General features: G+C 41.0%; 2 protein-coding genes and 1 pseudogene across 4 annotated transcripts; 2 read left to right on the forward strand and 1 right to left on the reverse strand.

Annotated features, from left to right (window-relative positions):
• Window positions 1-913: 913 nt before the first annotated feature.
• On the forward strand, window positions 914-3,207 carry LOC307095855 (large ribosomal subunit protein eL32-like). Its single transcript, XM_079765454.1, has one exon. It carries the CDS (start codon window positions 1,173-1,175, stop codon window positions 1,581-1,583), a length of 411 nt encoding a protein of 136 aa, XP_079621580.1. The 5' UTR covers window positions 914-1,172; the 3' UTR covers window positions 1,584-3,207.
• Window positions 3,208-3,296: 89 nt separating this feature from the next.
• On the reverse strand, window positions 3,297-45,902 carry KLHL15 (kelch like family member 15). 2 transcript variants are annotated; one of them, XM_079765160.1, is made up of 5 exons: window positions 45,527-45,902; window positions 45,239-45,437; window positions 27,894-28,605; window positions 7,614-8,705; window positions 3,297-6,659 (listed from the first exon to the last, which is right to left on the reverse strand). In XM_079765160.1, exons 3-5 carry the CDS (start codon window positions 28,596-28,598, stop codon window positions 6,657-6,659), a joined length of 1,800 nt encoding a protein of 599 aa, XP_079621286.1. In that variant the 5' UTR covers window positions 28,599-28,605; window positions 45,239-45,437; window positions 45,527-45,902; the 3' UTR covers window positions 3,297-6,656. The 2 variants fall into 2 exon arrangements, with proteins under 2 accessions (XP_079621286.1, XP_079621285.1); XM_079765159.1 differs by having other exon boundaries at window positions 3,297-8,705.
• LOC307096095 (large ribosomal subunit protein eL28-like) lies at window positions 31,100-31,656 on the forward strand (annotated as a pseudogene). The gene has a single exon. The product of its transcript is annotated as a large ribosomal subunit protein eL28-like (transcript).
• Window positions 45,903-52,378: the final 6,476 nt, after the last annotated feature.

The following is a 52,378-nucleotide window of genomic DNA, read 5'->3' on the forward strand; positions in this document are numbered from 1 at the left end:
TGTTGACTTCAGCCTGGAAACTAACTGGCCTTATAGGAGGCAGTCCTATTTTGTAGATGAGAGTATCTGAATGAGTGGTCCTTCTTTTCTTTTACTTATTCCTTAGCCTGGCTTTTTCAAGAACATTCATGGATCATATACACTGAGTGGGTAGATTATTATGATCTCTGAACGCATAATAATATGGCCACTCAGTTTGTGTGTGTGTGTGTGTATGTGTGTGTGTGTGTGTGTGTATTAGAGGCCTGGTGCATGAATTCATGCATGGGTGGGGTCCGGCCAGCCAGGCGGGGGGGGGGGGGGGGGGGACATGGACGGTTGGCCGGCCTGCCTGCTGGTCGAACTCCTGGTCGAGGGGACAATTTGCATATTAGCCTTTTATTATATAGGATATACACTGAGTGGCCTGATTATTATGCGTTCAGAGATCATAATAGTCTGGCCACTCAGTGTATATTCAATGTCAAAAAGAGCTCAGTGGTCAAATGTTTGGTTTACACTGAGCTAAACAACATCAAAATAAGTTAACATCGGGATTTCTCAGAGACTTTAATATGCTGTTTGTTGAGATTCTCTAAGAAAAATAAATTTTATGTAGTGTTTAAGATTATTGTGACCACTGAACATTTTTTTCTGTCACAGAGCATTCCATGGGATTAATGATTTGCTTTTGGTCTATTTCACTTGAAATTTTCAGCCTGGTTCAGAAATACTGAGATGTTGAGGGAAGAAGTATCTGTTGACAATTGGGATAGCTATATGCATCAACCTTCCAGACGGGGGAGCAGTGGCAGTGAAAATGAACAGAGGGAATTCCTCAGGGAGGTCAATGTTGGCAGGCAATCAAGCTCTCTAATACAGCTGCCCCTCCTCACCAGAAGCATTTCATTGGTGACCTTCCAAGTTTCTGGGTTCTATTTTTATTAAGGAGGATTTGCCATGTGCCAGACGGAAAATCAAGATAAAAAGACACAGTATCTGCCCTCAAAGAGTACAGTGAAAGGTGGGATAGAGAAATCACGTGTCAGAGGAGGTGGGGGTCTAAGTATCCACAAGGTACTATGGTAAGATCAAGGGCATAATTAATCTGGCCCAAAGGTTTAAGGAAGACTTGATCTAGTCTCTTCCTCAGCATTGCCTATGAAGGCAGCAGCCATCTCCTACTTGGCACCATGGCTGCCCTCAGACCACTCATGAAACCCAAGACAGTAAAAAAGAAGGCCAAGAAGTTCATCCGGCACCAGTCAATCCAATATGTCAAAATTAAGCGGAACTGGTGGAAACCCAGAGGCACTGACAATAGGATGCGCAGAAGATTCAAGGGCCAGATCTTGATGCCCAACAATGGCTATGGGAGCAACAAGAAAACAAAGCACATGCTGCCCAGTGGCTTTCAAAAGTTTCTGGTCCACAACGTCCACAACAGTTTGGAGTGCTGCTTGATGTGCAACAAATCTCACTGTGCTGAGATTGCTCACAACGTCTCCCCAAAGAACCGCAAAGCCATTGTGGAAAGAGCAGCCCAGCTGGCCATCAGAGTCACCAATCCCAACGCCAGGCTGCGCAGAGAAGAAAATGAATAGATTGTATACACATTGTATTTGTATTAATAAAATAAAATTCTGCCCCCCCCCCAAAAAAAAAAAAAACACACGACTTGACAGAGGCTACAATGCCCAGGCTGGTTCTTGAAGGCCAAGAAAGGCTTAGCCAGGAAAGGAAGATGGGAAGGGCATGTACAAAGGCAGAAAGGCTAGAGAAGATGTGGTGTATTCAGGGAACTCCAAGGAGCTTCCATCGCTAGAATATGGGATAAAAGAGACTGAATAGGTACAAAGCGAGTAAAACATGAAGGACCTTTTGTGGCAGGCTAGAAAGTTTGGATGTTATTCTCAAGATGAAGGGAGCTTATTAAAGGCAGTTGAATCCCAGGATCTGATTTATGTTTTTGAAAGCTCCCTTTGGCAATAGTGGAGAAAATGAAATGTGGAGGTAGAAGATCAGAAAGAAAGCCCCCAGAGGTCAGCAAGAATGACAAGGACCTGAATAAGGGAAGTATGAATAGAGAGGGGATGGCAAGTAAGGGCTTAAACTGATAGGACTGGATGAACCAAGATGTTGAGGTGAAGGGGAAAGAGGCATTAGTACACAATTGCCAGGTTTTCAACTTGAATAGTCCCAGGCAATGGTAGAACCACATCATAATACAGGAAATACTGGACAAGGGGCAGGGGTTTTGGAAGGAGATAATGTATTCAGGTTTACACTTGTTCAGTTTGAAATTTCAATAAAACGTGGGAAATGTTCGATGGTTGGAACTCTGAGTTGAGAAATAAAGATTTGGCAGGTAGCAGAATAAAAGTTGTAGGTGAAAAGGTAATGGGGGGATAAAGACAAATACATAATACCTTAATCCAAAAAAATTTAAAAAATTAAAAAAAATAAAATGAAAAAGCAAGTCAGAATAAACTGCATAATAATAAAAAAAAAAGTTGTAGGTGAAGCCACAGGTGTGGATGAGACTGGACAAGGAGTAGACAGACAAGGAAGCAGAGACAAAACCCCTAGGGAACTAATATTAATATCTCCCTCTTCCAGATGCTTATAGCATCTGTCTGGAACTCATATGGAATTTGTCACATGCTGCAATAAACATTTAGAACTCGGTGCCTATAGTGTAAAAAACATGTCATGCTAGAAATGAGGGTACAAAGAGGAATAAAGAAGGTCCTTTCTTCCAGAGAGACTATGATCTAGGTGTGGAGAATGAATTATACTCAGCTATTATGCAAAGTGAAATAAGAACTATAAATGTATTGAGTGTAGAAGAAGCAATTAATTCAATGGGAGAGAACAGGTTGCAAGAGGGGAGGAAAGCATTTGAGTTGGGCTTTGAAAAAGAAGTGTATTTTGGAAGCAGGGAAAGGGAAAGAAAGCAAGTAATTTGAGACTGGAAATTCACACACAAAGATCACAACATAATGGAGTGTATGTAGGAAGTGACAGAGGGGGAGACTGAAGAGGTAGCTTGAGGATCCAGGGAATCCCCCTGGGAGTCCATTTTAAAGGAGGCACACGCTGGCCTATGTAAATCCAAGTGCTTGTGATATAGCAGATTCATTCCTGCCTATTTCCTATTTTTAGAAATGCCTTTATAAGAACAATGAATCAAAAATGCTAAAGGAAACCTATAAATTACCAAACTAAGGCTTGAGGCTTGCAAATGCTTTCTCTCAATTCTGTATTTCCACTCTACAAAACTCTGTGTTAGTGGAACTTTAATTACTTGGCTTCATTATAAAATTTCCATCGTATGTAAGTGTAAATAATTCACTCTAATGCTCTCATTTGAATCTGTGGCTGAAAGCATCAGTACAGATCACATTTTTGTGGCACTTCCTTGGCACGTTGAAGGAAAACAAAATGGAAATGCTAATCAAGTCATGAGTGACTCTGACAGTGATGGATTAAAGATAGTAAATAATAAGAGATAAAGAAGTATGTTTTAAAGATGAAAAATATTTTATTTAAACTTTTCTTCATAAACACTTTTAACATTTTTTTTCAATTTAAAAACAGAATGGATAGCATAAACATGTTTGAATAGATTATATTCACGGCTTGGGAAAAATTACCTGACAAAAATGTAAAGGCTTTCAAAACAGGTATAAAAGGCAAACCTTATTCTAAGATTTTTTAATCTGTCCTAGGATTATTTGACTGTTGGCCCAAAATGTACCTAAAGGTCAAAATATTTTTCTAATAGACAAAGTACGCCCAAGAGGTACAGGGCATATACAAGTTAGGTAGAAAATAACCTCTCCAACCACCTCACAGGAACATTCCTTCAGAAAGCAAACTCCTAATCCTTACTGGTATACTGATGAACAAAATTTTTTAACACAGTTGTTCCCAAAGATGTAAAAAGAAAATCCAAGAATATCAGGGGGAACAAACCAAGCTGATGACATTCTCTTTAGTGTTACTCGTGTAATATTGAAGTTATACTGATATACTGAAAGGATCGGACTTCCATGAGTTTACTTATTCCGTTCTATGTCTATTGAGTATTTGACTTTATAAACTCTCAACAAACTAATTTTCCAGGACTTCTGTTTTTAAGATAAATCTCTTTTTAGAAGATATTTATTCCCAAACCAACTCTAATCTAATCGAACAAATGTATGATCCCTAAAAATGTTCAGAGTACAAAAAAAAAAATCAAAAAATGTATAATAGGCAAACAAAAAAATGGCACTAGCAGTTTTACTGCTATATAGCCCTCAATTATATCTAATTTCACTATTATCTATGTTGTGTTTCACTTCAATCTAAAACTTTAAATTATGTATTCTCAAAAGAGCTAGCCTTTTTTGAGAGATAGCTTATAAACTGAAATAACAATTTATATTATAAACTGAAATGTTATGACCTACAACCACATATACATATATAAAAATAGTCCCACTGAACGTTTGACATGTTTAGATTATGCAGCTCAAATAATTTGTTATAAAATATTTTAAAGCTTAGTTTCTTGTAATTAAGACAAAACTCTCCATTTTTACTTCTCCCCATACAAATGTGTGTCCTTTACTATGACTCGAGCAGGCTTCCCAGAATGAGGTGTCCAAAGGTGCTGCTTTAGAAAAGGTAAGTGAAGGGCTCAGTCAATATTTCACAAATTATAGTAACACTCACACAGAGCAGAGTAATGAGGACACAGAGAAAGCTGTCTCAAAAGCTAATAATTCTATTAATTAAGCTTTGCTTAAAAAAAAAACAAACCAGTAGTATTTTTTCCAATATAAAACCTTCAATGAGACAATCTTGAGTTTTATGAAAAGGTTGTAGTGCAAGAATTTTCTTTAAGCAGATTAAAGTCAAAACTTAGGTCAAAGACATGAAAGAGAACAAACATTTCTAATTAAGATGCAACTAATGAAGATCAGCTATTTTTGTAAAGTCTGGCATTTAAAATGTAAAGTGAAAAATAACACACAAAGATCACAACAGTTGCACTGAATAGTTTCAAATCTCTTACTGAATTTTTTAAGAACTACTATCTTGAACACATATAATGTATACAAACAAAAATGGTTCCAAATGAAGCACTCAAAAAATAAACTTGAAAAAAAAAACTATGAAAATTTTCCATAGTTTAGTATAACAAAAATAAATCTCTTTCAGCAATTAAACCGTAACTTGAAAAGGGAATGTAAGTTATCATGGATTTAAAAGAACCTAAATTAGCTCTACATATAAACAGAAGAATTTTCTCATACATTCATAAAGAACCCAAGCAATAGCAACTATTCTTAAAGCTTAAAACTGATTACAGCTAACATCAGGTCAGACATGACTTAAGTGTGAAGCTGAACCCAAAGTTACTTCAAGTTATGATTTCACAAAATTTCCAAAACATGAGCTTTGACCTTGGCCTTCTGACTTTAGAATGGAAAACCAAGAATTTCAACTGTTTGCCCAGATCTTACCTTAACTAGGGCTATGAAGTCATATCTAAGCAATTAAATAGAACCACCACTAGAGTGTAAAAGCCTGATGAAGGGTACCCTGTCTCGGTCTTTTCCAGCAAAAGACAACGAGGAAATTAATGAAGACATTATTGTTATTTCCTATAAAGCAAGCAGCAAACATACAAAACACTAAACCAGCTAATATATTAGAAAAATAACTAAATGACTTAGCTAATCCTAGCTTTCAAAAGTAAAATGAGTAGAAATTTTTAAATGAAAATGGTATCGTTTCATTTTTAAAAACAGAAAGCAAATGATAGAATCATCAAATACAAAAGAACACTAATTTGACTTCTAAAACCAATGCCATTGTTTTTCTTTTTCAAAAACTACTTGTGTACCTGATTGTTTCTTAAACCCAAACACCTCCAATTTTGGAGTATTAAAAAAATAGTTGTCTCATTTAACTGCAAAACAAAACAAAAGTCTTCACATTTCCATGACTTCACTCTTCTATCTCATGTTCAGTGGTGGCAGCAGCAAAAAAAAAAAAAAAAAAAAAAAGTGAAACTAGACAATTTATACAACAGCCATACAGAAGGCATTGCAATATTGCACCAATATCCTAAGATCTGGCAAGTTTCGCCAGTGTAGATCTAATCTGTATCAGCTATAGACTCTACTCGGGAAAAAATGGCATCAATATGAATGAACCATTCCCTGGTTATTCTTCTTAACTTTTTCAACCATTTGTTTTTCCTTCGAGTTGAAAGGTGCGGCTAATCCTAAAACACTTACTATAAATGCTTTTAAACAGTTATTCTCCATCCATTCTCTTTGAGGTTACTGTCCTTCATGCTAGTAGCTTTCAGAAAAAACAAACAAAAGCTGAGGGCTTATATCCCAGTGCCGCTAAATTTTTTGTACTAAATAAACAAATAGATATGACCAGTTAGATTATAATTCTATTCCTTACCTCTAAGTCAAAACTGAGCTCAAATTTTCCACAAGTTGCTACTTTCCATTCAATAACAGATGCAGCAGCCTTACTGAATGTAAAGAATGGAAGTTGCACTTACTTTTAAGGGGCCTTTATTTAGAAGTCTGGTATTACCTAAATTCTCTTTAAAAGTGCTTGCACGCTGCAGGGCCAGGGCTTGTCATATATCATTCCAATTCTCACTAAAAACAGGGCAACGTTAAACAGACTGCAAAGAAAAACATGTTCAAAAAGAAGACATACATTGATAAGGAACACTAACGTTTACTTTTGAAAATATAAAATGTTAGTTTTCAGAAATCCATACATGTTTCAGGAATATGAGTTTAAATATTACTGAATCAGTATGGACTGTAGACTACTTTGACACGAAATGAGGACTCCAGTTATTTTAACTTTCTAAAAATGTTAATACATGAAAAGACATTACATCTAAAATTCAACAAGTATGGCAAACCGTGTGTGTGCAAGTGCACTAGCTTAAAAATATAGAATACTAACCACGCATAAAAGAGGATGTGCCTTATATATTCATAAGATGTATGCACGTATGGGTACGCTTTCACTAACACAATGCAGATAAGAGAAGGCAGCTTAGAAATAGTGTTTTGAATATAAAAAGTTAACTTTGTAGAAAATTTATATTTTTGCATTTTCAGCAAAAAGCCATGCAAAAAAGGGCAAGAGTTTTAAACTTAAACAATAAAACCAAAAGGTCTAACGGACTGAAATAAATGTTCAAAAAGATTTCAGATCAAGATAGGAACAGAAATTACAAGTGACACTTATCAGGTCTTCTCTTAGAAGATGCATGACTCCTACAGTGACATCTGAGAGAAATGTTTAAAGCATAAAATCAGCTTCCCAGATAAGTGTATCATTCTATTAAACTGACTCAGGAAGTAGTTTCAAGAGCTAGTGCTTAGAACTAACTTATTGCATGAGTTTGAGGCCACTAAAAAAGAAAACAACGGATGCTAGCACAGAATGAAAAATTTGTATGCTATTAGACCAATGGCTTTGATAGTAAAACTGGTGAGGTTTTTCTTATATGTTTTCAATTAACTACTCTGTCACAAACAAATTTTTTGTTTGGCTTTGAAGTGAGAAAGATGTCATTAGTTGCAACGTCTGACCTCATCCAGTATATATTCTGGAAAATGCAGGTTGCACACTTGTAAACCATCCAGCTTGCAGGGCATCCGTGGGTACTCATCTTCCTTCCACTTGTTTTCTTCTGGATCAAAAGTGAGAATGGAATCGCTGTAATGACCGTTGTAGCAAAGTCCTCCAAGAACCATTATTTGTTTGTCCAGCACAGTCACACCATGGCCACTTCTACCAATTGGCATGGATGCCAAGATGGTCCATTGGTCAGTCTCTGGGTTGTACACTTCTGTGGAAGGGCAGCCCTGAGATTCAAAAGAGGCCCTCAAGATCACACAGACACCACCGAAGACATAAAGCTTGCCATTATAAGAGATCATCTTGTGAAAGCATCTCGCATAATTCATCTTGCTCTTATTCTCCCAGCAGTTGGTAACAACTTGAGTTCTTCTGGTCCGTTGTTCTATGGTCCCTTCTTTACTGGGGTCAAAAACGCACACTTGCTTGGAGGTGGACGAAGAGGTGATTCCACCAGTGATATACAACTTGTTATTGAGCACTGTCCCTTCATGTCCATATTTGTTAACTGGATAAGGATCCACGAATTCCCATTTATCATTGATGATATCATATCTCTCAGTTGAATAGAAAGTCTCATCTCTGGTTCTGCCTGCTACAGCGTAAATAAACTTCCCAATAACACCAACTGCAAATTCTGAACGCGGTACAGACATATCTGCCATCCGGAGCCAAGAGTTGTGTCTGGGGTCATACCTGAACACTTTGGAAGAAGCATGGAATTCACCATCTGGGCCCAGTTCTTCCCCGCCCAATAAGAATACAAAGTTATTGATAATAGCAAGGCAGTCCGGGCGCAGGGGTACTTGGGGGCCCTCTAGTTCCCACCAGACTCTTGGTTTCTTTAAGAGGAGTATTTTACTGTTAACCATGCTATGTCCAATCATTCCTCGGAATACTGTAGTTTGGGGTTTGGCAGAGCGGATGCGGCTTGATTTCATGTCCAACAAAGGCTGATGGTGAATGTTCTGAAAGTAATTCAATGCTTGTTCAACTTCATAGCGCAGCTGTCGAGAGTATCTGTAAAATTCTGATGTCTTAACCTAAGGAAAAAGTAATAAAATTTAACCAAAAGAAAGAACATCAATGGCACATAAAACATCAAAACCCACTAAGATGGTTAGTGTATGATTTTAGGCTTACTTTACTGAAATTGCTTTTCCTGTTAAGATCACAAACTTTTTTTAAAGCTTTTATCACATTTGTTTTTTGCAATCTATAATTGTAATAACCTATGCATATTTCCAAGCTTTTAAAAGTAAACAAGTTATTTTCCAGGCACAACTTAAATTCCTCTAAAATGTATTAATCACCATTATATGTCAGGCCCTGGGCTACAAGTGGTGGCTACGAGGACAGACAGAGGTGTCACAGCTGAGAAAAATATGACCATGGTTTTCTTAACCACAAGGAACAATATAAGAACAACCATAACTGAAAAATTTGGGGAATCAAATTAGTGAGTTAGTAAAAACACACAAAATTCTCAGTAGGTTTTTCACATAAAGACTTGGCATCATAAACTATTATAATTATAGATAAGAATTCAGTTAAAAAAAATTCAGTTGATAAGAAAAGGTCAATTTTTTTTTCATTTTATTTTTGAAGTTAAAACTACCTAATTAAGATGATTACTAAGATCTTATAAAGCACACTTTTTAAGTATTGTGCTAATGCTACAGGTAGATTTAAAAATATGAGTACTAGAGGCCCAGTGCATGATTGAATCATACACATGTAGGGTCCCCTACATGCTTTCGCTTTTCGCGGTGGAGCTGGGTGCCTGTCCGCTGGTGCACCAGGCCTTTCAGAAGCCTCCGGCTTGGCGGAGGCTTCTGAAAGGCCTGGTGCTGGAGCAGACAGGCACCCAGCTCCCCCACTTTTGATGGTCTGCGGCTGCTGAGGGGGGCTACCCTGCGCCTCTCAACGGCCGCTGAGGGGGGCTGCCGCGGACACCTGGCTACCCTGCCATTGAGAGGCGCAGCTGGGTGTCCGCGGCAGGCCCCCCTCAGCGGCCGCGGATCTGGCCGTTGAGAGGCACAGGGGGTGGGAGTCCCGCCCCCTGCGCCTCTCAACAGCAGGGTAGCCCCCCTCAGTGGCAGCAGATCCGTGCCTCTCAATGGCCGGATAGGCCACCCCGAGTCCTGCCCCCCAGCCTCCCACCACCCAATCGTGGGCAGAGCGGAGTGATGGTAATTTACATGTTACTCTATTATTAGATAGGAAGCCCGGCTGGTATGGCTCAATGGTTGAGCATTGACCCATGAACCAAGAGGTCACCAGTTCAGGGCATATGCCCAGGTTGTGGGCTCGATCCCCAGTAGGGGCCATGCAGCAGGCGGCCGATCGATGATGTTTCTCTCTCATTGATGTTTCTATCTCTCTATCCCTCTCCCTTTCTAAAAATCAATAAAGGAAAAAAACTCTCCCATTGATGTTTCTATCTCTCTATCCCTCTCCCTTTCTCTCTAAAAATCAATAAAGGAAAAAAATTTTTAAAGGATAAGTAAGGTGTGGTCTGTTTCCACAGAGAACTTAGAAAAATATTTGGGGAAATGAAAACATACACATTTACCAGTAAGTAAATGAGGCAGTTGACAGGTATGAAGCTGTACAGCACATCTGTGAGTGCTATAGAACTTTAGATATAAAAGATTATCAAACTGGCCTTAAACACCCAAGGGAGTACTTTATGAAAGTGGTAAGAAGTTGAAAACCAATCAGAAAAAGCCCGTATCATATTTATATAAAATGAGTCTTGCCATTTTTTTTCCAAATTATAAGAGAAAGTTTAGAAAGTTACAGAGGTAGTAAAAGTGAGCCACAGAAGAAATGGGCTAAGAAAACAAGTTATAAAGGAAAAAGAGGAAAAGACAAAGGCAAAAGAAATGCACCTAGGGGATCAAAAGGGGGAAGGGAAAGGCAAGGGTGCTCCAGAGAGGGAGAGCACCAAGAGTCTTGCATTTTAACAAGGGATCTCCTGTCCTAACTGGTTTTGGCTCAGTGGATAGAGTGTCGGCCTGCAGACTGAAGGATCCCAGGTTCGATTCCGATCAAGGGCATGTACCTTGGCTGCGGTCACATCCCCAGTAGGGGGTGTGCAGGAGGCAGCTGACCGATGTTTCTAACTCTCTATCCCTCTCCCTTCCTCTCTGTAAAAAATCAATAAAATATATATTATTTTTTAAAAAAACCTTAAACTTGTTAAAAAAAAAAAAATGGAAATGGATCTCCTGCCCTAACCGGTTTGGCTCAGTGGATGGAGCACTGGCCTTTGGACTGAAGGGTCCCAGGTTCAATCCCGGTCAAGGGCATGTACCTTGGTTGCAGGCACATCCCTAGTAGGGGGTGTGCAGGAGGCAGCTGATCAATGTTTCTCTCTCATTGATGTTTCTAACTCTCTATCCCTCTCCCTTCCTCTCTGTAAAAAATCAATAAATTATTTTTTAAAAATAGATCTCCTAAAATCATCAAAAGATTTGATTAGCAAAAATGAATTTTTTTTCATTTTCCATTCATTTCTTCTATGAATTGCCTAACAGTGTGCCTCACTCATTTTCTCATTGATTTATAAGAGCTAAAAGGCAATAATACCCTGGAAATCAACAAGAAACAAACCTCCAATTAAATATTTAAGAGCCTACTGTGCACAGCCAGTGGTCTGAGAGCTACACAGGTTTTGAAGTATAAGAATCTTGTCCAGCATAGTAATTAAGCACCATGTCAAACAGCCCAGTATGGTGATTAAGAGTCTGATTTAGGCACTAGCCGGTTTTCTCACTGGTTAGACTGTTGTCCCAGGGACTGAAGAGTCAGGAGTTTGATTCCAGTCAAGGGCATATACCTCGGATACAGGCTTGATCCCTGGCCCCGGTCAGGGCACATGCAGGAGGCAACCAATCGATGTCTCTCTCCCACATAGACGTTTCTCTCTATCGCTCCCGCTTCCTTCCATTCCCTCTAAAAATCAATAGGAAAAAATACATATCCTCGGGTGAGGAGTAACAAAACAAAAAAATCTGATTTAGGAAATATCTGACTTTGGCACTCACAGGCTGTGCAATCTTGGGCAATTCAACATCCTTAAGCCCGTTTCTTCATCTGAATTACTGGATAACAATAGTACCTACACCTCATAACCCTAAGAAAGGAGATAAGCAAGATAATATAAGTGAAAAGAACTTAGTATGGTGTCTGTCATAGGGTACTGTACAAAAAATAATAGCAGTTACTAGCTTTTTTACTGACCAGGGTACATCTGTTGAAGTGTCACTCAGCTTAAGTCAATGCATCTGATGATGTGCTTCCCGTCTGTGTAAAAATTCAATCTTTCAGAAAGTAGAGGAGAAATGAGAGAAACTGTTACTTTGGATCTAATCCTCACCAGTAATACATGATTAGTAACATACCAGTAGAAGGAAGCTTTGGAGAAAGCAGCCAACAGCCGTGTTGTTTGGAGAACAAGAAAGGAAGGGGAATGATGCACATATTGGATAGACAGATTTCAAGTTTTTCAAAGAAAAATTAGGATCAATTCCAAGATCAGAAACTGTGTAAAGGCTCTCAAAAGCTTGGAGGTTCTCAAAAGCATGATGTTGACTGCATAAGGGGAAGAAAATAGTAAAGTATCTAAAAAATCTAATGTGCTGCACAGAGCTTTCTAGAATTCAGATGTTAAAAAACTACTTACAACAGATGGTAAAAACACACACACACGCACGCACAAACAGGCACATAAAATAAGTATTAGTGGAATGGAGTTGTAAGAAAATTGTGAACAAGGCTAGAGCCTCTGAATGAATTGTGACTGTATAAAGTGCCAGATATTGAATAAATGGTAGTTTAGAGGTTAAAATAAAAAGTAGAGGAAAAAGTGAAGTCTCCCCTGGATGAGGTGGTTAATATAATATTAACAAAGACAAACAGCCTTACTCCTATTTTATTTCCATTCTCAGCTAAGAATGTTTTATTCTTTCTAATCTGAAGATCAAATACAATGACTAAGAAGAAACTTAAATCCAAGATGGCTGAGAAAAAAAGAAAAACCAGCTAGATATCCTCACTGAGTTCAAGTCATTTGATCTCACAAATCACATCCTGGGATCCTGAGAGGCTTCACAGATAAGGCTGCTTAATTGCTTTCTGTAATCTGTGTGGAATCGTGAAGAATGGGAGAGGACTAGAAGCCAGACAGATTTCTCAACTACAGACTGGTTAGCTTGAGGCTGATCCTGGATTGTTTTAAAAAAAACAACAAACAAACAGCACTTGCAAATAAGAAACTACTACACACTAGAAGCCTCCCTAAAAAATGCAAAACTGGGAGAAACCAAGATGGCGGCATAGGTAAGCACCTAAACTGCTGCCTCGCACAACAATTTCAAAACTACAACTAAAAGACAGAACGGACATCATCCAGAACCACAGGAAAGCTGGCTGAGTGGAAATTCTACAACTAGAAGGAAAGAGAAAAGTTCACGGAGAATCAGAGGAACTGCAAAGGGCTGAGGTACGGAGACACGCGCGCAGAGAGGAAGGGCGGCTGAGTGCCTGGCTGGCTTTCTCTGGCGGGAGGGGGAAAGAAGCCCCCGACTGCACTGAACCCCAGTTCTGACTGCACTGAACCCCAGTTCCAGGTGAAACCCCGTGGACCCAGGCTCATATGGGGGTAGTCTGCACTGTCAGGTAGAGAGAAAGGCACACAGAGACAAGGAGACTCGGGGGAGCCGTGGTGGGCAGGGGTCTGGAGGCGCGCACACACGAATGCATGCAGAGAAGACTGACTGTGGAGGTTGCCGCAGGCTTTCCCTAGTGGAAGGGAGTCGGAAGCTCCTGACTGCACTGAACCCCAGTTACTGAACCCCAGTTCTGACTGCACTGAACCCCAGTTCCAGGCGAGTCCCTGGGGACCCACGCTCTTACGGGGGGAATCTGGACTGTCAGGCAGAAACTCGGGAGCCGCGGAAGGCAGAGGTCTGGAGGCACGTGCACAAGGGCAGGGCTGATGGGAAGCCAAGACTGTCTGCTCAGCCCTGAGACTTCGCCCCATCCAAGCTGAGCACAGAGGCTTTTGCAGTTTTGCAAGTCTGGTCCTATAAGGCTGTCTCCAGTACAGAAGGTCTCCCGGCGTAGACACAGCTGATACACATAGACAATTGGCCTGGAGGTTAATTCCTCCCAGTGATACCAACAACAATCAAGGCTTAACTACAACAAGACTGTGCACACAGTCCACAAAGGGGTGCACCAAGAGTGTCCACCTCAGGTAACTAGGGAGGTTATAAGGTTTTTCAAGAATTATCTAGAAAAGGCCGATAAATTTAGCAAGACCCTCGAGGATATGAAAAAGGACCAACTAGAAATTAAACATACACTGACTGAAATAAAAAATATTATACAGAGACCCAACAGCACACTAGAGGAACGCAAGAATCAAGTCAAAGATTTGAAATACAAGGAAGCAAAAAACACTCAACTGGGAAAGCAAAAAAAAAAAAAAAAAGAATCCAAAAAGTTGAAGATAGTGTAAGAAGCCTCTGGGACAACTTCAAGCGTACCAACATCAGAATTATGGGGGTGCCATAAGAAGAGAGAGAGCAAGATACTGAAAACCTATTTGAAGAAATAATGACAGAAAACTTCCCCCACCTGGTGAAAGAAATAGACTTATAAGTCCAGGAAGCGCACAGAACCCCAAACAAAAGGAATCCAAAGAGGACCACACCAAGACACATAATAATTAAAATGCCAAGAGCAAAAGACAAAGAGAGAATATTAAAAGCAGCAAGAGAAAAACAGTTAATTACTTACAAGGGAGCACCCATACGATTGTCAGCTGATTTCTCAACAGAAACTATGCAGGCCAGACAGGAGTGGCAAGAAATATTCAAAGTGATGAATAGCAAGAACCTGCAACCAAGATTACTCTACCCAGCAAAGTTATCATTCAGAATGGAAGGTCAGATAAAGAGCTTCACAGATAAGAAAAAGCTAAAGGAGTTCATCACCACCAAACCAGTATTATATGAAATGCTGAAAAGTATTCTTTAAGAAGAGGAAGAAGAAAAAAGTAAAGATAAAAATTATGAACAACAAATACATATCTATCAACAAGTGAACCTAAAAATCAAGTGAATTAAAAACCTGAGGAACAGAATAAACTGGTGAATATAATAGAATCAGGGGCATAGAAAGGGAGTGGACTGATAATTCTCAGGGGGAAAGGTGTATAGGGGGTGCAGGAAGAGACTGGACAAAAACCGTACACCTATGGATGAGGACAGTAGGGGGGAGGTAAGGGTAGAGGGTGGAGTGGGAACCGGGTGGAGGGGAGCTATGGGGGGAAAAAGGAGAAACAATTGTAATAATCTGAACAATAAAGATTAAATTTAAAAAAATGCAAAACTGACCATTTCTGGTTTAATTTTTTTTCTTTTTAAAAAATATGGAATGCTTCACTAATTTGCATGTCATCCTCGTACAGGGTCCATGCTAATCTTCTCTGTATCATTCCAATTTTAGTATATGTGCTGCCAAAGTGAGCACTCTGGTTTAATTTTTGACTATGTAACAGCACTGATAGAGGATGAGAGAATCTATGATTTCAGCAAAGTAATCATAAAGAAATTAGAAACACTGAAGACCCAAGAACCACCTGAAACTGCAGCAATAATTGTGTTAATACATTTTGGGGGTAGGGTGAAGTGGTGAGAAGTCCACAGCTTTTATCAGATACTCCAGGGATCCACCAACTCCAAATGTAAAGATTTACCTGACTCTATCCTCAACATGAACTAACAATGTGTGACATGATAGGTTTAAGAGGTAATAAAATCATGGAAAACACACACACACACACTAAAAGAGATAATCCGCCCAGCCGGTATAGCTCAGTGGTTGAGCGTCAACTTATGAACCGGGAGGTCATGGTCCAATTACCAGTCAGGGCACATGCCTGGGTTACCGGCTTGATCCCCAGTAGGAACATGCAGGGGGCAACCAATCAATGATTCTCTCTCATCATTGACACTTCTATCCCTCTTTCCCTCTCCCTTCCTCTCTCTGAAATCAATAAAAAAACATATTTAAGAAAAATAATAAAATAATAAGACAATCCCATGTTCTGCATTCGGGTGAAACCACAATTAAAACAGTGTTTAGTTCCATCACTACACTTTAGACAACGGTAAAACAGACCATGTCTGAAGAAGATGGCAACTGTTTTTACGACCAATAAGTAGAAGTTAGGAGGAAGATGTTTGGCCAGTACAAAAAAAAAAAAAAGCTTTGTACTTAAAACTGTCAACATAATGAATGTTCATTGCATTATTATCTCTAAGAGCACAAAAACTAGGAACAACTCAAATATATATCAGTAAGACATTGGTTGACCAGGCCGGTGTGGCTCAGTGGTTGAGCACTGACCTATGAGCCAGGAGGTCACGGTCAGGGCACATGCCCGGGTTGTGGGCTTGATCCCCAGCAAAGGGCATGCAGGAGGCAGCCGATCAATGATTAGCTCTCATCATTGATGTTTCTAGCTCTCTTTCCCACTCCCTTCCTCTCTGAATTCAATAAAAATATATATATTTTTTTTAAAAAACACATCAGTTGAATAAACTTGGTATACGCCATATGCGGTAGTCATTAAAAAGAATTAGGTTACTCCATGTGCACTAATGCAGACATTCAAAATGTCAAATGACAAAAACTGCAGAAAAGTATATAGAATATTCTCAAAAAAACAAAAATTAACTGTTTTACACAGTTCACAGTACATGCAGGGGAAAACATGTATATGTGGATAACATTCATCGGTGAGTTGCTGGGGACTTGCCCTTTTTAGACTCCATATAGGTCTGTATTTAGCTTTCCTACAAGGGCTACATTAATAAAAAGTATGGGTACACATTTTCTCAAGTCAGGGACTGTCTACCTCCAGAGTCAGTGAGCATCCTGCCACTGGAGGTAGTCCAAGTGTGACCACATATCAGGAGCACTAAAGAGGGATTCCAGTGTCACACGAGGTCTAGGAGAATGGCCTGTAATGGCCTTCCACCTTCCAACTCCAGGGTCTTGCAGATCCCATCAAACTGGGTCAGTTTAACTGCTTCTCAGAGTTAGTTTCCTCTCTCATTTTATACCAAATCTTCTGGTCCCTTTTCCTCTTATCCACTCATTCAATGTGCTCCTTTGAAACTTGGATTCCAAAGAGTTTCCAAGATTCACTCCACCTCTATGTTAAAGTCCAAACTAGAGCTACATATCTGTATCCAGTCTGTCCTACCGTTAAGCCTCTGATAAAGGAAGTTGTGCCGTTTGAGATAGCTGCTTATACCATAAAAAATTCTAAGCAAAGGAATTTAGCTCCTACTTCTCCCCAACAAGGTCAGAAGTTCTAGATCTATCTTGTCCTTTTCCCAGAGCTATGTATTGCTGCAACTTTCCTCTAAAACCACACAATGTCAATAAGCATAATTAGTTTCTTCTTTCATTATAGAAACATAGAATTAATGCCTCTCTGATAATTCTGCACAAAGTAATTACAGATATTCTCTGCTTCAAAACAAAAGATGGGAGGGCTAAAAACCTTCTAGGTGAATGGAAACGTTCAAAATGCATTAATGAAAGGAGCTATCCAAAAAGGAACATGTGGCTCATTTTTTCATAGAAAAAGCATTTCTGCCATCATTCACTCCTCATATAACAGTTAAACTATCTGTATATCAGGTGCTCTCAAAAAGAAAGATATGGAAAGAATGACATTTCTTTCATGTTCTGAACTACTTTTCTTATCCTTTCATAGGATTTAAAAAGTTGTCTTATTTAGAAACTTGAAAAGAATATATTCATTATTTATCACTTTTCTTGCTTTGATACCTTAAAACTATTACGAAAAGCATTTTGTCTTATTCTGAATACAAAATAAAATCATGTCTTAAAAACGGATCTGATAATTTTAAATTGGTCACTTCCTCCTTTAATCTTCTTTTAGTTTAATGTAATTCTGCGTATGCACATATGCATATAGTTAGAGAAAATTTGAGATATTAATTTTAAATGTGGTTCTTGTAAATATATATTAAGTCAAAGAAATAATAACTAGCCATTACCACTGAGCAAAAATTCCATGTCTCTACCTTCACTGTCAAAATGTTACATAATCCGCCGGGACGGTGTGCTCAGTGGTTGGGCATCACCCCGGAAACAGGATTCCTGGTCAGGGCACATGCCTGGGTTGCAGGCTCCATCCCCAGAAGGGGCCATCTGTGCAGGAGGCAGCCAATCGATGATGTTTCTCATCAATGTTTCTATTTCTCTATCCCTTTCCCTTCCTCTCTCTCTAAAAATCAATAAAAAACATATTTAAAAAAACATTAAAAAAAGATCCCAGGTCTTATGCTGTGAACAAATATCCAGTTTAGATATTTCCCTTTATGAAAGGAATCAGTTGCATGAACAGATACCTCTTTGGCCCTTCCTACTCCAAAAATGCTAATTTTTGAAATGTCTAAGGTGTCATATGGAAGACTGGGTTTTATCACCCCTACTCCATAATCCAATCTTCTGAAAAGAAATATCCAGAAACAACGAAGTTACTATCATGGGGCTTTAGTGGTAAAGCAAATGAGATCTTTGGGAACTACAGCTACATTTGATATAATTGCTTAGTAAAATGTGGAGCAGTCTTTATATGCTTAGTAAAATGTGGAGCAGTCTTTATATGTTGTATTGTGAAAGCATCTCCCTGTATTAGAAGCTTATTTATAAAACCATGTTCAGAACTGAAGCACAAAAAAGTTTGGTTTAAATTGCTTTAAATTAATGTTTGTTCTGAAAAACAGAGTTAATGACCAGGGATATTAACTGCTAAGTATTATCTGATTATACTAATATTTAGGTAATACACCTAAGTTTTAGAATTTATACCTGCTAAGTACAAATCCTCTCAGTAGTACTCTAATTGTAGTCAAATACCAAATGGTAGAATCAAATTTTAACAAGGGCTTACACATCCTCTCTTCTCCTAGCAGGCCAGAGTCTAAAAACTTGAAGTCAAGTGACCATAGTAAATGGGGGCAAGGGAGAAGACCCCTCAGGATAATCTATCCCGTGGTCGGCAAACCGCGGCTCGCAAGCCACATGCGGCTCTTTGGCCCCTTGAGTGTGGCTCTTCCACAAAATACCATGGCCTGGGCGAGTCTATTTTGAAGAAGTGGTGGCAGAAAAAGTTTAAGTTTAAAAAAATTGGCTCTCAAAAGAAATTTCAATCGTTGTACTGTTGATATTTGGCTCTGTTGACTAATGAGTTTGCCCACCACTGATCTATCCTATATAATAAGAGAGGGATATGCTGATTATCCATTATGCCCTGTGGCGTAACAATGGACCGCGTAATGACCCGATCACCTCATAACGACCGGATCAGGATCTGCAGGAGGGTGGGGCAGCGAACTACAAGCGGGCGGCGGAGAGCTACAGGACCGGGCAGGGCAGCAAGCTATAAGGGAGCGGGGGGAGCTACAGGAGGGCGGCAGCAACCTACTGGCGCACGGATTCATGCACAGGGCTACTAGTATATTTATAAAAGCCTAAGCGACCATCCAACCATTTGACCAGTAGTTATGACATGCATTGACCACCAGGGGTCAGACGCTTGACACAGGAGCTGCCGAGCTGCGGTGACTTGGCAACTGCGGTTCTCGGGTGACACACCTGGAACCAGAGGGAGGGAGCCTGATTCTGGGGCGTGTCACCCAAGAACCACCCTCTCGCAATCCAGGACCTCCTCGGGAGAGCCAGTTTCAGCCCAATGCCTGCAGGACAGGCTGAGGGACCGTCCGCATTGGTGCACAAATCTGTGCACTGGGCCTCTGGTGTTCTAATAAGTTTCAGCACAATCTGGTTAGTTCTCTAGCCTTTCAACTTTTCTATAAAGTGAAAACTATTTAATTCAAAAATAAATGTGCTGCCCTGACCAGTTTGGCTCAGTGGATAGAGCGTCGGCCTGCACACTGAAGGGTCCCAGGTTCGATTCCAGTCAAGGGCATATACCTTGGTTGCGGGCACATCCCCAGTAGGGGGTGTGCAGGAGGCAGCTGAGCGATGTTTCTCTCTCATCGATGTTTCTAGCTCTCTACCTCTTTCCCTTCCTCTCTGTAAAAAATCAATAAAAAACATTTAAAAAATAAATAAATAAAATGTGTTTAGCCTGGCCAGTGTGGCTCAATGGTTGAGCATCGACCTAAGAACCCCAAGGTCACGGTTCAATTCCTGGTCAGGGCACATGCCCAGGTTCCGGGCTCAATCCCCAGTGTGGAGCCTGCAGGAGGCAGCTGATCGATGCTTCTCTCTCATCATTGATGTTTCTATCTTTCTCTCCCTCTCTGAAATCAATAAAAATACATCTTAAAAGTAAATAAATTTCTAAAATGTGCTTAAAAAGTCTAAGTTCCTTCCAATTTTGGTGCAATGGTAATAGAGCATCACTGGAAATTAAATAAGTGCACAACCCTAAAAGGTAGGAAAAAAAACTTAAGACTACCTTATTATCTGATTATACTAATATTTAGGTAATACACCTAAGTTTTAGAATTTATACCTAAGGAGGAATTTCTGTATTTATGGAAGTATTCTCAATCATGTAAATATTTTATCTATAAATATGCTAGGATAGAAAGATAGCCAAATCAAAGGTTTAATCTAAAACTAATTTGTGGCCCTAGCCAATTTGGCTCAGTGGATCGAGTGCCGGCCTGTGGACCAAAGGGTTCCGGGTTCGATTCACGTACCTTGATTGCAGGCGGGCCCTGGTCAGGCCCTGTCTTTCCCTTTCTCTAAAAATCAATGGAACAATATCCTCGAGTGAGGATTAACAAAAAATAAATAGATAAATAAAAGGTAGATGGTATTAAGAAAATCTTAAAAATAAAAAATAAAGCTTCTGAATGATGAGGCTGACTTATGACATTTGTAACATTTCCTGAGTAAATTTTTAACGTGAGAATTAAAACTTTAAAGCCTAAAATCTTAGTATTTTTCCTGGCTTCTTTCCTGCTCCTAAACTTTTCTCCATTTTTCTGACTTCTCTGATCCTTCCTTTTTTATTTCTGGTTATCATTTTTTTTTAATTGATTTTTTACAGAGAGGAAGAGAGAGGGATAGAGAGTTAGAAACATCGATGATAGAGAAACATCGATCAGCTGCCTCTTGCACAACCCCTACTGGGGATGTGCCCGCAACCAAGGTACATGCCCTTGACCGGAATCGAACCTGGGACCTTTCAGTCCGCAGGTCGACGCTCTATCCACTGAGCCAAACCGGTTTCGGCTGGTTATCATTTCTTTTCTCTTTTTTATCCAATTTATAAAAAAGGTTTTCTTTTTTTACAAATCAATTTAGCTATTCCCATTCCATATCTTCTTTTCCTTTAACTTCATAGTTAATTTCCAATTCTATGCTTTTGTTTTCATCTCCTTTTTATTTAAAAGGAAAATAAGCAAATACACTATGAGGTAATCTCTTTCCCAGGGGATCTAACAGCAGTCAACACCCTAGATTACCAGCACTCTTCAGGAACCTGTGAACCTGGAGCAATACAAGTCAAAGGTAGAAAAATAAGAGCACTCTACATTTATACATGAAAGGCAGAATATTAATATACATTTTTTACTTTTAGCTTTAAATTTTTTAGAACTTTATTATGAATTTTCTAAACAAAGAATAATACGATGATCACTCGTAAATATATCTTGTAGATTAATAGTTGTCATTTTTCTGCCATATTGGCTTTAGCTAGCTAGATAGGTTGAGGGTGCATAACCCATTTCAAAGAAAGTTGTAGACATTATAATGCTTCATTCCTAACTACTTCAGCAAGCATCTCATCTCCCAAGAGTGAGGGGTAGTCCTGCTTAACCATAATATCATTGTTAAAATTAACAGTCATTCCGCCCAACCAGTGTGGCTCTGCAGTTGAGCGTCGACCTATGAACCAGGAGGTCATGGTTCGATTCCCAGTCAGGGTACATGCCCAGGTTGTGGGCTTGATCCCCAGTGGGGGACGTGCAGGAGGTAGCCAATCCATGATTCTCTCGCATCACTGGTGTTTCTCTCTCTCCCTCCCTCTCCCTTCCTCTCTGAAATAAATAAAAAATCTTTTTAAAAAATTAAGTCATTCCTTAATATCATATAATAGCCACCCCATTTTCTGATTTTCTCAGTTGTCCCAAAATGTCTTTTTTAGCCATTTTTTAGGATTTAATCAAGGTTCATAAAGCGCATTTGGTTATGATGTCTCTCTTAATCTAGAATTGTCTGTGTTAACAGAGGCAAAGACCTCTGTTGGAACTAGTAAAAATACATGCCACAGACATTTACATATGTAAAAACTGACACTGAAGTCTAGTTTTAAAACTGGGAATCCACTACTGATAAAAGTAATCATAAGAACTCTTAAACAACTATGTCAAAAGGACATGATCCTTACATTTACTTACAGCTTTCTTTGATTATACAGTGAAAACCACAGGATTGTGCTTTCAGATCTTTTCCTGTCTTTTACTTTTTTCAGTACCATTAAATTTCTTAGGCTGTTTTGATCATGCAAATACCTTAGAATTTTCACAACTCCATAACAACTTCTAAAACAACCCAAGCTGGGCCACAGGGTTAATTAACTGTATGCTTCTTGCACCTCTGGCAGCTATAATCGGAAATCCTTGGACTGAGAGAAACGGACTTGGGTTTCAGTCTGGGCAGTGCCACTTGTTCTGGGATAAGATTCCTATCCTTTTGGAGCTTGTTTTCTTATTTATAAAATGGAGATAGCCTGGCCCTGGCCGGCATGACTCAATGGTTAATGTCAGCCCTCACACTGAAAGGTTGGGGCATGTGCCGGATGCAACCAATTAATGTGTCTCTCACATTGGTGTTTCTCTCTCTCCTTCTCCCACCCTCCCTCCCTTTCACTCTCCTAAAAAAAAAAAAAAATCAATGGAAAAAGCCCTAGCCAGTTTGGTTCAGTGGATAGAGTGTCGGCCTGTGGACTAAAGGGTCCCTGGCTTGATTCCAGTCAAGACATGTGTCTTGGTTGCAGGCTCTTCCCTGGCCCTGACCCCCTCCCTGGTCAGGGCTCCTGCAGGAGACAACCAATCCATGTGTTTCTCTCACACTGATGTTTCTCTCTCTTTCCCTCTCTCTTCCACTCTCCCTAAAAATCAATGGAAAAATATCCTCAAGTGAGAATTAACTAAAAAATAAAAAATAAATTTCAGATTCCTTTAAAAAAATCAATGGAAAAAATATCCTTGCGTGAGGATTAACAACAACAACAACAAAAAAGATGAAATTGATTTTAATATATTTTATTTGACCCAATATATCCAAAATATCATTTGGACATGTAACCAATATAAAAATTACTAATAAGGTAATATACATCTGTTTTGTCACTGTAGTCTTTGAAATCTCAATTCAGACTTGTCAAATTTCAACTATTCAATAGCCACAAGCAGCAACCATATTGAACAGCACAGTTCTAGAGTCATTGATATACACTAATTTTTATATAAGAATAAATAATCTTAATTTTAACTCTTTAGTTAGCTTTAACCCCAATAAATTAAATGGAACAGCTCTAAATTTTTTAAAAGGGGAGGGAAATTTTATGAATCTAAACGAAACACAGAATAGTGTAAACAAAATTTGATGATTTTAGTCATAGGATTGGACTAGTTAGCCTCCTAATATAAAAAAGAAGGATATATTCCAAGTTTGGTCAGAGTTGTTAAATTGTTTTCCAAGACTAACTCTGGCATTGCAATATTTTCCTGTAATTGTTCCTGAAAAAAAAAATGGTGCTAATAAGGAGATGTGTTAACAAGAAGTATAAGGAATAGAGGAACTAAATTAACACCTACACAAGGAAATAATCTGATAAATCCAGAATTTGGAACACACTAAGACAATCAGTAATTTATCTTTAAAAAAAAAAAGTGCCCTGGTTTGACTCAGCGGATAGAGCATCGGCCTGGGACTGAAGGGTCCCAGGTTTGATTCCGGTCAAGGGCATGTACCTCAGTTGCAGGCTCAATCCCTGGCCCTGGTCGGGGTGCATGTGGGAGGCAACCAATCAATGTGTATCTCACTCGCATCCATGTTTCTCTCTTTCCCTCTCTCTGTCTCTCCCTCTCCCTTCCACTCTCTCTAAAAATCAATGGAAAAATATCCTCAGGTGAGGATTAACAACAAAAAAAGTGGGGGACTCTTCTAGATTAAGAAATATTAGACAGACATAACAAAAAACAATGCATAAACCATGACTAGATTCTAGGGCAATTTGGGGACAACTGAGAAAATTTTATTATGGACTAGCTATTAGATGATATTAGGGTCTTACTGTGAATTTTCCTAGTGGAATGGTATTGAACTTGGGTAGAAAAAAGTCCTTATTCAGAGGAGCAGCACATTAAGTATTTAGGAATAATATGTCATGATGTTTGTAACTTATTTTCAGAGATTCAGCAAAACAAATCTATATAAGGCAAATATGATAAGCCTATCTAGGTAGCTAAAGCCAATGTGGTAGAACAATAACAACTATTAACCTACAAGATATATTTACGAGTGATCATTTTACTATTCTTCCAGCTTTTTTACATGCTTAGAAAGTCTAATACAAAGATTTAAAAAATTTAAACCTAAAAGTAAAAAGTGCATATCAATACTCCATTTTTCTAAATTTCAGCAGATAGGATAAAACTACAAATCAAAACTGCCTATAGCCCTAGCTGGCTTGGCTCAGTGGATAGAGCGTCAGCCTGCGGACTGAAGGGTCCCAGGTTCGATTCCAGCCAAGGGTACATGCCTGGGTTGCAGGCTCGATTCCTAGTAGGGGGCATGCAGGAGGCAGCCAATCAATGATTCTCTCTCATCATTGATGTCTCTATCTCTCTCTCCTTCTCCCTTCCTCTCTGAAATCAATAAAGAAATATATATTTTTAAAAACTGCCTATACATTTCCTCACATAGATTCTCATAGTAAAAAAGAACCAGCACAGATGTAACATGTCTTCATTTCTGTGCCCTTTCTGGCATTGAGCATATATAATGGATATTAAAACCGCCTTGTTTGAGACCTGCAGTTGCTAAGCACAGGGAAAATAAAATAGATGGACCCAATTTTCAAGCTCAAAATACAGGGTTGGGTAAAAGTAGGCTTACAGTTGTTCATAAGGAAAACAATAAAATAATAAATAATAATACAAGAATAAACTCAACTGTAAACCTACTTTTGCCCCACCCTGTATAATGGTGTGAAATAGTCCCAATTCTTACTTCCTAACCAAATTTTCCAGTTTAGTTTGGTTTCTGAAGTTTTATTACTAGAGATAAAGTCTCAAATCTAGCTAATTTATTGTTTTGCAACATTTTGAAAGCCACAGATTCTTTTGATAAACATTAACTCATACACTAAGACAAGAATAACTGACTACCTTCCATTTATCTTACCAGTATTATTAAAATAAAACAAAGATTTCTCAGTGGCCAGGGCCTTATTAAGTTTTCCTAAGAAATCAACTCAAGAAGGAAGCCTTACAACATTTTCATTCTGATGAGATTCCCAATACCTGGCCAATGGGTAATAACCACCTCCTATGCAAACAATCCATCAAAAGGTACAACTGGCATTTTATATGATTTTCAAAATTATCCGATGGTAATAACTTGCGGCCACTGTCACTATTGACCAGCTTGAACTGATAATTGGAATATAAAAAGGTTTTGTAGCTCGGCACTTAAAAATCACTTACTATCAATTATCCATCATATTGTCTCACAAGAGGGGAAATTTTATTTTCTATTTCACAAGTACTTTCATCTAGTTGGAGGGTTTTTGTTTGTTGTAGTAGTGGAAAAGCATTTGTATCCTATATAATAAAGAGGTAATATGCAAATTGCTCGTCGCACCCTTACAAGATGGTTGCCTACGACCAGGCTGGCAGGGGTGTTAGTGAGGGACGACCAAATGACTGAACAGCAGGCTGCATGGGGCAACCAGGCCGGCAGGGGTCTTAGTGAGGGACGACCAAACAACTGAACAGCAGGCTGCATGGGGCAACCAGGCCGACAGGGGGGTTAAGTGAGGGACGACCAAATGACTGAACAGCAGGCTGTGTGGGGTGACCAGGCCGGCAGGGGTGTTAGTGAGGGACGACCAAATGACTGAACAGCAGGCTACGTGGGGCAACCAGGCCGGCAGGGGTGTTAGTGAGGGACGACCAAACAACTGAACAAGCAGGCTATGTGGAATGACCAGGCCAGTGGAGGGGTTAGTGAGGGACGACCAAATGACTGAATAGAAGGCTGTGTGGGGTGACCAGGCCGGCAGGGGGGTTAGTGAGGGACAACCAAACAATTGAACAGCAGGCTGCGTGGGGCGACCAGGCCAGCTAGGGGGGAGCTGTGAGAGGCGACCAGGCTGGCGGAGGGGGGGGGGCAGTTGGGGGCGACCAGGCCAGCAGGGGGGTCAGCTGGGGGTGACCAGGCTGGTGGGAGGGGGCAGTAAGAGGCGACCAGGCCCGGGAGGCAGTTAGGGGCGACCAGGCTGGCAGGGGGGGGCAGTTAGGGGCAATCAGGCTGGCATGCAGAGGCAGTTAGGGGTGACCAGGCAGGCAGGCAAGCAATTAGGAGCCAGCAGTCCAGGATTGTGAGAGGGATGTCCGATTGCCGGCAGTTGGACATCCCCCGAGGGGTCCCGGATTGGAGAGGGTGCAGGCTTGGCTGAGGGGACCCCCACCCCCGTGCACGAATTTCGTGCACCAGGCCTCTAGTTTAATATATAAAGACAAAACAGGATTCTCCCAGAGAAAGAGAGGGATAAAAACAGAAGGAAAAAAATCAAAACAGAGACAAAAGATTTACATAGTTGGTGTACTATGATTATCACTGAACAAAAATAATTAAGAAATGTATTCTTTAGTTTCAATTATTTCTGCCTTATCAGTACATTCTGAGAATAAAGGTAATAAAATCCAGAAAACTGAGTTCTGTATTAAAGTATAAATATTCATTTATCCTCCATCCCTCCTTTCATGTAGATAAAATAAAAGTATGTTAATGATATTTCACAGGGAAAAGATTATGCCAGGCTGCTGTTATTGGAAGGCGCAAATCTGTTTTATTTTTCAAATGGTGTATATGGCCTTCTTTTGCAAATATTGTATTTTTATCACCAGGTTTGGTTAACTAAAGCTTAATAACTATTTAACATGAAGGGTGTCGACCAAAGCTTTACAAGTGCTTTCTAGAAAGAAGATGCAAGATAAACAGAGCCCCAGAGGTAAACCATGTGATTAGAAACCAATTAAGTTAAGCAATTACTGAAACTGCTTTCTCTCCTTTGGGCAAGAAAAGATCACAAGTGAGACTCTGATATAAAAATGAAAAATGCTTACATGCAAAAAGGCCAAGGCTGCTTTGGAGAAAAACTATTTTTACGATAGTAAAACTATTACATGGTAAAAAGTACACAGTTTGATCAATGTAGATGAAAGATTTATAATCTATTTGTTTAGAAATGTAGAAACAATGGTTTTAGATGTAAATATAATTTTCATGGTTAAATGTAGTTAGCATGCACAGTGAAACGGGGGAAAACAGAACTAAGAGCAGGGGACAGAAATTGCCACTAGGACCTATTGGTTTTCTAGAGCTATTTTATGTTTTCTTACATTTTAGAGGAATATGAAACTGTATTAATGCATCATTCAGAACTAAAAAACTCCTCAACTCTATATTTAATTTTTTTAAAGAGAACTAAAGAAAAAAATGTATGTGTTATGAAATCATACATTTTTTAAATAGCAATATGCAGTAAAGAGATGAATTTATTGGGAACTAGCCTCACACGATTCAGAGTTCATTACTTAGTGAAGAAAGAAAAGCCAAAGCAAGCTTGTAATATTTTGGGCTAAATAATTGTGTTTCTACTTTAAAAGAACTTTTAAAATGAAACCACTCCACTACTTACCTAATTCTTCTTTCACCCACAAAATGTTTTTAAAAACCTAAATGCACAAGCTAAAACAAATTAGACCTCTTAGACATAAAACTATTCTTATCAACTATTCATTCTCTTTTTGGCTCCTGACCAAGCCTGGGAATCTTATCTATAAAGATATCCTGCCTTAACTAAATTAGTACCATCTATTGCTTTCAAATGCACTAACCTTCTCAAAAACACTGGATGGGGTCATCAAGCAAAACCTGATGTTCTGAATAATGGTATCGGTATGTCTCCAGCGTCTTCTATCATGCCGCAGCCAAGACTGCACAGCCTCGTACAGCTCTATCTCTGGGAACCTGCTCAGATGATCATTATCCAAATAAGACATGAGCTTCTCAAAACTCAGATAAGACAGGAAGTCAGGCCTGGACATGAGTGGCACAAAGTTGTCTAGCAGAAAGGATTCCAGCTTCTCCCTAACTCCCTCGATGTTCACACCGAAATCATCTAAGAGTCTCATGATTTCTGCACAGTTTTCTAAGCAGATTTTTGCTAACAGGAAAGAGCAGCAGAACTTCACCACTTCTATAAGTTGAACATACATGGCAGCCTGAAGAATCTCATGAACAGTATTCATACTCAGTTCTATAGTTCCATAGTACATAAACTGAAGTACGTGGCTGAAGCCAGTAGCAGTTAGACCTTTTAAGTGAATTTTGTCCTGATCACGCTCCCTCATGTCTGCAGTAAACATAATTCTGAAGTAATCACTCTGGGTGGCCAAAAGTGCTTTATGGGCATGGAACTGATGATCGTCAATAACCAGAGTGACATCAAGCAGCAGTCGCTCCTCATACAGTGTTCTGAACCCAGCAGAGACACTGGTGTCATGGAGGGAGGAACAGAATCCTTCCATCTCCCCTGCCATGAATCACCTGGAAAAAAAGTAATCAAAGAAAACTGTGTTAATCATTTCCATGCATTCTGAAGACATTATTAACTTAGAGCTTAAACAATTTTTTATAATTATCTCAATTCCACTGTCTAAGTCCTAAATGTACAAGCCCTTTGGGAGAAGATAACCTAAAGATTTGCAGGCTAATGTTTTTTGGCTTCCCTACCTGGGGAAAAAAATTTATTAAATATCTACCAAAAATGGTAAATTGTTAACTTAAAAACAATAATATGCCTATTCCATTGATTTTTTATACTGCTCGCCAAATATATCTAAACATGTCCCCAGATTAACAACACAAAGAGGATGTCTTAGTCAAATACTAAATTATGAAAGAGAGAGAAAAAAAATTAAATCAAAAAGTACACTGTTGACCTTGAAAACTCCTAGAACTGTACCCAAAGGAAAGACTCACATAAATATGCCAAGTTGTCTACACAAGGTTTTTCTTTCTAGCCTTATTTATAATAAAAAATTGGATAGTATTCAAAAGTCTAATAATAAGATTATTAAATAAATATGGTACAGTCCTATAATGGATTACTATAACAACTACCTATTCTAACAAAGGATATTTATTAGGTATTGTTATGTGGAAAAAAGCAGGCAACTGCGATATAGACAATATATTTTCAAAAATTAAATACACATGTATATGTTTAGATGAGAAAATGTCCAGAGGAATATATACCAAAATTATGTCCCTAGATAGGAGTTCAAGAGTTGAGGTTTAACTTTTCCCTTTTACTTACCTCATTAACATTGTTTTTAAAAATGATCATTGCTTATATATTTAAAATATGAATATGTAAAAGGAAATTAAACCACATTTTCGAGTATCAGAGAAATGAAGCCAAGATAGTGAAATTAAAATAGATCTCTTAAGTAAAGCCAAATAAACTAAGCCAGTCTATTAGAGACTGTTTATGAAGTAATTTTCTCCTTTTCACAGAACCCCAACCCAGACCATCTATCCTCTCAATTCTCATCCTCACACAGCTCTGAGCATCCTCCCCAACGACCCATCTTCCCATCCCAATTCCCTCTCAACCCTTTCTACTGTGCCCAGTGGAACCTTGCATCAGTGTAAACAAATTCCCCTATAGGCTCATGCTGGTCACACCAAGTTTTCTCTGCAGTCTGATTTAAATAAGAAAAATACTTTTCTATATTCTTCATAGAACAAAGTGCTCTCCTATAGCTTACAAACCTATTTTCTAAACCTTCTCTTATCTTTCTACTGTCCTTTTTCTAAAACATGGCCTTTCACTCAGATAAAAAATCCATCCTCTGCTCTAACCGGTTTGGATCAGTGGATAGAACATCGGCCTGCAGACTGAAAGGTCCCAGGTTCGATTCCCATCAAGGGTATGTACCTTGGTTGCGGGCACACCCCCAGTAGGAGGTGTGCAGGAGGCAGCTGATCGATGTTTCTCACTCTCTATCCCTCTCCCTTCCTCTCTGTAAAAAATCAATAATATATATATAAAATCCATCATCTATTTCTCCTTGTCACTTATCTATCACACTAGAGGCCCGGTGCACAAAAAATTCATGCCCAGGTAGAGTCCCTAGGCCTGGCCAGCAATCAGGGCCGATAGGGGCCTTCCTTCGTTCCGTGGCACACTCCCTGGTGGTCAGCGCACGTCATAGCAAGTGGTCCAACTCCCAAGGGGACAATTTGTATATTCGCCTTTTATTATGTAGGAGGATACTCACATCCTGATCAATCTCTCCCCCACATTTCCTGACAACTTTGGCACCTGGCTAAGAGTCATTTCCTACACCTCTTTAATGCTCACGTAAGATCATTCATTCAAATACCTAGAATCAAAGTTCCCTGACCACTTCATCCTACAACCTCCCCCCTGCTTCCATTTTAAAACCTTAGCCCCAAACCTGTTGGACCTTACCACAATCCAGAAGGGATCCACACCTGCAATTTTAACTGTTAACTTCCCAACTCTCTGCCTTAACCTCTTTCTCTCTTCACTTGATTAATCATATCCAAACTTTACCTCTGTCCTTCTTCTCCAGCTTAGACCTCCTAGTATGACTCAATTTCTCAAGCTCTTTCCTTTCCCTGGTTGGTTATTTGGACCATGAACCCTCCACAATCACCTGCTCTACCTCCTTTTTTTTATTTTATTGATTTCAGAGAGCAACGGAGAGGGAGAGAAAGATAGAAACATCAATGATGAGAATCACTGATTGGCTGCCTCCTGCATGCCCCCACTGGGGATTAAGCCCACAATCCAGGCATATGCCCTTCACCAGAATTGAACCCGGATCCCTTCAATCCGCAGGCTGACGTTCTATCCACTGAGCCAAACCAGCTAGGGCTCTACCTCCTTATTGAGGGAAACCATCACTGCCAATCTCACTACTCTACAATCAATGCCTCCCCCTTTATTTATTAAAAGAAAGAGCCTGTCTGTATGCCAGGCACAATGTTAGGTACTGAGTGAGGTATGTGCCTTTCAGGAATTATCTCTGTACCCTGGATTTGGCAGAGCCTTCAGTTGCCAAGAGTGAAAAGGCAGCTTCCACAGACATGCTAAAGACACTACACTTCGCTCTTTCCATCTCCGGCTGCCGCAGCGTGAGGAGCTGCCGCCATGTCTGCCCGCCTACAATGGATGATCGTGCGGAACTGCTCCAGCTTCCTAATGAAGAGGAACAAGCAGACGTACAGCACCGAACCCAAAAACCTGAAGGCCCGCAACTCCTTTCGCTACACCGGGCTGATTCACCGCAAGACGGTGGGCGTGGAGCCGGCGCCCGTCGGCAAAGGGGTGGTGGTCATCACGAAGCGGAGATCCAGCCAGCGAAAGTCGGCCACCTCCTACGTGCGCACCACCATCAACAAGAACGCCTGGGCCACCCTGAGCAGCATCCGGCACGTGATCCGCAGGAACAAGTACCGCCCGGATCTGCACATGGCCGCCATCCGCAGGGCCAGCGCCATCCTGCGCAGCCAGAAGCCCTTGATGGTGAAGAGGAAGCGGCCCGCCCTACCAAGAGCACCTGAGCACCCCTCCCCCTAAAGCAATAAAGGTACCAGCCAGCTCTCCTCAAAACCTAAAAAAAAAAAAAGAAAAAGACACCACACTTCTCCACTCTTGTGAATAGATTTTACTGTTGCTTCATCAATATGTTGTCTATGAAGTAAATATGCAACAGCCCCATTCTCAACTTGTTTGAATTACTCTTCCATGTCCAATTAAAAAATTAAAAAGGTGATCTACAAAAAAATATGTTGTCTATGACACCCTATATTTAACTTCTTAACATATTAATCCATGTATTCAGTAGTTATCCCAGTCTGGTGTCATCTAAAAATAAAAAACCATTAATAAATTAAAGTCTGAAAGGATCATATACACAAGTGTTAAAAAATGGTTATATTGGGCCCGGACCGGTTTGGCTCAGTGGATAGAGCATCAGCCTGCAGACTGAAGGGTCCCGGGTTCAATTCCGGTCAAGGGCATGTACCTTGGTTGCAGGCACATCCCCAGTAGGGGGTGTGCAGGAGGCGGCTTATCGATGTTTCTAATTCTATTCCTCTCCCTTCCTCTCTGTAAAAAATTAATAAAATATATATTTTTTAAAATGGTTGTCTTGGAATAGAAGAATATCAGGAAGTTTTACCTTTCCCCCCCTTTTCGCTAATTTGTTTTTTATCTGCAAAGAAAGTGTATTATTGTTTTGTAAAAGTCCATTTTTTAAAAATCTAAAAAAAAATCCTTAATTGCCAAATTCAATAGTGATATCCCAGTCCCCTATTTCTCAGAAACCTTCTGCACCATAGCATAGCTCATCACTCAGCTTCATGACACTACTTTTTTAAATGCTTTAATTGATTTTTTAGAGAGAGAGAAAGGGAGAGGAAGAAGTGATAGAAACACTGATGAGAGAAACATTGATGGGCTACCACCTCCTGCATGCCACCTCTCCTCCCCAGCTGGTGATCAAGCCTGCAACCTGGGCATGTGCCCTGACAGGGAATCTGAACCAGTGACTTCTTGGTACATAGGTTAATGCTTAACCACTGAGCAACACTGGCCTCACACTATTTTCCTGATTCTTTTCCTATTCTTGGGCTGCTTATTTCTGTCTTTCCTAAGTTCATTTTCCTTGAGCTACCTTATTCCTTGAGCCACTCCTTAATCACTGGTGTTCCCTAAGATTTTGTTCTTGCAGTTTTTTCTTCTTTTTCTTTTTAAAAAAATATATTTTTATTGATTTCAGAGAGGAAGGAAGAAGGAGAGAGAGATAGAAACACCCATGATGAGAGAAAATCATGGATCGGCTGCCTCCTGCAAGTCCCCCACTGGAGATCGAGCCCACAACCCAGGCTCAAAGGCGACTCTCTATCCACTGAGCCAAACCGGCTAGGGCTTGCACTTTTTTTTTTTTTTTCATCTCATCTAAGCACCGTCTCCCTACATGGACTCATCTAAACCCATGGTTTTCACTAATACCTATCTTTACTGTTACCTTGATAATCTCCATCCTTATACCAGTCCTCTAGATAGCAAATGGCCTGTCAGACACTTCAGGATCCCCACAGGGATCTCAAAATCATCATTTCTAAACTGAATCATAATTATATCTTCCCCCAACCAGTTCTTTGGTATTTCCCATCTTATCAAGAGGCATTCTAGGTGCCTCTTTGTCCCCATTTGTCTCTTAACTTAGCTTGAAGTCTTATTGATTGTACCACATCATATGTTCACTTACTTAAGACAGCAAAGTATTCACAAGATGAAATTAATATCAAATTTTTTATTAGTACTCCACTAATCCAAAAGCTATATACTTTCATTCTGGAAAGGTAGAGCACAAGAGAGCTATCTATAATTTAGAAAATAGTATGAAATATTTTAGACCCTTCAGAGAACTGCTTTACTAACACACTAAAGATTAAACTATGGGACTTTTCCCCCTGAATTGTTTTTAAAGGTAAAATTTAATGAGCTTAGAATTTTCCAAGTGATATGAGGCACTGCACACAAATGAGTACCAGGAACAAAAGGTAGTGTCTGAATAATCACACATTCTGGCTATCAACATCACACTGATTATCAATTTCCAAAATAATTAGAATAAAGTAGCAAATTAAACTGGACGAAAAGTTTAATATTTCATTATCTTTCTCAGCATCATTATGGATTACCAATTACTGCTCTGACTCATCAAGATGTATTGGTCACATTTAATGGAGATTTAATAATAGAAGGCTACACATCAGCATTCATATACTTGAGAGTAGACTGCGTTGTTTCATTAATCTATTTCAACAGTGCTTAACACCATATATTTCACTTCTTGTGAAAGTAACCCTCTCTATTCAACAGTTATCACTATCTTATAAAGTCTCAAACAGCTAATATTCACCTTTCTGGAAAAAAGATCCATATAAAGGAAATTTTTAAAAAGTGATAGATACTATGCGGCGGGTAGCTCGGTTGGAGCTTGTCCCATACACCAAAAAGTTGCGGGTTTAATTCCCGTCAGGGCACATACCTAGGTTGCGGGATTTTTGTTGTTTTTTAAATTATTTTTATTGATTTCAGAGAGGAAGAGGAAGGGAGAGGGAGAGATAGAAACATCAATGATGAGAGAGAATCATTGATCGGCTGCCTCCTGCACGCACCACACTGGGGATCGAGCCCGCAACCCGGGCATGTGCCCTTGACCAGAATCGAACCTGGACCCTTCGCTCCACAGGCCGATGCTCGATCCACTGAGCCAAACCGGCTAGGGCCAGGTTGCAGGTTTGATCCCCTCAGGGTGTGTACAGGAAGTACCGCATCCATGTTTCTCTTACAACGATGTTTCTATCTCCTTTCTTCTCTCTCTAAAATCAGTAATAAAATATATCCTCGGGTGCGAACTTGAGAGCGAGAGAGACTCCGCTTTCTCAAAAAAAAGCAAAAAACAAAAAACGCTCTAGGTTCCAGATACTTACTATGATGAAAACATCCTACGGCAAAGAAGCAAGGAAAGCGGGGAGGATTGGTAATCTGTGAGTCAAAATTTGACCCTAAACATGTAAATACATTACCCACTCTCCTCTGCGCACCCACAGCCCACCGACGGGGGGGGGGGGGTTCCCAGCAGAAGGGTTTCCACCCTGTGCTCCCACCGACCCCGATCGCATATGGTCGACCCAGGTGGGGAAAATGAATCAAGATGAACACTCTTTCGTCAAAAATTTATAAGAGGAGAGAAATTAAGGGAAAAAGAGAAAGGCACGCACTGGGTCGAACTGGAACTGGAATTTCTGCAGCCACGTGGACTGAGTATCGAGTAAATCCTCCCGTCCCCCCACCCTCCGCCGGGCTCTAGGGTTTTCTCCTCTTGGGATCTCGAGTCATGGGTTCTGCAGACGGGACTCACCCCAGAGGACGAAAGGGGCAAGGCCGTTGTCACCTAGGTTGGCGATGCGTGTCTCCCCAGCGACAGGCTCCGCATCAACTGGGCTACGCACCAAACAAAGGGCAGCAGCACAAGATGGCGGACGCACACGACGCTAGCGCACGCACGACGCTGGCGGACGCACAAAATGGCGGACACACACGAAAAGGAACGCAGTCTTAGAAGCGGGAATCTCTTCAAAGAGCCCTACAGATGGTATTAGAAACCAAGATCTGGGGGATAGCACTTTTGCACCTTCATAAAGTTAAAATATATGTGGAACTATCGTTAAGTTGGGGTGGGGGGGGAGGGTGAGAATGCCCATTTTAAAAAGGGTTGTTAGTTTTCTTCTTGAGTTAATAAAATAATTTTTAATAAAAAAATCAGTCAACTCAGAAGAATAAAGTTGTGAGGATAGGTAATGCTCCCCAACACCTTCATTTTTAAAGTTCCTAGGCCTAGCTCTATTTCTGCCTTTGGGTTGTGAAAGAAACCCTTCCATTCTTAGAATAAATTCTCCCTTTTTACTACCTTAGGTAGGTTTTTCCTAATACAGTTTTAGAACAAAAATAGCTCTACTTTCTTGGTATTATCTTCTCATCTGTAAAATTAGAGCATTCAACATAATATCTAAAATTTTTAATCATAAAATTATCATTTAATCAATTTTATGATTTTACAACTATATAATGCATTTATATAGATATGCAAATAAACTACAGCTATTTTTCAAGTCATAACAATGCACTTGTCAAGTTTATCTGATCTAAACTAACTTCAAAAACTAATTTTTATGTTTTTTAATTGATTTTAGAAAGAGAGGAAGGGGAGAGAGAGAGAAACATCAATGTGAGAGAGAAATATCAATCGGTTGCCTCCCCCTACGCACCTTAACCAGGACCAAACCAGCAACCTGAGTATGTGCCCTGACTGAGAATCAAACCGGTTCACGTTTTGGTGCAAGGGACAACACTTCACTGAGCCACACCAGCCAGCTGAGACATATGCAGTAACTTATTTTCTATATGAAAAAACTTGGTGCATCTATCAGTAAGACTTTAACAGTTTTAGAGCAGCGGCAGTATTTTACACTTTTTCAGTCCACAGGCCAACACTATCCACTGAGCCAAACCAGCTAGGGCAGTATTTTACACTTTTATGGGAAGTATGTGTTCAAGTAGAAAGTGATAAAATACACAGTGATTAACTGGCCAACATGATACAGTCAGGTTACGTCGGCAATCCGACGTAACAGGCAATTTTCGCCGTAAGTCAACCCACCTACATAAGCACCTATGTCACTCACATGGAGCACATACACAGCAGTAATGAAGTGAAACAGTAAAAAAAAATTAAAAGATAACAATTCCTGACCTTTACTTATGGCAAATAAATAATAAAAAACATAAAGCACATATGTACATACGTCGAAATGACGGAATTTTTTTGTTCTTAATAAATACTGTAAATGGGACATGGCGACATAACCACAAAACGACGTACGTCGAGTCCAACGTAACCCGAGGACTGCCTGTATAAGTCTCTGAACATAAGTAGAGTTATGAGTACAGGTCTGGAGTCGGCTACCTATTACCTCTGTGGCCTTGGGGCAAGCTACTTAGCCTCTCTGTGTTCCACTGCCCTCATCTGTGAAAAGGGAATACTAATATTAATAGAGCCTACCACCTCATAGGTGACTGTAAGGATTAAATGAGTTAATACATGTAAAGACAGAACAGATATGGCCCTTAAATACTCCATAACATTAGGGCTTATTATTAGACCCCTTCATGGTGCTACTGACACCAAGATAATAAACCTGATCCCTTAACAGTTCATTTAAGTCTGGAGAAACCCTTCTCCCTAGCAACAGCACTTATAACCCAAGCTCACCTTCTCAGTAGTCTCTCAGGGACCCAGGTCAACTCTAACCAGACTAATGAAGGTACTAAGTCCACAGGTGAAACTTTTCTTCAAGGTCATACAACTAGTTAGAAATAGAGTTAAGACTAGAATCTGATTTGCAAAAAAAAAACAACAACACAAAAACACATGCCTGGCTGATGTGGCTCAGTGGCTGAGCACTGACCTATGAACCAGGAGGTTATAGTTCGATTCCCCGCCAGGGCACGTTCCAGGTTGCAGGCACAGTCTCTCGTGGGAGGCATGTAAGAAGCAGCCGATCGATGATTCTCTCTCATCATTGATGTTTCTCTCTCTCTCTCTCTTTCCTTCCCTCTCTGAAATCAATAAAAATATTTTTTTAAAAAACACAAAATACTGTGGTTAGAAAGAGTAAAAGCTTTGAAATCAGAGAGCCTACTAGTACTTACCACCTGTGTGACCTGGAGAAACTTAGTTAACTTCCTGACCTCAGTTTCCATCCATTTATTAGGAATAATAATCATCATCTTAAGTTGAGGTGGTAATTAAATGAATTAACGTAAGTTAAATGTCTAGCCTCAAGCAAGATACCCACTGGAGGTCAATCAATGCTGGCTTCCCTTGGCCACCTCTTGCCTAATGCTCCTTATCACCCACAAGACCATAGTAACTTGACACCCCTCCAATTTCCCTCTGTAGACCCCACACCTCCCTAAAGTTTATCACAATACAAGTCTCTAAGAGATTAGGACATGTACTGCTAGTCAAAACACAGCCTCACTTTGCAGTGACATTGTTTTCCATTTTTTCTCATCACATAGGTATCATTTTCTAGCTTTTTAGGCTCCTTGGGCTTTTCTGCCCTAACCAGAGTAGCTACTCTCCTCTCTATCTGTGTTGTTCAATATGGAAGCCAATGTGGCTAGTCCAAATTGAAAAACTGACAACAGATTTTGAAGACTTATTCCCCGCCCCCCTCAAAAAAAAAGAATGCAAAGTATCTCATTATACAAATTTTTATACTGAAAACATGTTGAAATATTTTGAATATACTTGGTTAAATAAAATATATTAAAATGAAACTCACTTGTTTTTTACTTTTTTAAACTGTGGCTATGAGAAAATTTTAAATTACCTTTGTGGCTTGCATTATACTTGGTTGGACAGCACAGATCTATAACATCAATTTTAAGACATCAAACAACCAAACTTACAAATGAACACATGAAACAAAACCAACTTGTTTACAATACAAACCCTGGGAGCTATAAAGAAAAGGAAGCCCTGGCCGGTTTGGCTCAGTGGAGCCTGCGGACTGAAAGGTCCCAGGTTCGATTCCAGTCAAGGGCACATGCCCGGGTTGTGGGCTCGATCCCCAGTGGGGGGGCGTGCAGGAGGCAGCCGATCAATGATTCTCTCTCATCATTAATGTTTCTATCTCTCTCTCCCTCTCCCTTCCTTTCTGAAATCAATAAAAATATACTTTAAAAAAAAAGAAAAGGAAAAAAGCGAAACTTAAGTTAAAATAACACAAGCAAATAAAAAATAAGAACTTGAAAAAGGAAAGTGTAGGACAGTGATGGGCAACCTTTTGAGCTTGGTGTGTCAAACTTCGCCAAAAAACTGAGCATAACTCGGGTAGTGTGTCACTTTGAGGAAAAACATTATTTCGCAAATGTTTCATCCTCGGCATGCGGCCGCCTCAGCGGCCGCGTGTCATCAGAAATGGCTACGCGTGTCAGTGCTGACACGCGTGTCATAGGTTCGCCACCACTGGTCTAGGAATACAAAAAGAAAAATATACAAAACCTTATGCATTAGAATTCTCTAAATAAAGAGTTATAGCAATTTAATAAATAATTATAAAAACTAATTGTAAAATGAAAACAAAACTCAAATAAGAACTCTATCAATCACCCTGGCCAGTGTTGCAAGGTGGCTAGAATGTCGACCCAAGTACCAAAGGGTCTCAGGTTTGATTCCCAGTCAAGGGCACATACCTGGGTTGCAGGATCCATCTGATCCCCAGCCCCGGTTGGGTTACATGCAGGAGACAACCAAGCCATGTCTTTCACATCCATATTTCTTTCTCTCTCTCTCTCTCTCTCTCTCTCTCTCTCTCTCTCTCTCTCTCTCTCTCCCGTCCCCTCCACTCTCTCTCTGAAAAGCAATGGGGGAAAACGAACTCTATAAATCAATGAGGGCTGAGGGGAGATCCATTAAGGCAGTGGTCGGCAAACTCATTAGTCAACAGAGCCAAATATCAACAGTACAACGATTGAAATTTCTTTTGAGAGCCAAAAACCGACTTCTGCGCATGGGCCACGAAGTTTCAATCGCACTGTATGTGCGCGCCCGCACATGGTATTTTGTGGAAGAGCCACACTCAAGGGGCCAAAGAGCCGCATGTGGCTTACGAGCCGCGGTTTGCCGACCACTGCATTAAGGGACTTTGAGAACAGATAACTTATCAACATATAAAATGTTTGATGTACAGAAATTCTGTATTCTCACTTTTCAAAATAGATCATCAGATTAAGGGAAATCATGGTTTATAAACCTATATATGTATATATTCTATATTTGGCCTTCAGAATTTGAAATGGTAGGTTTTCTAAAAGGGTTAACCAAATCAAATTAAACTAAATGACAAGGTATATTTACACTACTAGGAAAGAAATACAGAAGAGTTTGTCTTATTTCATAAACTTGGAACTGACTAGAGAAAAAAGAAAGTCACATTTCCTACACATAAGAACGATTAATACCTGTATAGTGATTCTCCAAGTGGGGTCCAGGGACAACTGAGGTCCTAGTCCCCTAAGAAGACTTTGCAAGGTCAAAACTATTTTCATAATAATTTTTAAAGTTATTTGCCTTTTTCACTTATTCTCTGTTTTCCAGAGGCTATGTGTGTAATACCATAACAGATTGAATGCAGAAGTGATAAGAAGCCCATTGTCTTTTATTAAGCCAAACATGAAAGAGATTTGCAAAAAATATAAAATAATACCACTCTTATCACCAAGTTTTTTCATTCTTTTGGAGAATAGTTATTTTTCATTTAAAAAAAATGCTATTTAGATAAATGAGTAGGGTTTTTTAAAATGAATTACAAATGAGGTTTTTTTTAATTTTTCAGTTTAAATTTCTATTAAGGTAAATATAGATACAACCCACATACACAAAAGCTCTTTGGAACCCCAATAATTTTAAAGAGTATAACGAGGTCCTGAGACCAAAAGCTTTGAGTACCACTGACAGTTACAATGATAAGGGATAAATGACAACACACACACTTACACCAATCTACCTCTGCCCTGGAAGACTATTACTGCTATTTATATCACAGAAATTTCTAACAGTTCAAACTCTCTAGTGACCAGTAAAGGAAAAAGTCTGGTGGGGGTAAAATTGGACAGGAAATTAAAAGGAAAGGAATTAAATGCTTCCTTTTCAGTTAGAAGGCTGCCATTCTGATTTTCTGATTTGAAGGCAAAATTCTAGACAATTCAATATATGTTTCAAAATTAACTAACCTCCATGTTTATGCCATCAGCAACAATTTAATGCTTTCACAGTCCCCAACAGCTGCTTGAAAAATCATACAAACCCTAAATTATCCAGTACAAAAGCTAGATTCTCAGAGGTTGTTGATATACTTATCTTTGATGAAAATTTTAAATTACTTCATATTACCTTCATCCTCAAACTTAGCCTATCCAAGTTGATGCTTATGCACAAAATGCCATACTTTCATACTAAAAAGAAAATGCAAGAATTACTACAGATACAATAGAATTAATTTCTGATTCATAAAATTTCTCACAATTTCTGTAACCTATATCGTAAAATTTTTAAATTTAACAATCTCAAAGAGGCCAGCTTGTCAATCTAAAAGGACAGAAAATTTTGAAAATAGACAAACTTCATTAGCTCTGTTAGCAGTCATTTTACCCTCAGATATAATACTCTAATTGAGAAATATGTTTAATATGGGAGGAAGGGCTGTGTAAATTAACTTTAATTTGTTGAATTCTTCCTTGTCCATCTAAATGTTTTTATAGATCAAGACCAAATTGCAAATGACGGTTTAACTAAGCTTTTAGGGAGGCTCTGGGTCCTTCAGCCTCCAGGTTAGCACCTATTACCCAAATTACTTCACTTTTCAGGTATGTTTAGCATTTAGTCATCCTATAATACACGAAACCTTGTAAGAAAAACCCCCACTCCTGCTTCAATGCTCTTTTTTCATCAGAAGATTTTAATTTAATGCTCCTCTGCTCATTCCTCACTACAAGTAGAAGTAATCCAAGGGTGATGTCATGGAAAACAGCTTCCCCAGCCTTTAGAGACTGGATCCAGTGAGGATTCTAGGAAAAACCTCTATTGGGGAATAAAACCCCAAATCTTCTAAGTTACATCCTAACTTGAAATCATTGATACAGTAATGTTAACATTCTAGTTCTCCACAATAATTAAATCTTTCTGAAGGTCTCAATGTTAGGATATGAATATCCTGCAAATCTTTAAATGACGCAAAAATCATTAACTAAAATTCAATGATCTTATCAGAGACAACAAATTTTCAATCTGTTCTTATTTGCTTTAATCATTTAGCCAGATGAGTTTTAGAGGTCTTATATTAGGAAAATATCTGAGGAAATATCTTGCCTTTTCCAGTTTCTTTATTCCGAAGTTCAAATTTCTAATTCTGACAAGGCCTTCCACTTTTGGACCAGCAGCAGCACAACATATACCCAAGGCAAAGAGGAACTATGAGAACCCCTCCAGTGAATGAGTCCTAAAACATCAATAATAATTATCTCCCATTACTTTCCCCCTTGTCCACCCTGCTCCAGATACACTGGCCTCTTCGCTGTTTCTTGAAAACCAGCCACAAGCCCACCTTAAGGCCTCTGCCTGAATCACTCCATTCCCAGATATACATGGCTCCCTTCAGGATTTTCCTTCAGTCTCATCTCATTGAAGCCTTCCCCTAACCCAGTGGTCGGCAAACTGCGGCTCGCGAGCCACATGAGCCGCGGTTTGCCGCTCTGTTGACTGAGTTTGCTGACCACTGCCCTAATCCCTGCTTTAAAATTTTAAAAAAGCCTCCCAGCCCTGCCCAGTGTAGCTCAGTTGGTTGAGTGTCATCCCATGCACTGAAAGGTTGTGGGTCTGATTCCCTGTCAGGGTGCACACCTAGGTTGCAGGTTTGATCCCTGGGCAGGGTGCATACAAAAGTTGTTTCAGGAAGCCTCTCTCTAATGTCGTCATCGAAGATTCTCTCATTCTCTCTCAAATCAATAAAAAACATAAAAAAAGAAAAGAAAACCTCCTATATGCCCCATCAACCAGAAAATCCCCACATTCTTTTTCTGATTAACTTTTCCTCTTAGTATATTAAACTTTTTGTCCTGTTTCATTGACTGTTGTATCCCTAGAACCTAGAAAGAACAGCACCTGGCACATAATAAATGCTTAATAAATATCTGTTGGAGCCCTAGCCCGTTTGGCTCAGTGGATAAGAGCACCAGCCTGAGGACTGAAGGGTCCCGAGTTCAATTCCAACCAAGGGCACATGCTTGGGTTGCAGGCTAGATCCCCAATAGGGGGTGTGCAAGAGGCAGCTGATCAAGGATTCTCTCTCATCATTGATGTTTCTATCTCTCTCTCCCTCTCCATTCCTCTCTGAAATCAATAACAAATACATATATATGCATACACACACACACACACACACACACACACACACTAATCTGGCCACTCAGTGTATATCCTACATAATAAAAGGCTAATATGCAAACTGTCCCCTCAACTAGGAGTTCGACCAGCAGGCAGGCCGGCCGGCCAACTGCCCATGTCCCCTTCCCCCTGGCCAGGCTGGCCGGACCCCACCCATGCACAAATTCATGCACCAGGCCTCTAATACACACACACACACACACACACACACACACACACACACAGAGTGGCCCGATTATTATGCATTCAGAGATCATAATAATCTGGCCACTCAAGTGTATATTTGTTGGATGAATAGATAAATTTAATCCTCACAACCCTCCATATTCTGTAACTACCACTGATTTAAAGACAAGAAAAACCAAAGCTCAGAGGTTAAGTTGCCCACGGATATAATTCTTAATAAGTGATAGAGCTGGGTCTGCCTGACATCAGAGCCTTCGAGTTTAACCATCCTACAATGTTTTACCAATGACTACCTTTCATTTCTCTTCTATAAAAAACAACACCCTGTCACAAGGTATAGCATTCCAATTCAGAGGAGATGTATGCTAATAAATTAATTCAACCCCACATAAGCTAAAGATTCATCCTCCTCACAGGTAATGTTATTCATTCTCAGAACATTTACACTGAGAAATGGCAACCTTGACAACAGGCTAGCTACAAAATTTTAGGGGTCCAGGGCAAAATGAATATGCAGGGCCCCTTGTTCAAAGCAGGAAGAAAGTATCATTCAAGATACTAAGACATAAAGCTTTCTCCTTTCTTCTATGGTCTCTCTCCACTTGTCATGGTGTTTATTTGCTGTTTAATTCATTCTAAGTAGAGAAAAATTTTAAACTTAAATTATTAGCATGAATTTTACTGTTCACCTTTATATTGTACAAGTTTTACACAGATTATTAAACCAAGTTTGGGGCCCTGAACACCCATGAAGCCACGCTAGCCCAGGTTCCAAGATTTTAGCCCCAGATAACACAAATCAAAGCAGAGAGGTCAAACCTTAACATTTCCACTAAAGCAGTGATTTCCCAAAAATATACCTTCAGGACAAGCGCTAAGTCCAATATAGAAAACCTAACATTATAAAGTAGGCTCTTCCTTTGGGAATTTAATCCTGCCTGCCTTTTATTATTCTGCCTTTTCACAAAACACAAAAGCATACTCTGAAAGACAACTGGTATTGGATTATAAATTGAATAAACATTCAAAACAAAAAAAATCATTTGTTAGCTAAAAATAATATACTAAACAAATGTTTCTTTCACTTTTTGTGGACCATTTTTAAAGCCAAACCATACTACATTTTTGATGTGTCGAGTAAGAATGATCCCATACTAATCTGTTACACATACATATTATAAATTCTGAGAAATAAGTGCAATTTTCAAACCACAAATATTTACTATCCTATTATTTCCCCCAAGTTAATCAGCAATAAAGAGTGCAAATTAACATCCTTTACCACTGAAAAACTGTTTCTAATCACCTAAATGTTGTGGTGATTAAAAGAGAGAATTAAATGATATAAATATTGTCAGAAAGTTGACAGTTTCTATACATTTCTAGATATATTAAGCATTACAGATATCCAAATGCATTTAGAAGCTCTTCAAAAAATATTCAGGCATCCTATTTCCTAGATCTGGAAAAAGGCATTAAAATTAGGGTATTCATGTTAAAAGCATTTTCTGAATTACAATTTAATCAGATTAACAAAAGGAAATATCAATTCGGAAAATATAAGACACCAAACAAATGTAAGGTATTAAATATTGCGAGTAAGAAAAAAGGAAATAAGCGGCCTAGATAAATGAAAAGCAAAGCACTACAATAACGTTCAATTTGAATTAAAGAATACCGTTATTTAAATAAGCAGTTAGCATTTTGTAGAAGGCCAAGCAACGTGACTATTATATATCTAGTCGATTTACAGCACTGCTTCGACATTCCGTACTTATTGCTTATACTCATAATAAAGAAATAAAGAGGCAGCAACAGTTAGCCACTACAGCATTCACCACTCTAGCAAAGGTTACTCAAAAAAAATTGCCTTGCATTTTTACCTTTACACTCTATAGCTACAGATTATTTTCATATATATGGCTTCGTAGTCCCTCACTACCCTGTGATGTGACTAGATTTCATAGATAAGAAACCAAAGCTCGGTAAGCGATTTTCTCAAGAGTCACCCAGTCGAACCCAGACCTTCTGATTCCACATTTTATACCTCGCATTGCATATAGTTCTATTTCAGGCATAAACGGGGCTTTTAAAGGGATAGAACGGGTTAGGGAGAAAATAGTCATGGTACCTGCAGCTGTATGCTGCAAAAAATGGCTGAATTATGCTTCTTCCTTTTTTTCCCTCCTCTCTGGAAAAAAAAATGAAAATTCAAACAATTAAGTAAACTCAAAGACAAATTAGGTCCCGGCATCTACCCCATGTTTTTGACTCAGGTCGGTGCAGGGAGAGCTACCGAATGGGTGCCGAGCGCGGGGCCGAGGCCGAAGCCCGGGCTCCCGCAGGCCGGAGGGCCGGGGGCGGCTACGTACCTCGGGGGTCCGTCCAATCCCTAGCAGACGGCAGTTTGCATCAGGAAGAAGCGGGCCGGCGGCCGGACGGTGGGCAGTCGGGCGCCTGGACGGCACGCGGCAGGCTCCTCGACCGTCTAGAAGGGGCCGCTCCCGGGCCGGGCCGGGGCGCTCCGGCGGGGGGCGAGTCGGCGCGCCTGCTGCCCCCTCGGCACCAGCCCTAGGAAAGGAGACAGCGTTGAGTCGCCAGTCGAGACAGTCGAGCTGGTCGGGAGGCGGCGCGGCGTCGGGGGGCCGGCCCGGCCTTACCTATGCCTGGGGCACACGGCACCTCGACGAGCTCGGCGAAAGGACCGACTGGGGGACCGCAGGCAGGGAAAGGGGCTGAGGGGCCGCGGGCAGCGGCAGAAGCGCTGGAGGTGACGGCGTCGACGACGGCGTCTCCGGGCTTCTACCCCGAAGCGCGCCGAGTCTCAGGATCACCCACGCCGGGGGTGGAGGAAGGCGGGCGAGGGGCGGGAAAGGGGCGGGGCGAGCGGGGCCACGAGCCAGGGGCCTCTCCTGGCCGCGCGCCCCCTGCGGGCGGCGAGAGCGCCCGGGGCCCGCCCAGGGAGGCGGGGCCCGCCGGCGGAGAGCTCCGTGCGCGGCCGCTGCAACGCGGAAGCCTGCCACGTGGGTAGGGAGGTGGAGGGGTGGGGAGCCGAGAGATGGACAGGAGGCCCTGGAGGCGCCCCCAGTCCCCGCCGGGGCCTCAAGGGGGCCCCGCGTGCGGGCGGCGGCCCAGAGGGTGTTTACCTTCCCCCTGGTCGTGCGCCAATGCCGCCATCTTTCAGCCAGCACGCGTCACTTCCGGCGCCGCGGGAGCGGGAGCGGGTGCGGGAGTGGGGTGGGGGCAGGGCCGTCCCACGCTCGCGGGGCCCCACGTTCCGGCTGGCCAAGCCAGCGGGCCCCACTGCGGGGGGCTGGGGGGGGATCAGGCGGCCCCGCGCTGTGGCCGCCAGCCCTGCCCGACGTGGCCTTCCTCGCCGTCGGGGCTGGCAACCCTTGGCTGCGCTACAGTCGCTGCGCAGCGGTCCCCGCTCGTCTGCGGGAGCCGTGGGTTCGAGGCACCGCAGTGCGCCCGCTTTCGACAAGTTGAGGATTAGGAAGCGGGGAGAACGTCTTTGCATGTTGCATTCGCTGGGGGTGGGGGAATCGGGAACGACGTGGAGGGAGTTTTACCGTACCTACCTGTGCTATGAAAGCGACTGCATCTGCAGCAAATGACATCATTTTTCAGGAAGGCAAACTTGCAGGGGATCATTGCGTCACACTTCCACTTGGCTTGTAACGCAACAATTACACGTTCCAGAAGTACATTTCCCCGAGGTGGGGAAATTCATAGAAAACGGCGTGTCTGCACCACGCAGAGAAATGCCGGATCTAAAAAACGCTGTTCTGTTTCTGTTTGCGTCCAAATAAGATGGCAAGCAGCAGCAGACCGCGGTGATTTGGGGGGCGGGGTGGTGTTCTTTTTTAACAAATCAGCTATAGAACTCTACCTAAATGCTTTTTTAAATAGCACCTTTTTCCTGATTTAGAATATAACATTGCATTATAGGACTGTTTTGTCATTTTATTGTTGTGAAATCTTTTGGGAAAAGTGTAGATGAGAGAAATACACAGTTGGAGGCCAGTGGTTCTACTACTAACCTGAAATTGTCATCCATTGCCCATTTCAGATCCTAAACTATGGAATTTTTCCGCCTCCCACCCCCAACCCCCCCGCCGCCATTTTCTCTAGACCAATATCCCGAAGTACTTTCAGTGAGATACATATATTGCTAAAACGATCATTATCTCCTTGTAGCAAACTTAAACACGTCCTGTTCCCTAAGAGGCCAAAATAGCACACGGTGTACTGTTTTGCTGAAGTAGACAGACTACTGCGTGAGGGGAAAAAAGAGAGAGAGCAGAGAAGCACCTTCATCTTCTGGAAATAGGGAAATAAGCTTCCCTTTTCCCATTTAAACTGTAAAACAAGCTTTACAAAAACCATGAGGCATCAAATAAACTTTAAAATGGCATATATTCAACTTTGAACACTTGTTTTCAGACATTATTCCTGAATATCTAAAAATGCTGAATTTTTTTGCACATTAGCTAACGTACATTTGGAGCTATATATTACATATTGTGGCACTAAACTGTCTAGAAAGGGACTTCTGTTCTTGATTCAGTCAGGAGCTGAAATGTGTCTGTTTTGTGCAGTAGGAATATACCTACAGTGATGTCATGAGCCTTATTATGACGTTATGTGGTCTCCTGTGATATTATGTCCAAATGTACTTTTTGAATATACTTACCTGTTTCTGAAAACAGGCTGAGTCTTTCCACCAATCTATATATTTACTGTGTAGTGCCCACCCCTGAAAAAATAGTGATCTTTAATCGAGGATGCCTCTCTCTCTCTCTCTCTCTCTCTCTCTCTCTCTTTTAAGGAGTGTTTTATAGAAGGGTCTGATACAATAAGAAGCATTTTGCTTCTCAACACCAAGCAAAGTAAAACCAAGTCATTTAAATAAATGAGCCCTGGCTGGTTTGGCTCAATGGATAGAGCGTTGGCCTGCAGACTCAGGGGTCCCAGGTTCGATTCTGGTCAGGGGCATGTATCTTGGTTGTGGGGACATCCCCGGTGGGGAGTGTGCAGGAGACAGCTGATTGATATTTCTAACTATCCCTCTCCCTTTCTCTCTGTAAAAAATTAATAAAATTCAAATAAATAAATAAATAAATAAATAAATAAATAAAATTAACTCCTCCAGGTAATTCAATTACTTTCCCCACCAATTACTGGAACAATGGTACTAAATACCCTAAGAACATTTTTTCTCACAGGTAGAGACCCTCATGGGGCAGATAGAAGCTCTATTTTCCTGGCCCTCTAACTTAAGTATACAGACCTCAAATCCCATATCTAGCAGTCCCAGATAATCCACAGGTTAGAGAGCTGGTAGCAGAGTTGGGAGGAAGTTCCTCCTACCCAGGAGTTCTGAGGATTTAGGATATTGTATACCCTCCCCCACTTTTTAAAAAAAAAAATCAAGTTGAGGCTTTTCAGAAATCCAGTCTGTGCTACTTATCTTGGTAATCACTTTCCATGTAACTAGCCCCCACCCCAGTCTCTGGGAGTCTAAGAGTTTTATCTTCAGCAAACTCTAATAAAGCTGCATAGGCATTCTCTTTCCTCTTGAAAACTGTTTGCCAAATGCTCTATAGCTTGAGGCTTTTTAAGGAGTCTTGTGGCGAATAGTCTATTTCAGTCCCTCAGGGTCCACCAGTATCTTCCAAATCAGTACTAACTTCTGTGGGTCCATACCAAGACCTGGACACTGACACATTGCAACAGGTTGATAGCTGTTGTCCTAAGCATTATTTCCTGGTCCCTAACCCTGACATAGCCTTCAAAATGCAATCTGAGGGTCCCCAAATTTTCCAGGCTTTCAAGTTTATTGCTTTAATAGCCAAATAAAATAACTTGAGGTTTTAAAATTTTTTAAAAATATATATTTTATTGATTTTTTACAGAGAGGAAGGGAGAGGGATAGAGAGCTAGAGAGAAACATCCATCAGCTGCCTCCTGCACACCCCCTACTGGGGATGTGCCCGCAACCGAGGTACATGCCCTTGACCGGAATCGAACCCGGGACCCTTCAGTCCGAAGGCCGATGCTCTATCCACTGAGCCAAACCGGTTTCGGCTAAAATTTTTTATTTATTGAGTTGAGAGAGAGAGACACCAATTTGTTGTCCCACTTATTTATGCATTCATTAGTTGAATCTTATATGTGCCCTGACTGGGGATCAAACCCGCAACCTTGGTGTATTGGGACGATGCTCTAACCAACTGAACTACCCGGCCAGGGCGACTTGAGCTTTTATGTTACATGACTAATGGAAAACTGGTGTCTTCATGAATGTTGGAGGATTCCTGGCTGATACACATCTTGGTCATTGCTGGTCACCTGTCACTTGTAGTGGCTCCTCTTAGCTTGTCTCATCACCTCTGGCCTTCTGGTTTGTCACCACCTCTCCACACTTCTCCAGCGCTCGCTCGCTCTCTCTCTCTCTCTCTCTCTCTCTCTCTCTCTTCACTTCCTGACTAACAAACTTGACTCTCCCTTCACTTCCCTAGCAAAGCAAAAACAAGGAAACTTCAATCTCTTTAAACAAATCATAGCTTCTAGCGATCCCTACACACGGATGTCCTCTCTCGTCTCTAAGATCTGTAGTCATTTGGGGGGAACCCTTTCCTGAGCATACCACTTGTTTCTCTCTTCCCCAATGCCATGAACTCTCAAACCCCACCCTGGGCCCAGCTAGGAGAATACCAAATCCCTAAATATACCAAAGTGATGTAAGTGCAAAAATAAACAAAAACCCTTCAAAGGGCACTCTCCCCCCCCCCCCCCCCGCCCATGAAACAGCATGCCCGAAGTATTTCCATTTGTGTTATTTCGCTAATGTGTAAAGCTACCTAAAGGAAAATGAATTGATAACATGACATATCTACAAGTCCAAGAGGACTCAACTATGTGATTCGTCCTGGAACTTTGCTTCTTCCTATTTCATTTCTCTCCTTAAAGCTGCAGCAAACAATCCTCCGCTGGCCATTGTTAGAATAACTGCTTTGACCTGGGGCCAATCAGCAAGGGTTCAGAAACATTCAGGTTCCATCTCTGAGTTCCTAATACATTGCGATAGGTTTACACAGTTTGGGGTGCCATGGGAGCAAGTACAAAGGGGGGGGTGTAATCGGAGCTTGGGAGGATCAAGCACAGCTCCTCAGAGGTATTATTCTCTAAGTTCCATCCAAAGGGAAGAAAAGGCCCTAACCGGTTTGGCTCAGTGGATAGAGCGTCGGCCTGCGGACTCAAGGGTCCCAGGTTTGATTCCAGTCAAGGGCATGTACCTTGGTTGCGGGCACATACCCGGTGTGGGGGGGGGGGGTGTGCAGGAGGTAGCTGATCCATGTTTCTCTCTCATCGATGTTTCTAACTCTCTATCCCTCTCCCTTTCTTTCTGTAAAAAATCAATAAAAATATATTTTTAAAAAAAAAAAACAAAGGAAAGAAAAGCAAGAAAGACAGTAAAGGATACCTACACGGCAAGGCACCTTTATTTAGAGAACCACTGATAGTTTAGTAGGGTTACAGTGTGGGACACAAGAAGGGAAGAGGGAAAAGAATTAAAAACTCAGGAAGGCTGTGGAATATACTAGTTACTAGTATATACAGTGGTATATTATACAGTGGTCGGCAAACTCATTAGTCAACAGAGCCAAATATCAACAGTACAACGATTGAAATTTCTTTTGAGAGCCAGATTTTTTAAACTTAAACTTCTTCTAACGCCACTTCTTCAAATTAGACTCACCCAGGCCGTGGTATTTTGTGCAAGAGCCACACTCAAGGGGCCAAAGAGCCGCATGTGGCTCGCGAGCCGCAGTTTGCCGACCACGGTAACTAGTAACTAGTAGACCTTGGCAGTCAGGGCTTCTCCCCTCCTGTGTTGCCTCTCACCCCATGCTCTTTCCACTGTACCATGTTATATGGATTAACATAGCAAATGATCTTCACATTGTTGCATTTTTTTACTCCTACTTAATTCCATAAATTGTTCCCTTTTAATCTACTATACTAATATACTTACATCATTCATATTTATGAATGGCTACTATAAGTCCCATTCTAAGCACTGGGAATCTATCCGCAACCAAACATATAAAAATCCGTGCCTTGCCCAGTCGGCGTGGCTCAGTGGTTGAGTGTGGACCTATGAACCAGGAACCAGGTTTGATTCCTGGTCAGGGCAAATGCCCAGTTGCGGGCTCATGCAGGAGGCAGCCAATCAATAATTCTCTCATCATTGATGTTTCTTTTTTTTAATTGATTTCAGAGAGGAAGGGAGAGGGAGAGATAGAAACATAATGACGAGAGAGAATCATCAGTCGGCTGCCTCCTGCACGCCTCCCACTGGAGATCGAGCCCGAAACCTGGGCATGTGCCCTTGCCTGGAATCGAACCTGGGACCCTTCAATCTGCAAGCTGACACTCTATCCACTGAGCCAAACCAGCTAGGGCATCTTTGATGTTTCTCTCTCTCTCTCTCCCTCTCCCTTCCTCTCTGAAATCGGTTAAAAAAAATTTTAGCCCTAGACGGTTGAGCTCAGTAGATAAAGCATCAGCCTGTGGACCAAAGGGTCCTGGGTTCGATTCCAGTCAAGGGCATGTACCTTGGTTGCAGGCTCCTCCCCGGCCCAGGCCCTGGTCAGGGCTCATGCAGGAGGCAACCAATTGATGTGTCTCTCTCACATAGATGTTTCTCTCTCCGTCTCTCCCCCTCCCACTCTCTCTAAAAATCAATGGGAAAATATTCTTGGGTGAGGATTAACAAAAAAACAACACAAAACAAAAGCACTAAAATTACATTTGGTCTCTTGGACTCAGTCTTCTCACATATTGTATATGTTCTATATTATTATATTATACTAGAGGCCCGGCGCATGAAATTCGTGCACAGGTACGATCCCTAGGCCTCCCCTGCAATCAGGGCCATCTTCCCCAGCTGCCTGTAGTTGGCCCCACCCCACCCCCGCTACCACCCATCCCCGGTTCCCCATTTGCTATCGGGTGATCAGTGCCTGACGGCCAGGGGAAGGGACCGAGAGGTCAGCTGTTCCTGCCTGCTTACCAGCCCCAACCCTGTGGGTAGCCATCAGGTGATCAGAGCCTGCCAGCTGGGGAAAGAAACCAAGAGGTGATCAGTGCGTCTCATAGTGACTGGTCCAGCGGTCATTCTGCTGTTAGGGTCAATTTGCATATTACCCTTTTATTATACAGGATAGAGGCCTGGTGCACGGGTGGGGGCTGGCTGGCCTGCCCTGAAGGGGGCCCTGGATCGGGGTGGAGGGTCCCCGCTGGGGGTGGGGCTGGCTGGGGTGAGGGGCTGCAGGGTTTGCAGGCTGACCCTGACCACAATCAGGGTGGGTCCCCGCTGGGGGGTGGGGCTGGCTAGGGAGAGGAGCTGCAGGGTTTGCAGGCCGGGCACGCCCCCTATTGGGGTGGGGGTCCCCACTGGGGTGTGGGGCCAGCCTGGGTGAGGGGCCACGGGCAGTTTGCAG

Source organism: Cnephaeus nilssonii (genome assembly GCF_951640355.1).
Source record: "Cnephaeus nilssonii genome assembly, chromosome: X".
NCBI lineage: Eukaryota > Metazoa > Chordata > Mammalia > Chiroptera > Vespertilionidae > Cnephaeus > Cnephaeus nilssonii.

Bases quoted from the DNA above. Each gene is read 5' to 3' on its own strand.
- LOC307095855 (XM_079765454.1), top strand. From the start codon at position 1,173: ATGGCTGCCCTCAGACCACTCATGAAACCCAAGACAGTAAAAAAGAAG.
- KLHL15 (XM_079765159.1), bottom strand. From the start codon at position 28,598: ATGGCAGGGGAGATGGAAGGATTCTGTTCCTCCCTCCATGACACCAGT. The intron at 8,706-27,893 runs GTTAGTGCATTT...CTTTTTCCTTAG, and splicing joins CATCCAGTGTTTTTGAGAAG to GTTAAGACATCAGAATTTTA.